Source organism: Procambarus clarkii, chromosome 25 (genome assembly GCF_040958095.1).
Source record: "Procambarus clarkii isolate CNS0578487 chromosome 25, FALCON_Pclarkii_2.0, whole genome shotgun sequence".
Taxonomy (NCBI): Eukaryota; Metazoa; Arthropoda; class Malacostraca; order Decapoda; family Cambaridae; genus Procambarus; species Procambarus clarkii.
In genome coordinates this window covers 5,638,582-5,710,670 of record NC_091174.1, presented here as the reverse complement: position 1 = coordinate 5,710,670, position 72,089 = coordinate 5,638,582, and the positions used below count along the sequence as shown (strand labels likewise).

Genomic DNA, 72,089 nt, shown 5'->3' with positions numbered 1-72,089 from the left:
TTGCATTAAGGGAAGGTACGGTGTCACGCCATTCCTGCTAGTCAGGACAACAAGCCACAAGGTATCAGCAATAGGTTGTGATACCCAAGATGGTTCAGAAGACAAATGACTCCACTTACAGTTGTGGGTTGCCCACGTGCTGGTAAAGGAGTGAGTGGGGGATGGGGGAGGCAGGTGGGGTTGAGGTAGACCAGTGAGCCAGTGTGAGGGGGGATGGGGGAGGTAGGCCGGTGAGCCAGGGGGGATAGGGAAGATAGGCTGGTGAGCCATCACTGTCACCCATTGTTTTCTGCCAAATATTTAAATTGTAAATCTTGAGGAAGAACCTTTAAACAGCAGCGCATTCTTTAACCCACTCCTTCTTCCATTTATAATCTCCTTTCCCAGCCGTTCCTTTCCAAATACGTTCATTTTCTTCCCTTGTCTTGCTTTGAGTTAATATTCTTCTCTTGTGGATTCCTTCCCATATTGATCTCCGAATGCATGATAAAACTGATGCGTTAGCCAAAGCTTTTGCTAATAAAGAGGGAATTGATTACCATCTTGGACTGCCTTTGAGTCCAAGGGCAGCCCGAGGGCAGTATTATTCCGGTACCATCAACAAAATCTCGCAAACATGACGCAAAGTGAAATTCACACCAGTTACTCTATCATCATTATGTTATGCAGGAAGAACCGCATTGTATGGGTCATCCAATAAGGTTGGCAGGCTTCTAGATGTTACCACTGCTAGGCTTAGGCTCGGCTACAAGTACCTCTGGGAGTTTGTAACATCTGCTAATGTAGATTTGACTAAATGTAAACTCTGTCAGTAGGACTATTCGCATAATTTGTGTCATTATATAATGGAATGTGAAAAATAGTGGAATTCAGAGATAACACCAATAATGAAGTCCAAGAAATGTGTAAGTACTTCATTCATAATGAGATACTGCCAGGAAGCCAAAATTTGCTTACAGTAGGTAATGGATGCAGATGACTGTAAAGCTGCCGTCCAGTTGGGTGGGTGTGGAGCAAGACTAGTAACTGTGTGACTCACCATAGATGTAAAGTGCCTTGTATAGTGACTGTTGTGAGCCTCTTGTTGAATCACTTGTGATATAAAAAGATTATCGATATGTATATGTATTAGTTTAAATGATTGTGTATATATATATATATATATATATATATATATATATATATATATATATATATATATATATATATATATATATATATATATATATATATATACATACCTGTATATATAGCATTAACAATTGTGTAACTAGTTTCAAAAGATTGTCTCTTGCTTAGTTAAATGAACTATGGGGGGTCAGTTCCTGAACCCATTATATGCCTCTATAACCCTTTACACCACCGCCGACGGGATAAGTATGGGGATGCACAATAAAGAAATTTAATAGTTTTAGGTTCATTTACCTGTTAGGTGTTCGTTTTGCCCGCCTTCTTCTTCCCGGAGGCTAGGGGACTGTGAGTGGTGGGTTATGTGACTCGAGGGTCAGTGTGCTTCAGGTGATGTTATCAACACACATTTGTCCCTAGGTGTCAGTCAGGTGTCAGTCAGATGTCAGTCAGGTGTCTAGAAGCCCTCCCACCCTCACCCCTCGTGCTCTGACCACAGAGCCAACCCCTGCCATCACTAACCCTACAGCTGCCTCATCTACCACCCAACGTCTCTATTATCGTCACCCTTAACAACTGCCATTCCAATCACCATTTTCTTTCATGAAAAGATAGACAGGCAAAGACAGACAGACATCGATACACAAATAGGTGAGTACTAAGATCAATGGAATTTTCAACCACAAAAAATTATGGAGAGAAAACTGATAAAAATATAATGTGAAATGAAACTGACACGAGCATGTGTAAACACATGGTAGTCTTCTTGTTTGATAAGCTGTTTACTTTAGACAGTTAAGCAATTTCCAGCTGTGTCTGGGTACAAGTGACAGGATGAACAACCCAGCGGATTTTCTTCCTATTAAGGGGGGGGGGGTGTTGTACATGCTGCTATGGCGGTTATCTTGAGGTTATCTTGAGATAATTTCGGGGCTTATCGTCCTCGCGGCCCGGTCCTCGACCAGACCTTCTTTTGTTACCCCCCCCCCCCTCCCCTTCCATCCCCAAAGGAAGCAGCCCGTAGCAGCTGTCTAACTCCCAGGTACTTATTTACTGCTAGTTAACAGGGGCATCAGGGTGAAAGAAACATTTTGCCCATTTGTCTCCGCCTCTACCGGGGATCGAACCTGGAACCTCAGGACTACGAATCCGAAGCGCTGTCCACCCAGCTGTCAGACGCCGTCTGTGTCCACTCACAGAATGAGTGTCGCTGCCCAATAAACTCGCCCCTCGGGGCATAATTAATCAAAATATAATAATTAAATTATAACATACCATACATTCAAATTTGGAAAATAATGGTATCTTTTTTTCTGTGAAATTTCTCTTTTACGAATATTGTAGATGAATAGAATAAAATTTTGAGAACGTAGTTCACTTCAAACTCATCTGAACCGGAATGTTGAGAGGACTCGTATGAATAAGTAGGACCTTGATGAATAAGTAGGGCCTACCTTGAGGCTACCTTGAGGTGCTTCCGGGGCTTAGTGTCCCCGCGGCCCGGTCGTCGACCAGGCCTCCTGGTTGCTGGACTGATCAACCAGGCTGTTAGACGCGGCTGCTCGCAGCCTGACGTATGAGTCACAGCCTGGTTGAATCAGGTATCCTTTGGAGGTGCTTATCCAGTTCTCTCCAGGGCCTTGATAATACCCTCCAAAGGGGTATCTGATTAACCAGGCTGTGGTGCCTACGTCGGAGTTCAAGATGCGGGCACCAACATCTTGACGTCGTCAGGGATCAGAGCTGTCAGGAGAGAGGAACAATAACCCCAGGAACCTCCTCCCAAGGTAGCTATACATGGTAGCTGGATCCATCCTAAGTATTAACGCTTCTCAACCATTCCAAATCTTAAGGCTAATCTACCATTCCAAATCATAATGCTTCTCTGACGTTTTAAATCTTATGACTTGCCTAACATTACAAGTCTTAAAGATTATCTAGCATTCTAAGTCTTAAGACTTATCTAACATTTGTTTTAGTTGACCAATTTATGACTGATAAGAGTCCAGTATACGACTGTGTGTAAGAACATTACAAACACAGAGGCCAACACTGAATTATAAATTACAGATTTCCTAAATCCATTTCGTCGAAGGAGGGAGCCAGGACTTGTGGCAAAAGGCGAGGAATACAGATGAAGATAAACAAGAAGGAACATAATGGGTGGGAAAGAAGAGAGATAGAGGTGATAACCACGGTGTACGGTCGCAACAGAGATGAAGGAGTGATAGCGAGAGGGAAACATGTGGAGGGAGGGAGAGGAGGAAGATGGAGGGGTAGCTATAGGTGGAGGAGAAAAAAGGAGGAAGGAAAATAATAATAGCGAAGGAAAAGGAAGATAGAGATGAGGAAGAGAAATAGAAATGTGGAAAGAAGACGAGAGATAAAGGCAGATAAGAAAGATAAGCCAACAAAATGGACAAAGAATAGGGAAATGTGAAATGAGAAGAAGAGACAAGATAAACAGGAGAGCGGGAAAAGCAGAGGAAGATCATTTTTGCACATGAAATTGTATCACCCTTTGAGACAGAGGCATCGACCAACTGCAGTTCTTTCCCACAACAACTTTACAAATCTTAGAATATATGTTTTTACTCGACAATTTCGAAGAAACATTAAAATTCTTGAGATTGAAATTGAAATAAGTTTATTGAGGTAAAATACACACAAAGGGATGAGGTAGCTCAAGCTATTCTCACCCCATTCAGTACAACGTGTTAATATATACATAGACACACATCACAAATAAACACATTACCAAACATTCTGAGAGGTAAAAATATACATTTCCTCCCTCACAAGTAGTATGTTATCAGACGTACACACAAATATTCTTGAGATAGCATGGCTTTTTTCCAACTAATGGAAAGTTCTTCAAGTCTGTGGGCAAGTCTATAGGTCCAAGGAGGTCAATAGGTTCCAAGGACGACTATGGGTTCCACGGATAACTATGGGTTCCACGGATAACTATGGGTTCCAGGGAGGTCTACAGGTTTCAGCAACAAGCATCACTATATATTATAATATAACGATAAAGAAACCAATTTTATATATCGTCATTCGTCTCTATATATCTGAAATACTCTGAAAGCTATTCCAGAAACCGGTTCCAGACCTTGAACCAGAAAGAAACTAAGTCCCGAACCTAGATTTGACGAATCGATGGATAAGTCAACGAGAGATTGAATAGCTGAGTCGTAAGGAGGATGAGTCGGTGAGTAAGCAAGTCGGTGGGTATGTGGGTCGATTAGTTGGTGGGTCGGTGGGTATGGCAGCTGCTACTCTATCGACCAGATTTCCCCAGTTAAGCACCTTTGTTGACAGCATCCACGTGTGCCCCATCTCCCCCTATGGTGATGGAGAAATAGCAAGGATAGAGTAGCAAGGTAAAAGGGGAATTAATAGAATTATGATGATGCTAGTATAGAACATGAAAAGAGAGGAATGGAGAGAGAGAGAGAGAGAGAGAGAGAGAGAGAGAGAGAGAGAGAGAGAGAGAGAGAGAGAGAGAGAGAGAGAGAGAGAGAGAGAAGAGAAAGAGAGAGAGAGAGAGAGAGAGATGTGACCTCCAGTGAAAGGGAGAAGAGGGTGAAGGGGAGAAAAAAAAAAGATGTTAGACAGAGAAAGAAGAGAGGGGGTGGGAAGAAGATGCGGGAGGGACCACCAACCAGGTTAAGAGCGTCAAAGAGGTGATAGGAATCTGTAAATTTTTATCCCCTTTAAGGCACAACTGAACAAACAGTTTGGTGAAGGCTACGCAGTAGACACGGGGCTCCTGTGAGAGGAGGACGAGTAAGGTAAAGAACAGGTCTTCAGGTAGGAGGTGGTGGTGAGATCGAGGCTCTTCTGTAGTGGGCTTTATGGTAGTGGTGAAGTCCGCCTACCTAAGGTTTCCCAACGCAAAGAAACTGCTGTACTAAAGTGTCCTTATCCTAACTTACCAGAGAACCCAAAACAGGAAACGGAACAGTATGTCAATTCCGTTGAGTGCCATTTTCTAGTACAACGATTTTTGGGGAGAGTATACGTCAAGATGCGACGTTCTATTAGAAGGTTGGGTTGGGTGGTGTGGGGTCGCGGCTGGTCTGTAGTGGGTTTTATGATGATGGTTGTGGTCGTGGTTGTCCTGTAGTGAGTTTTATGGTAGTGGGGGTCGTCGTAGGAGTTGTGGTAGAGGTCGTGGAGGGAAGGGGGGTAAGGGCAGTAATGGTGGTCGTGACAGTACTCTAGTGGGTTTCATGGTAGTTTCAAAAGTCGTGGGGGGGGGGTGATCTTGTGCTTTGTAGTGGTGATCGTGTGGTAGATGGTGATGTTGTGGAAGTTCATAGTGATGATCCGTTAGCTGACCGAGGTAGTAGTGATCTTACGGGTGTTCTGACGGAAGTGGCCATCATATGGTATTTCATTCCAGCATAGTGCCTCAGCTCAACTGAAGCCTGCTCCTAAAAACTCATTTATTTCATGATAATGTGCTTTCAAACTAGCACATAGGGAACTATCATAAAGGAGCTACTATATAAGGAACCTGGTGAAACTGCAAGCAAGAGCTGTAATCCTAATTCAGCTAAGTTGAAAACTGAAAACTAAGTTGAAACTAAGTTTAACTCTCTCTCTCTCTCTCTCTCTCTCTCTCTCTCTCTCTCTCTCTCTCTCTCTCTCTCTCTCTCTCTCTCTCTCTCTCTCTCTCTCTCTCTCTCTCTCTTCCTCGTCACCTTTTCTCTATCTCTCCCATATTTCCCTTTTCTTCTGTTTCCCAATCAACCCATCCCTCCTTATCTCCATTCTCCTCCTCTTCCCCCCCCCCTCACTTTTCCTGCTCTCATTTTCTCTCCCTCTCTATCCCCTCCCCCCCTCCCCTCGTCTCTTCTCCCTTAACTTCCTTCTCCCCCTCCCATCTCCGTCCCCCGGAGACGAAGCCATCACCCCCCCCCCCCCACCACACACACACACACAGGTCGGAAAAGAACTTGGGTGACAGCTGCAGCATCTGGAGGTGTCTGTACATCCCAGTGTCTTGTTTTGTTCCCTTATCCCTCCTTATCGCATCTTGCCTGCGCCGCCGCATTCATTAGTCCCTTTTCTTATGCACCGTGTTTCCTGTTCTTCGTATCTTCGGCCCTCATAATCCTATTCTTATTCCGCCGTTCGTTTCTTTCCTTTTCCTCCCTCCCGACGACCCCGCCTCTCTCGTCTGTCCCCAGGTGTGTCGGTCTCATTAGCGGCGTGTGTTACCTGCACACACCTGTGACTGATGGAGGCTGGTTATTTGTCCCATCTCACTGCCGTATTTGGGGTGAGGTCCCACGGGGTCTGGCCTCCTCTCTCTCTCTCGCTCTCATATTATCAAAGGGTTGAAACACACTGCAAGGCCACGGAAATGTGATCCGGCATAGTGGCTTCACCATTCCCAGAAGACTCGACTCCTCTGAAAGGTTTTTGCATACATCTTGAACGTAATTAAAACGCTGTCGAGGAATTGAGGAATATCGGTCAGCATTCCCTTGGGAGGCGCAGGTCATGCGGGAGACATGATCGAGGCCTTCCAGTGGATGAGAGGTCTTATTAGAGTAGATCTTTGCAAGATCTTGAGACTATCAGACTCCGGTAATGAGAGCGATAAGCTGAAGTTCAGGTTCAGGAAAGATATAGGAAAATGCTGGATTGGAAAGAATGTTTACTTATTACGATATTTTTCTTATATCCTCTTGTCATCATTTCTCACTCACTCCTCATTCTCGTATTCTTCATCCCCGCCTGCTCCTCCTCCATCATCTGAATCTTCATCTGTATCTTTTTATTTGCTTTCTTTGAATGTTCTCTACTAGGCCATAGCCTAATCCCTCCTCCTTCCTCCCCCCTACCTTCCTCCCCCTACCTTCCTCTCTATGTCCATACATCTTTCCATTTCCCTCCCCTCCCTTGCTGATCCTATGGTAGGCTGTGGTCCCACCTTCAGTGTCTCACCCCCATCCCATCTTCACTGTTCCTTTCCCCACCCCCCCTTCCACTTGCGCCCACCCCCCCTTCCACTTGCGCCCACCCCCACCCCACCTTCACCTTGCGCCCACCCCCATTGTACATTCACCTTGTCTCCCCCATACTCCATTTTCACCTAGTCTCCCCTCCCTCACCTTGCGTGGCCCACGCACCCCCCATCACCTTGTCTCCCCCACCCCACCTTGAGCCAGGGCAGCGCCCCGGGAGGCAGACTCCGAGCTGAGCCTCAGTATAAACACACTAGTCCCCCCATTATTGACACTGGTCACTATTTTCCATTTCTGCTCCTGCGGCCTGACCTCCTGAAAGGTTTTTAAAATGAGAAGAGTAAACAGTGAGGGTCAGTGGTATTACCAGGGTAACCTGAGGTGGTAGTGGTAGTAGTGGTGGTTGGGGATGTTTGGGTAGTGGTAGTCGTCTTCAAGATTAACAGGACGCGTTTTTTTTCACGTTAATATACGTTAAAAATACGACGTGTTAACTACTGGCTCACGAAGAATTTACGTTTTGTATGCGTTGGGCTCGATAAGCTAGTTAGATTGCGTGCATTCCTGCGTTTTCTGTTTAGGTTGAAAGGTTGGAATCTTCCGGGGGTAGCAAGCCGAATCATCGGGATGGATAGGGATGGTGCTGATGATAATGCTGGTGGGGATAATAGGGATGTTGATAATGATGATGATGATGGTGCTGATGGTGATGTTGATGTTAGGGGGAGGGGGTGGACTTTTTCAGGGATATTCTTGTGCGGGCCCTAAGCCTCTGGCTGGCTCACTAGGCAGTGGGCCAGCCTCGTTTCTGCCTCGTAAGACTCATTTCTGTGATTCTGAGGTGGTGTAGGTAGAGGATGGTGATGGTGGTGCTTGGGAAGGTGTTGTGAATAGTGGTGGATATGGTGATAGTGATGGAGATAGGTGATGAAATATATTTACTAATAATATTGGATGAAATCTTTGGGAAAGATTGGTTTAGAAAATAAATATGTTTACGTGTAAAAAATATAAATTATTTCTTGAAAAGTCAATTATCATTATAACTTAGATTAAATATGTTAATTTATGCAGCCTCCACTGACCTACATCATTCAGTTTCCTCTCACAAAACTAAGATCGAGCCTGAAAAATCGGCCTAAATATTTCATTATTTTCCCTGTAAATATAAAATAATACAAATAATTATGATAATTATATGCAAAATTATACACCAGCTTGTCAATCAAAACATACAGGTGGATAAGTGTTCAAGGAATAGGGTGGATTAGGGTTTTAAGAACCGAATGGATGGATTCTTGGATATTGCAGTGAGAGTGACTGGACAGCAATACAGTTAGAATGAATGGTTAAGGTGGAACTTGTACCGGTTGGAGGATCTGGGAATATACAGAGAAAATATTGCTTGGTTAACAGAGACGTAATGAGTAATTGAACAATTATAGAATTTAAAAACATAGCAAATATAGATTGATCAAGTTAGCAGAGATAAAAGGACAGAAACAGGAGGGACATATCTAGCACTAAGTGATGAATGTTATCAGAAACGAAGGATTGAATTGTGAGAGACGTCATGTGAGAAGGGAAACAGACTGTGGGAAGCTGCTAAGGACAAGAAAGCACAGGATGTGTTAGTAAATAGCAAGTCAGACACAAACGTACGTGTGTGTGTGTGTGTGTGTGTGTGTGTGTGTGTGTGTGTGTGTGTGTGTGTGTGTGTGTGTGTGTGTGCGCGCTTACCTACCGTTGACAACAAGGGAGTGAGCTCTAGCTCTTTAAGCCCCGCTTCAAACCTATTCAATACTTGACACGCTAATTACCTCTCTCATCATTAATATTTATTTTCGAAGTTGTGGATGGAATTGTCTTCAACACCCTCTTCCTTCAGAACATTCCCCTTGCCGACCACCTGTACAAGGAACGAGAACTTCATCATATCTTTTCCACTCAACTGTCCGTCGAGCTCCCATCGAGGTCACCATGTCCTACCTCTTAATAATTTAACTTGGCTTCCTTTATCCACTTTATTCCCTCAAGATCTTCTACGTAGAATAAATTACTAACAATAATTGCGTGGGAAATAACATTTAGCAGTCGAAGTCACAGTGACGTGGCTGATGATATGATGTCCAGCCCACTCATCAGAAAATGTGTGGGTTAAAATGCACACAATTTGGTTTAAAAGGTGGGTTGGTAAAAATGTTACTTTATCATAGAACTACTGTAGGTTTGTTAGGCTACTGTAGGTTTGTTAGTGTCCCGCGGGGACACTAAGCCCCGGAAGCACCTCAAGGTAACCTCAAGGTAGGTATAATTTCCCTTCCCTAAAGCCATATTGGTGTTTGTTTACCTAATTGTCTCAATGTGTATAACTAGTCTTACCTTGACTAGTCCTTCAAGTACTTTGCACGGATGCTTTTGTCAGTGATATTGGTCTGTAGTTCAGTGCCTCTTTTCTATTTCCTTTCCTGAAAATTTATTCCACATTTGCTTTTTCCATCATCTGGGCAACTCTCCGTCAAGGACTCATTGATGATATTTGCTAGAAGTTCTCTGAGGGCCTGTGCTGCCTCATATACGTTGTCTGATCCAACAGCTTCAGTTAGATACTCTCTTATCTAACGTTATCTCCTAACATTGGGAGCAGCGTTGAGTACCTCGCAAATTTCCTTATCACTTCCTGTACATTCCACTCCCGATTCTCGTAGTCTTATCACTTATCGTTCACTGCCATTGTTTAATATAATTATGTAGTAGTTTTAGATTGTTTCTTTGCTATGATAGCAATATCCTGTGTGTGTGTGTGTACTCACCTAGTTGTGTTTGCGGGGGTTGAGCTCTGGCTCTTTGGTCCCGCCTCTCAACCGTCAATCAACAGATGTACAGATTCCTGAGCCTATCGGGCTCTGTCATATCTACACTTGAAACTGTGTATGGAGTGAGCCTCCACCACATCACCCCCTAATGCATTCCATTTGTCAACCACTCTGACACTAAAAAAGTTCTTTCTAATATCTCTGTGGCTCATTTGGGCACTCAGTTTCCACCTGTGTCCCCTTGTGCGTGTTCCCCTTGTGTTAAATAGACTGTCTTTATCTACCCTATCAATCCCCTTCAGAATCTTGAATGTGGTGATCATGTCCCCCCTAACTCTTCTGTCTCTAACTAACTCCTAACTCTTCTGTGTGTGTGTGTGTGTGTGTGTGTGTGTGTGTGTGTGTGTGTGTGTGTGTGTGTGTGTGTGTGTGTGCTTGGGTGTGTATAGGTGAGTGTGTTTGTTTGGGTACTCACCTAGTTGTACTCATCTAGTTGTGCTTGCGGGGGTTGAGCTTCGGCCCTTCAGTCCCACCTCTCAGCCGTCAATCAACTGGTGAGCAGATTCCTGAGCCTGTGTGTCTGTCTGTGTGTGTGTGTAGGTATTTGTGGGGGGAGGGAGGGGTGTGGAGGGGGCCCAAAATGAGGGAAAGTTGGTGATTGGAAAAAGGGGGGTTAAAGGGCCGGAAAACACCCCCCAAACATGCCTATATTTACCCTCTGTAGCATCGGCCACACTTCAAACTCACTCCCGAGTCAACAGGAAGACAGTGCTTTACACAAACCAGTAAACAAACCCCATTTTCCCATGCCTCACCCACTGTCCTTTCGCCTCTAAGGGCCTGTGGTCTTTAGGGCAGAGTAATGTTGGTTCACACTGATTTGAGAATCTTGACAAATTACTCAGGTTTTGACCGCCGTATCTGATGTGTTTCTTAACTTGGATGTCAACATGGGTGGCGCGGGCGTCGAGAATGGGCGTGGTGCTGACCGCTGGCCGAGGTCGGGGGTCACCTCAGGTCAGCTACAAACTGACCTTCAAGCTAATATTCTTTTAAGTGCACGCCCACACACACTGAGCCAAGTAGGCCCAGGAACCTGTACATCAGTTGATTGACAGTTAAGAGGCAGGACCAAAGAGCCGAAGCTCAACCGCCGCAAGTACAACTAGGTGAGTGCAAGTGGGCACAATCATTGCATTATAGCTGAAGTGCTCGGAAAGCGGTCCCAGGAACTTATTTTCGACCCTTCAAATACAAACAGATGATTATAGAAACACGTACGTGAACGAGAAGCCAAAGTGATGAACGAGAAGCCAAATGGATGAACGTCAAGCCAAGTGGATTCAACTATGTTCCTGACACGAACAAGTCAGGACATAACTGTAACAATAGAATCAAACTAAACAATTTGATCCGGCAATCGTCGTAGGCGATTGAAACAAACTACAAAGGAACGCCTTTGAAGTAAATCCCTTGGTAAGCTTTGATAACATTACAGATACATGAATGAAAACCGATACAGAAGGTGAATGGGAACGGCCTCCCATGGGCCAGTAGGCCTACATCAGTGTTCCTACCCCACACTAGGCCTACGGGTGTGTGTTCCTTTATTACTATGTTCTTATGAAAGAGTGAGAGTGAGATTCACATCTCGAACGAGTTTTCACAAATTGGACTTTGGAAGGAATCAATCCAACTTCCAAAGTGAATGCTCCTGACCACAGATGGCTCCAGCTTCACCCTGTGGCCAACAGATGGCTCCAGATTCCCCTGTGGCCAACAGATGGCTCCAGCTTCGCCCTGTGGCCAACAGATGGCTCCAGATTCCCCTGTGGCCAACAGATGGCTCCAGCTTCGCCCTGTGGCCAACAGATGGCTCCAGATTCCCCTGTGGCCAACAGATGGCTCCAGCTTCGCCCTGTGGCCAACAGATGGCTCCAGATTCCCCTGTGGCCAACAGATGGCTCCAGCTTCGCCCTGTGGCCAACAGATGGCTCCAGATTCACCCTGTGGCCAACAGATGGCTCCAGATTCACCCTGCGGCCAACAGATGGCTCCAGCTTCACCCTGTGGCCAACAGATGGCTCCAGCTTCCCCCTGTGGCCCACAGATGGCTCCAGCTTCACCCTGTGGCCCACAGATGGCTCCAGCTTCACCCTGTGGCCAACAGATGGCTCCAGATTCACCCTGTGGCTCACAGATAACTCCAGCTTCACCCTGTGACTCACAGATAGCTCCAGCGTCACCCTGTGGCCAACAGTAGCTCCAATTTCACTCTATAGTCCACAGGTGGCCATAGGGTGGCCATCTGTTGGGTGTGAAAAGAGCCGATAATTTTAGAAAATAAACAAACTACTTTATTCTAACTAGTTTTCAAACAAGCAATCTAACCTTTTTTCTGCACCCGAGGACGCCACCGTGGCTGCGAGTCACGTCCCAGTCAGTGGAGCACCGCGTGGACATAGATGGGGTAGAGAGGGGGGGGGGAGGACAAGGTGGATATTAGTGGCTACGGAAGTACCCGCAGCGGACGCTGAGGGCGCAGTGAGGCTGCAGTGGTACACCGGACTCCTGGGGTGAAACCTGCAGGAGCCAAACCGTCTGCCACCACAGCCATCTGAGGGAGCTATCTCCGAGGCTACCTGAGTAGTCGCGGAGGCTATGGGAGAAGGTAGGGGATAGGGGCACACACGCACACGCAGAGTGACCGCTGCCACTCCCACCAGACACATTCTAACTCCCTACAGTGTCCACCTTCACACCACTTCACCCTGGGTGGCCTGTCCCGACTACCTAACGAGGACCTTAAGCATGAATAAGCGATACCCTTCATAATCAATCATACAAGTGTAAATTCCACTTAACGAAAGCCCATAACCTCCAGACCAATTCCCTTAATCAAATGACTATCTTAAGAGAATATGTGATATACAAGCAACAGCAGAGAGGTGAGAACGAGGGGGGGGGATGGGGGGAGGATCGAGGGGCCCCTTCATCAGGAAGGGGGGGGGGGTGAGGGGGATTGTGGGGCCCCAAGATCAGGGGGGGGTCCAGGCGCCGCACACCACAACACAGCAGGAGCAAGACAGGTAATCAGCAACAAGGTAATTGGATTCCCAGTCGGACATTACTCTCACCTGCCTCCTCACTGACGATTATTTGACGGCTCTCTTTATCTCTCATCATCTCCTCTTTGTCCTACATTCAGAGTGTGTCTGAGTGCACGGGTGTTATTGTGAGTGCATGGGTTATTGTGAGTGTGAGTGCATGGGTTATTGTAAGTGTGAGTGCATGGGTTATTGTGAGTGTGAGTGCATGGGTTATTGTAAGCGTGAGTGCATGGGGTTATTATAAGTGTGAGTGGATGGGTTATTATAAGTGTGAGTGCATGGGTTACTGAGAGTGTGAGTGCATGGGGTTATTGTGCGTGTGCGCACACGCGTTAGGTCGATTGATGATTGCCTGGTCATGAAGCCTTACCCTAGCCATGAGCCGACCATCCCTCCAGTGATCTGAGCGTCTAATATCTGCCGTCATGCAGTACACTGTGAAGCAATTAGAGGTGAGATTCGAACTCAGGAAGAAAGTGAAGCACTGTTCGAAAAACGCTCGAGCGTAATCAACTGTGTGTGTTAAAGTGTTTCTCATTCATAAGCCTGGGTGGTTGGCGGCCGGATTAACGAGCATTGGTCAGTGTTTATGAGGACAGGCTGATGGTCTACACCTGTGTTCGATCCTATTACAGATACTCGAAAGGACAAACACAATTTCCCATGTTCAATAGTGTGAGTCGGTGTATTAGTTGTGTGGATAATGTTCCAGCAGCTGCAGACAGCTATTAGTTTTGAGGCTGATTTTTTTTTTGGGGGGGGGGGGGGGTTCTGTGTTTTTGTGTGTGTGTGTGTGTGTTTGGTTTTCAATCACGTAACTTGTCTGGTTTTTGTGAGACCTTGTGATCCGTAGCCCGAATGGTGTTTACTTTGTAATATGTAATTAGGCTGATGTTCTATACTCGTTCTATACGTCTTGGTCATTGCCCTGTCTGGTACACGTAGCGTGTGTGCTTGTCTGTGTGGGTGAGCACAGTTAGGTGAGTACGAGATCGTGTTTAACAGCCATATTCTACCTGCCAATCACCGAGTGTCGTAGGGGATGTACAGGGCTGACTAAGGTGATAAGCCATGGGTGCAATTAAGACTGGTAGAGGTGACGCCTAGCCATACCCCCTCCCCTATTACCTCCTCTCCCCCTCCCCTTCCCTTCCCTTCCCCTCTCCACGACCTCACTTGCAGGCCAGGTACGACGATCATCTCGATAATCACGGCCCAGGTGCGACAGTTTCCCTTCTTTCTAAATCACCCCTCCAATTGTGTCCAAACATAGACGCCTCATTTCTCGTACCACTTCTTTTCTACTTCTAATATACACAAATTCGCTCAGCAAGGGTTCACAGATGCACACACATATACGCGCGCGCGTGTACATACACACACATAGATAAACACGAAATAATTACAAGTAATCGTAAACGTACGAATATAGAATTATTATATATAACCTCTCTTATCTTTGCTATACATTGTTGATAATTCAAGAAGCTTGGATGGCTGCAAAGGCGGGTCACATATTCAACAAGCGAGACGGATATGAGCCCCTTAAACATCCAACATGTGTCACTGACTTGTATATCCTCACATAACTAAAGCAACAATCACGAAGAAGATATTGAATTATCAACAGAAACAAACTTTTTGTTGGCAAACACAGCATGGATTAAGACTGGATAATGCATGCCTTATGAAATGAATGAGTTTTGCGACACGGCTATCAAAGATTTGTTGGAAGATTGAAGCATCTTCCTAGATTGCTAAAATGCCTTTGGCAACGACTCCACACAAAACATTAACCAACAAGATGGAAAAGCAAGCAAGGATTACTATGCGTATTACAGCTGGATTAGAGAGTATCTGCCAAATAGGAAACAAGATTATTGGGAGAGAGCAAAAGCTAGAAGGAAGCGTGTTCCCACATGATTCTTAGACTACTAATGTTACCGAGTCGTGTAAAGATCTTGGCAATGGAGGTTAGATCGCACGTGTCAATATTCAGAGGGGATGATTCAGAAGGAGATATATATATAGGCTGCCAGGCATGGAGGGGAAGGAGGAGAGGTTGAAGTATAAATGTGCTTAATTTTTGTCTCCACTGTATAAGAGTATGTTTATACGAGCATGTTTGCGTTGTAGATAGTTCAGAGATGAATCAAGTAGGAAATTTTAACGCAATGCTCAAAGTAATCACATTTGGGGGATTTTATAGTCAAATAGAGAGAGAGGATAATTCACGATGAGCTGGTGGAAAACAGTTCTTACTTTACATGACTCCTATACGAATAAGGATCACCCAACACGACCCTAGGTCTAGTTTGTAGCCCAGTAAAAAAAATAAAGCAGCAGGAAAAACAAAAACAGTAGTTTTTTTTTTTTTTTATTATTATTATTTTCTACCACAGACATGGCCACACATTTACAATGCTAACCAGCATATATACATTATTGCAAGAATTCGTTCAAACCGTCTACAAATGCTCATCCGTCCTTCTGTCCATGTCTTCGTTAGTCTATTCATCCGCCATTCATCCACTCGTCCGTGCCTCTATCCATCTGTGCTCCTATCCGTGCGTGTGTGCCCTGTGCCCGTCAAAGAAGCCTGTCTCGCGGAAGAGAGCCTTCAGGCCAGCTCCCAAAAGCTTATCACACAAGAAAGAGCCCCAGGGCGGCAGACGGGGCAGAAAATGGGGCGTCCTCCGCACGCTCTTCGCTAATGGCACATTTCTGAAAGAGATTTTTACTGTCGTTCACACTGGGGTAGTCGCTCGGCATGTCCACACAACCACCACCTTACCACCTCAGTAAATTTGTATGGAAATTGTACGGTACATATAAAGTGTCCTTTTCTTCCACCTCTGTGGAATTTGGGATGCATTTTTGTTCCCAAATATGTGTTTGTGCTTCTAATTACATGTTTTTTGCTTCTAAATACATGATTATGTTTCTGAATGCATGTTTTTGCTTCTAAATATTTTTTTTTTTTGCATCTAACACAAGTTTTTGTTGTTAAATATATGTTTTTGCTTCTAAATTCATGTTTTGGCTTCAAAATACATTTTTTTTGGGGAATTACAAAACAAAAATCAGTTTTTTAAACAGAAAGAATTATGTTGTGAAATCGTGCTTCCATCAGAAGCACGACACATATAAGCAAAAATCATTATTGAAGGAATCAAAGTCAGACAACTGTGAATACTTGTACCATATTGGTGTTCGAATGCATTATTGAAGTTATTAGTTAGAGAATGCACTACCTGAAAGGTTGTGCAAACACTGTCTGTAATATTATGTAAACACTACAAGTAAGATAAATTACATAGAAGAATTTCACACCATTCTACTCTTCAGACTTGCGGACAGTCAAACACACACACACACACACACACACACACACACACACACACACACACACACACACACACACACACACACACACACACACATTCACAGGTTCACAGGTTCTCTCAGGATCCTGTACACCTGTTGATTGACGGTTGAGAGGAGGGGCCAAAGAGCCAGAGCTTAACCCCCGCAAGCACAATTAGGTGAGTACGTTGTGGGGAAAGAACGAAAGTAGCAGGTTGTAGATCTACCTTGTGGTTACTTTGCGTTGATTTCGGGGCTCAAAGTCCCCGCGGCCCGGTCCCTTACCAGGCCTCCTGATCTAAGCAAACCATATTCAAAATTGTTAAAGTAGATATGATAGAGGAAATAGGTCAGGAGTCATTACATTAGACAACCGGCGGCTAGAAAACATGGATCCAAGAGTTAATACTCGATCCTTCAGAAACAAATAGGTGAGTACATATAAACACACACACACATACACACTCGCGAGCGCGCGCACTCTCTCACTTGGGAAACATAGCGTCTCTGATTATTTTCCCATTAAGAGTGAACAATACTGTTCTTAACCCGGCCATATGGCTACCCCAGCCACCGTTGAAGTACCCATAAACCCGGGCAGTGGGGGACCTTCCCAGAGACCTGTTGGTAGGGCAAGAAAACCTTGAGGTAATACCCGGGAAACACAAACGGAAACTGTCTCTATTTTCCGCTTGTTACAACTTGAAATAAAGTTGTTACATCTTGGCTTAGCGTGTTTATGACGTATTAAGACGTTGTTACAACTTGCTAGATTGGTTGTTATAACTGGTTAGGAGGTGGTAAAACTTGTTCGAACGTTGTACCAACGTTATAGTTTCGGTGTGTGTTCGGTGGGTACAGACTTGCTCGACGGATGTCTCAGATTTGCTGAAGGAATTTTAATTTATTTCTTACGTAAAAAAGAAAAAACCTGACTTCCTGGTGATATTTCAGACCTGATGATCTAAGAAATAGAGCGACAGAGACACAGACAGACAAATACACACTGGCCTCGCGGCTCTGTCTACTCGACAGATCTCGGAGGTCGTGGTCCTATGGGCCCCGGTTCGATCCCCGGCCGAGGCAGAGACAAATGGGAAGAGTTTCTTTCACCCTGATGCGTCTGTTCAACTAGCAGTAAATAGGTACCTGGGAATTAGACACCTGCTACGGGCTGCTTCCTGGGGATGTGTGTACTCACCTAATTGTATTCACCTAATTGTGCTTGCGGGGGTTGAGCTTTGGCTCTTTGGTCCCGCCTCTCAACTGTCAATCAACAGGTGTACAGATTCCTGAGCCTACTGGACTCTATCATATCTACATTTGAAACTGTGTATGGAGTCAGTCTCCACCACATCGTAGTGTGTGTGTGTGTGTGTGTGTGTGTGTGTGTGTGTGTGTGTGTGTGTGTGTGTGTGTGTGTGTGTGTGTGTGTGTGTGTGTGTGTGTGTGTGTGTGCGCGCGCGTGTGTGTGTGTTGAAAATCAATGTAGTAGATATAAAGAGGAAAAATAGATTGGTTAGAAAAGCGGGGTCCAAGAGCTAATAGCTCGATTCTGCAGACACAAATAGTAAATACAGACAAGCAAGCAAGAAACTAACGAAAATATATCTCCTTAAGACCACCATTACAAAAACCTCCCTACGGTCTACCAGACTAATTAAAGACCAATGTCTTTCTCAGACCAATCAAAGATCAAGCAGAGCCTAATTCTCCAGGACAAGAAACAGACCACTGTAGACCACTACCACTGTAGACCACTACCACTGTAGACCAATACCACTGTAGACCACTACCACTGTAGACCACTACCACTGTAGACCACTACCACTGTAGACCACTACCACTGTAGACCACTACCACTGTAGACCACTATCACTGTAGACCACTACCACTGTAGACCACTACCACTGTAGACCACTACCAATATAGACCACTACCACTTAGCTGCCCTCAAAAAAAAAAAATCCCTTGGCATGCGAGGGACCTGTCGGAGGACCCCTACTGTTAAAAAGACCTCGAATAGAACCTGTCAGACCCGTAGTTCTCCAGGGATCACAGATTTTCCCGCTCTCGACCACCTGGAGCCTCGACAGTATATAAAGTTTTGGGGGGAAATTCTAGGTAGCGAGCGCCAGACAGCGGCGATGAAAAATGAATCAGAATTCTTTGGCGGCGTCTGGAGCCGGTGACATGTGGAAAGGTAGGTGGACCGACTGATGGCTTCGTCAGAAGACGTCGACCGAAAAGTGGAGAACAAAGAAGAGAATTATGAGGACGATGACGGTTTTGAAGAGAAAAATAATAATAATATGAGAAGGCGAAGGAACGGGAAGAGGAGGAGGTGGATTAAAAAAAATGGAAGCGGAGGAAGGAGGGGAAAAAGATAATTGGTATGAATTGAAAGAGAGGGGGATAGGGTAGGTAGGAGACGAAGAAGAAATGACAGAATAACAAGGACTAGAACCACTTCCCTCAGTTGACCATTAGTGTTTACAAGGGTGAAAATCTAGGTTATGTGGAGTGCATCGTCGACCGACCGTCCCCGCAGAGTGCTTTGTTGCTTGTCACTGTGTTGACCCTCGTCTACCAGTAACAGCACTTCACTGGAGTATTGAAGTGGTAAAGCACTCGCCAGGCGCTTTGGCCTGGGTTCGTATCCTGGCCGGGGAGGATTGACTGGGCGCCAATCCTTAACTGTAGCCTCTGTTCACCCAGCAGTGAATGGATACTTTGTTCTTAAATGATTTGGCGGGTCGTATTCCGGGGAAAATTAGGATTAAGGACTTGCCTGAAACGCCATGCGAGCTAGTTAGTAGCTTCACAAGAATTTAATAACTATTTTATATATAAAAACAAAAAACAAAATATTGTACGTGTATGTCTCCTTCACTGTGATTTCCTGTCTGTAGCGCGGGAAGAGAGCGCAAGCTCTTGGGTCCCACCTCATAACTTATTAAACCTAATCATTTACACCTACAGACGACCTGGTACTATTTTATATTTGCTCATGAAGGTATGGATGGAGGTGGCTTCCAAGACCTCTGCTTCTAATATGTTCCACGAGTTTGTCTTCCACAATGAGCACCAGAATTTCCTAGCATTCCTCTGTCTCATTTGTATTACAGTTACCACCTGTGCTCCCTCCTTCTGCGTTCCCTCGACTGGGAAAACTTTTTATGTCAACTCCATCCATGTTGACCAGACCACACACTAGAAGGTGAAGGGACGACGACGTTTCGGTTTGTCCTGGACCATTCTCATTCGGTCCGTCCTGGACCACACGCGCGCGTGTGTGTGTGTGTTATTACCCTTCTGTTTACCTATTTTATTTGGTAGAGTTGCGTAATATTAAACACATAAACCATGTAAACAAAACTCATTATCATAGAAAAGAAATATTAAGGACGAAATTAAAGATAAGAGAGATAAGGATGACAAGGCAGATAAGTAAGTTACTTACGTCATGGAAGATTAGAAAGATACGGCAGACGTGGATAAGAAAGACATGGAAGACATGGATAAGAAAAATATGTGAGATAAGGAAGATAATGTTGATAGGAGATTAGAAAGTCAATAAAGATTGTAAATATTAGGGTGATAAGAAGATAAAGAGGGTAAAAAAGATAACGAAGATATCAAGATAAAGAAGACTATAAGGAAGCCAAGAAGAGTAATAAAGACAAGACAAACACTGATGAGACACAATACCGAATGGGAAGAAGCAATGAAGGAAAGGTAGGTTATCTTGAGGTTATCTTGAGATGATTACAGGGCTTAGTGTCCCCGCGGCCCGGTCCTCGACCAGGCCTCCACCCCCAGGAAGCAGCCCGTGACAGCTGACTAACTCCCATGTACCTATTTACTGCTAGGTAACAGGAGTATCAGGGTGAAAGAAACTTTGTCCATTGTTTATCGCCGGCGTCGGGGATCGAACCCGGGACCACAGGATCACGCGTCCAGCGTTCTGTCCGCTCAGCCACCGGCTCCCTGGGGTGTATACAGAGGGAGACAGAGAACGTAGAGAGATGGAGAAGGAACAGGTAAAAGATGTGAGAGATGAAGAGGAAAAGATGAAGGGAAGGCTAGAAGGCAATGGGTATGGAGAGTGGGTAGATGAGTGCGGAAAGCTGGACATAGGGTAAGGAAAAGGGTAGGATGGAGGAAGGGAAAGAGTGCGGGGAGGGAAAGTCTTAGTGTAAGAGAGAGAAAGACTAAGCGGAGGAGACGCTGCGAAAGTGATAAAGAGAGTGGACACAAAAACACTGAGGAAATTATGTTCAAGGAAGTGATTGAAAAGATTTAAAGCGAAATGAGGAAGTAGAGGAAAAGTCATGAGAGAAGGTGAGAGGCGGAATTTGAGGGGATAGAGAGAGGGGAAGTGAAATGTGTCTAGGGGAGAGGTGAAGGGTGGAGGAGAAAGTACAGAGGGGTGATGAAGATGAGTGAAGATGGTGTGAGGGAAGACAGTGAGGGGGAAGGGAGGGGAGAGGCTAAGTCGTCCAGTTGTTTCAGGTGTGTTGTATTCGAAGGTCAAGAGAAAGAGAAATACAAATATGAGAGAGGAGAGGGAGTGGGAAAGAGACAAAGACAATGAGAAGGGAGGAATAGAAGGAGAGATGAAGTGCTATAGTTCATGTTGCTTTCTTAAGCAACCCTTAAGCAAAAACCAACACACATACACATACACACACACACACACACACACACACACACACACACACACACACACACATACTCCCACCACATATCCACACACATATACACATACATTCGTTCCCTCCAGCCCACTCACCCGGACACACAGACACACACACACATCCCCTTACACAGCAACCCCCCCCCCCCCACCCTTCTCCACTCCCCCATAATAATCCATTTTAAGACTGCCAAGAGAATGCAAGTGAGTGACACTGGTCTGTAGTTTAGGGGTTCATCCCTGTTCCCTTTCATAATTTTTTATACAATTTTTGTTGTCCTCAAATACTTTGGCATTTTTCCTTCGTCTACTGTGGTGAAGTAGATTATTACCTGCGGCCTTCTGAGCTCCTTGGCACCTTTCTTTAGGATACAAGAGTTAAATCTGATCATATCTAAATGTTTTGTCTCGTCCAGTTACTCTAATTTCTCACTTCCTTATCTGTCCCAACTCTGTTTCCAATAGGATGAGAAACATATAGATGTGGCATCAGAGCAACTGGGTGAGATAAAAGCACCAGGATCTGATATACTTTACAAATGTGGATAGGTGATAGGGAGAATCATTAGGAGGAGATTAGTGAGGTATCTAGATTCTGTATATTTTGTCCACAAACATAATTATGACTTCAGAGAAGACAAGTCCTGCTTAACAAACTTGAGTTTTATGACGCGACAAAACGATAAAGTAGGACATAGAAGGAAGGGCAGATTGTTTTTCTTGGAGAGTCAAAAATCACATTTAGGTGATTTATGCACCTAAATGTGATAAGGATGCACTTAAGTGAGCATCCTCCCACATACTCAATACATTATAACCCACATAATCACCACCATTCTCAACCACATTCACTCTCACCAATCCAAACACTCCCACCACAAGCACACTCAGTCATCTTCACACACAGACAGGTAATAAAATCACATAATAAAGTTAAATTTAAACTCAGACGATAATCATAATAATTATTAACTTGGCCTCAATGAAAGTAATTAATGATGTAAAAATATTTAATCTCTCATGCAGGTGAGACAATTATGACTTTCCCACGGTTTGCTTCTCCCTGTCATTTCTCTCTCTCTCTCTCTCTCTCTCTCTCTCTCTCTCTCTCTCTCTCTCTCTCTCTCTCTCTCTCGCTCCTTCCCTTCTCTCCTCCCTCAGTTTCCCCTCACCCCCCCTCATCCCCCCCTCCCCTTTCATAACTGATGATTCACTTCCACTTTATTATTCTCTCTCTCTCTCTTTCTCTCTCTCTCTCTCTCTCTCTCTCTCTCTCTCTCTCTCTCTCTCTCTCTCTCTCTCTCTCTCTCTCTCTCTCTCTCTCTCTCTCTCTACGGGCTCACCATAGCCCGTGCTACATTGATATTTCGTTCTGAGTAGCTAAATCTAAAACAACAACAACAACAACTCTCTCTCTCTCTCTCTCTCTCTCTCTCTCTCTCTCTCTCTCTCTCTCTCTCTCTCTCTCTCTCTCTCTCTCTCTCTCTCCACACTCTCCCTGCCTCTCCAACGGATATACCTCCCCTTCCCCCCCCCCCCCGCACCCACTAACCGATACCTTCCAGCTGCGGAATTCGTAACAATTTTCTCATATAAATTTTGTATGTGAATGTGTAAAGGGTCCGTGGTGCTGAACTGACCGGAATTTCAATTGGAAATTTATATTTCGCCTTCCGAACGGATACGTTTGTTGGAATGATCGGGGCTGTTGGCTGTTGTTGCTGTTATTGTTGTTCTTGTTAGTTTTATTGTTGTCATTGTTGCTGATGTCGTATAGTCAGGGTCTTAACTACTTTGGCAAACCCTCACTCCCTCCCCAGATCTACGGGGTTTCCCCAGAACCTGATTTTTTTTTTTGGGGGGGGGGGTATGAGAGCCCTGCGGAGGCCCCGTAAGGCCCACTCATTCTACCCATTCCGGTCAATAGTATTCTAATTGATATTGATCAGAATCAGAACGGCTTTCGGAATTATATATATGGCATTCATTACTTGTCCAGTGGTCAGAAGGATCTGGACAAGCAAGCAGTGTTTTCAGAGGTAGTTGGATAGATAAGCACCGAGGTATGAGGCAGACTAGTTTAGCAGACTAGTAGGACCTAGACAAATTAACAAAGTGGTTTTGCATTTTAAGCGAGCCTTTTTATATTTGTAAAGTAATTCACAATTAACATGCCCTCCCCGCTTCTTTCCCGACAATTCTTTCAGTTGACAGGAAAGGTATGGTAAAAGGGAAGGAAATGGGCTGAAGTGACTGCTGTGGTGGCGCTAATACAAAAACATTTTTTAGTGGTCATGGAAGTCGTTGAAATAGTAATGGTATAACCCATCATGGTACAGTCTAAATGGTAGTAGTATGGTTATCTACTGTAGCATCTGTAGCAGCGCCAGTGACAGCAGTTTGTGTTCTCAACAGATAATCTTGAGTCTTATTTACTTTCTCAGCACATGTTCCTTTTCAGGCCTCCAGCGTCTGGGACGGAAGTTTGGTATCGTGGAGTAAGGCTAGGTGTATAAGATGTACACCGGATGTCGTGGAAGGAAGGGCAAGGTGTTGTGGAGGGGATGCCGGATATCGCGGAAGGGAAACCGGATGTCGTGGAGAGGAGCCAGGTGTCTTAGAGGGATGCTGGATGTATATGACGGACGCCGGATGTCGTCCACGTGTCTTGAGGAGGCACTAGTTATTCGTTAATTGATGGCATTTTTCGTGGAGGAACACTTCGTGGCTTGGATTAGCACTGGTCGTCCTGAAGGGGCATTGATCGTCCTAAAGGGGCACTGGTCGTCCTGAAGAGGCCACTGGCCGTCGTGAAGGTAACGACACGCAGGTGATCGGGGCTTCAAGTCATAACAGTGTAGCGGAAACGTTCAAGAACCTCAGAAGAAAAGAGGAAACAGCTGGAGGGGGGTAGTAAGGAAGCGGGCGGAAGAAAGAGTCACAGATAAAGGACGGAAGGAAGTAAGGAATGGTTAGTGAGGGTGGGGAAGGGGGACAAGGGACGAACCAAAGGATGCCTCCTCCTTAAGCCCTGCACGTGCCCTGGCTGCACGCGCGTCCGTCTTGCCATCACGTGGGTTGGTGAGTGCCCTTTCCTTTCCCCCCCTGAATTAAGTCTCAGATTCCGACATTTAATTTGTTTCTGATATTGATGGTTTAACAAAACGCAAAAGGCGTCCCATGAGGATTTGCTGCCGGATGTGGGAACTGAGAGCTGGGCGTGAGATGAATCTCTGGGATTGGTGTTATCGAGCATCCTCCAGGAGCAGGAAGGAGCGAGGCACGTGCGTCTCAGATGTCTACGGATGCTGCATCTCCCCTTCTCACACCATCGCTTCTGCCACGCCCCCCATCCGTGACGCCACCGCCGCTGCCCCCGCTCCCAGTGCCTCACCCTCCCCCCCCCCCATTATGTGTCGACTCCCCCCTCCAGCCACTCATAACATTCCACAATACACGTCACTCACCATTACCACCACTACCACCACTACCAATATTCAGCCGTCACCACCACCGTCCAACCACTACCACTAAATCACCAGCATCATCTCACCACCTGTACCTTGTGCTGGTTGCTGGGATCAACGTCCCAGAGGCTCGGTCTCTGACCTGGCCGTAGCCTACCACAACAGCTCCCCCCCCCCTTCCCCCACTACCAATACACTTATTCAGTTCCGCATCTGTCACACCACATTCTACCACACCACCACACTACTACACCTCCACACTACCACACCACCACACTACTACACCTCCACACTACCACACCACCACACTACTACACCCCATAACCACCTCCCCCTTGCTCCCCAGAGCCCCTTGGGGCAGCACCAGAGGCAGCCAGGACCCCGGGAAGAGCAGTGGCCCCCGAAGGAGCTACCTTACAGACCCTGAAATAACTCATGAGCGACTTAACAAAATAAGTGAAAGCTCTTTTTATTTTGCTGTCTGTCTGTCTGTCTGTCTGTCTGTCTGTCTGTCTGTCTGTCTCTCTCTCTCTCTCTCTCTCTCTCTCTCTCTCTCTCTCTCTCTCTCTCTCTCTCTTTCATCACACCCCTATTATCCTCCCTGCCTTATCCTTGTTACCTTCCCATCTTTCCTAAAAGGCTTTCCCTGACTATAGTTTTTACATCTCCTTCCCATCTCTCTATCATCACTCATTTTTTGTTACACTTTGTCATACTGTCTCCTCATTTCTCCCTCATTATCACCTCCATCAACCACCTCATCGTCTCCCCCGTCGTCTACCCCCATCAACACCATCTCTCATCATCTGCCCCTCTCTAGTGCCCGTCTCAATACAGCTTCCTGCGTCCCCTCTCTGTTTACCCAGCTCCTCACCTGACCCCCTCACTCATCCCTGTCTTCCCCTCACCTGCCCTCCGTGTCACTTCTGTCTCCCGGTTTCTGTCCCTCCGTTTCTGCCTCTCTGTCTCTGTCTCTATTTCTATAACTAAAGCTAGGACCGTATACCGAATATTTACACAGCTGTAGCAATTATTATTATAAATGCAAATTAGTGAAACGGCGATTGGTCACATTTTGCCCAAATTGACCTGCAGTTATCAAAATACGATGCCAATAGGATATATAACTCTTGAGCGTTATTTTTACCAACTATGTAGTTGGTAAATGCCAGTAGGCTGGTGTTTCTCTTCCTTAAATGACAGAGAAAAGGATAAAAGAACATCAGTGGAAGATGGCAACGCATCTAAAAACAAGAAACATGAGGCGATACGTACGCGCTGATCACCAGGGGCCAGATTACGCAAGCACTTACGAATGTGTACATCTTTCCTCAATCTTCGACGGCTTTGGTTACATTTATTAAACAGTTTACAAGCATGAAAACTTGCCAATCAACTGTTGTTGTTGTTATAAACAGCCTCCTGGTGCTTCGGAGCTCATTAACAGTTTAATAATTGTAAACAAAGCCGCCAAAAATTGAGAAAAGATATACAGGTTCGTAAGTGCTTGCGTAAGTGCTTTCATGAATCCCAGGAGGACAGTAGTGTAAGCATACGCCGTGGGAGCCACCTCCATCCACAGCATCAAGAGCAAATACGTCGCAGAGATCAAACGTTAAAAGAATTAATGGGAGGGGATGGTACATTAATGGATTTAATGGTACAATGAGGCGTGGGAACCCAAGAACCTAGATCTCACTCCCCTCAGATACTAATAGGTGAGTACTGCAAGGTATGCCCATGCACTACATTCATAAACCCCTCCAAATCATCTCAATTTTCCCTCTCATACATTACTCACACGTTCCCCTCTCCTTCCCTCCCATCCCCCCTCTCTTCTATCTCTCACATCACACCCTCCCCTCCCCCTTTTCCCTCCCACTCCCCCTCTCCCTTCCTCCTGGCTACCCCAATACTGACAACACAGGACAGCTCAGTTAATCCACAGAACCGGTAGAGTGCCATTAAATGCCGCTATGTGTTGCCTCTTCCCCTTTAAACCTGTGTCGTGAGCCAGGGTGACGAAGGGTGGTGGAAGAGGAGGGTGCAGAGGGATGCTCGCAAAGACGGAGAACTAGGGGGCAGTAGGGTGAGGTGTGAGACTGGTGGGGGCAGTAGGGGTGAAGTGTGAGACTGGTGGGGGGTAGTAGGGTGAAGTGTGAGACTGGTGGGGGGTAGTAGGGTGAAGTGTGAGACTGGTGGGTGTAGTAGGGTGAAGTGTGAGACTGGTGGGTGTAGTAGGGTGAAGTGTGAGACTGGTGGGGGCAGTAGGATGAAGCGTGTGTTGATGACTGTATTTTTGTATTAGGAAAACTAAAGATGTTTTGGAAACTCCCAAACTTCAGATCCTTTATTATATGCTAATGTGTCAGAAAAGTGTCATAGAATGATTATATCTGAAAAGGTGAAGGGTGTGAAGTCACTTGAAAATGTGTAATTTTTGTTGTTGATGACTGTTAGTAGTTACATGTACACATGAATGTTAGTGGTTGGACACGTACATGAATAGGAAGAGGTTTGTATTAAATCATAGCTGCCTCGCATAGGCCTATAGGCCTTCTGTAAAAATCTGATGTGTTGTGTGCTTATGGTCACCAAGCTCAATGCAGCTAGTTTCTTTTCCAGCATCATTCAATTTAGCCCGCTTTTGATCACTTTACCAAGCCCCCCTCCCTTAGTTTCCATACCATACCCTCTTACCTTGCACATAGCAACCTGCTATCAACTCTCCTTGCCCATGATTTGCATTCCTTTATCTATCTCATTTACAAATTACATAGTCGCCATCTATCTTGTATTCTTTTATTATACCTAACACCCGTTTATCTAGTCCACTTCCATCTATGGGCCGTTATCTACGGCCCACACTATCCAATCATATTTTTTTTTAGTTGAGAACTAAATGTACCTTGCATCTAGAGAGGAAACAGGTGAGAGAAGGAAGGAGGAAGCGAAAGAGTGAGAGCAGGAATGAATGGAGAGGGAATGTGAAGTAGGAAGGAAAGGAGAGCCGGAAGAAAGAAGGAAGGAAGATGGAAGAGGTGATTAGAAGGAGTACAACAGGGTAAGACATACCAATAGAGGAGCGAAATAAATTCCGTTGTAGGGGGACAGGAAGCCTGAGCTTAGACAATCATCGAGGTCCTCCATCTATCGAACTACTGACTTACCCCAAAATGCTACCCACAACAGCTACTTAACTCCCGGGGTACCTGTTTACTGCTACGTGAGCAAAAGCGTCTCGTGAAAAAAAACAAAACTTACCCAACCATTTTTGTCCCGACTCTGACTCAAACCCAAAATCCCCGATTGCAAGTCGACTACAGGAGATAATGAGATGAGGTCATTAAACATGACGATAATGCAGCAGATGGGAAGATGGGAGAATTATAGTTAGTAGAGGGGACTCGGTAGAGAGGGCAGTGGCTCACTTTCCCTTTACACCATCAACAAACACTAACACGGCCACACTTCCCCCCTCCACACAGTTGCTCCGTCTTCATAATCTACTCCACCTGTTGTTTACTTCACTGTATGTTTTGAGAGCTCCTGTACACTCACTCTCTCTCTCTCTCTCTCTCTCTCTCTCTCTCTCTCTCTCTCTCTCTCTCTCTCTCTCTCTCTCTCTCTCTCTCTCTCTCTCTCTCTCTCTCTCTCTCTCTCTCTCTCTCTCACTTGCACCTTTAGTTGGAGCATGATGAGGCACTAGTTGACACATGGAGGACTAGAAGGGAGAAACATATCATGACCGTAGTTGCAGAATGTATATTGAATACTCGTCACCAACCCGTCCTCGCAACTAAGAAGTCGAGCTTTCTACGTTATCTGGCGAGTCTAAATAGTTGGATTTTGTACGGAGTGGTAAATCAAGAGAACGGGTTGGCAGACGAGGACCTGACTGGAGCCCAGACAGGAACGAGATAGAGCATGTGAATGGACGAATCAGAACCTGTTGAAGGACAAATACTAACCACAATCTGCAACAATGCGACATGGCAAAAACTCGTTGCTTGCAGCTGCCTCTCACTCTCGATGATCATTCCCAGTGAACTGCACGCAAGAGCAAGCCGTTCTCTGACTATGCTCGTCCAACTACGGCCTAGCTGTCTTACATTTTCAAAGTAGGATAGTATATACATATATGTGTGTGTGTGTGTGTGTGTGTGTGTGTGTGTGTGTGTGTGTGTGTGTGTGTGTGTGTGTGTGTGTGTGTGTGTGTGTGTGTGTGTGTGTGTGTGTGTGTGTGTGTGTGTGTGTGTGTGTGTGTGTGTGTGTGTGTGTGTGTGTGTGTGTGTGTGTGTGTGTGTGTGTGTGTGTGTGTGTGTATGTGTTTGTGTGTATACAGCATATGTGAAAGCTGGTCAGAATTGCCTTTCACCGTTGTAAACGCACTTTAATGACATTATGTAAAAGACGCATTGAACACTGCTTATGTAGGACAGACGTAAATCTGTGTATTTATGTATAGAGTAGCCTTTTAAAAGCACTATAATCACCTTCTGTGGTTGATTTTCAACAAATCACTGAACTGTATGTTTAACAAATCTCTAACCCTGTCCACGGAGGACAGAATAAAATGTATATATGATGGTTAGCAATGTAAATGTGTGGCCACGACTGTGGTAGAAAAAAAACTACGGCCTGCCCCAATGACGTATTCGGTAATATTAACTGTGCAATCAACATTTGTTTTCTCAACTCTTAATTGTTATTACTAAATATTAGAATGTTTGCGCTATGTTAAGCCTAGATTAGGTTAGGTGTTAAGATTTTGTTAGCAATTATTTAGATTTTCCAGTGTATAGGTGAAGCATTTAGAGTGGTGCAATTCGAGCAAAGGAAGTCAGTAAAACTTCATATGTAAAGAGTATTTCATTCATAAATAGAAGAGTGGCTGTTGTATTACCGAGCATTTGATCATTGTACATGTGGATGAGCTGGTAAGTGTGAGCAACACAGCAAAGCCTGAAACATCCACAATGATTTATATGAGTCTGATAGGCTTTTTGGATTGAAAATGAAATTATAATGTACTTCTATTGTGTTGGGTACAGAAAGCGTTTCAAAATGTATTAACTGATTGTGGTGTCCTGAATCTAATGAATGAATAGAATGAGAAAGGTAGTGTTAGTTTACCTGGTAGACTCTCAGAAGTGTACCTACCTCGCCTTTAGTCTTTAAGAGGACTCTGTAAGCTCTATAGCGTGAACCTAATACCTCGAATTAGAGCCTCTTAAGTAATCTGTACAAGCAAGTGCATCGCTGGAATGAAAAATGCTCAAAGTTCATCTGTATCAGCTTTTGAGTTGTTTGTTTTTCTTATTAAACCCGGCATCACCGCTGCCCTTCCTTTGGATGGAGAGGGGAGGGAAGCATTGTACTGGCGTAACTGCTTTGGACAGAGCCGAGGAAATGGGATGGGAGGGTTAGAGAGGATATGGAACGGTAGTGTGCTAGAATGATCTATTATACAACCTTCACAATCACAGAAGTTCATGATAATACAAGGATGATTAAGCTGTACTCAGACATAAGACAATTGATCAACAGTTATTAATCTCTCGCGATGTGTGTTTGTACGTGTGTCTGTGTGCGTACATATCTATGTATGTATATGTTTGTGTACGTAGTGTGTACGTGTGTTATTGCCACTAAATGAAATCCGTCTTATTCCGCTGCAGATTTCATGAACCGGCTATCTTGAAGTTATATCTTGAGATGATTTCGGGGCTTAGCGTCCCTGCAGCCCTGTCCTCGACCAGGCCTTATTTTTGTTACACATCCCCAGGAAGTAGCCTGTAGCAGCTGTCTAACTCCTAGGTACATATTTACTGCTAGATAACAGGGACATCAGGGATCGAACCCGGAACTACAGGACTACGAATCCGAAGTGCTGTCAACTCAGCTGTCAGGCCCCTCTACAGGCTACAGAACATTTGTTTCATAACACGCTTATTATCAATAAGAAAAGTATCAAAATACAAACATGTCTTAAGCATCTTTATTTATAAAAGTATAAAATATATATATACTTTGGATTTACATAGGACAGTATAAGAATATTTTTTTTTATAATCAAACAAAAAATTGTCATATACAGTAGGAGGACAGAGCAATTGGAAGACAAGGCACCGAATTTGGTCATTGGCACATTTGTTGTATGATCTGATCCTAACTCTCTTACTAGACTCTTACAGGAATCCTTCGGTTATCTTGCGAGTATCCCACAGGACTCTCTGGATTTATCCAGGAATCCTACAGGACTCTCACAAGGCTCCTTCGGGAATCCTGTGAAGATTCCTCTATGTATACATGAGACATTCCACTCGTGTATAGAGTCAGGGAGCCAGTACAGGTCACATAGATATTCATTTAAATATATACATACATAAATATATATTAAGGCATCATAAGGACAGAACCAGGAAGTATTGTCAACAAAGGCACAAGTCATAAGTCACAGCATATGTCGAAGTGTCTCAACATGTCTTAAAATAAAGCTTATATTGTCTTGTATTAAAAAAATGGATCTCCATGTCTCAGGAAAATAACTCAGGATTTGTCTCAATGAGTTATTGATTTGCATGAAGATCTAAAGAGGCCCACTGTGGGTGGGAGAGGCCGAGATACACGCAGGTACTTCCTCTCTTGTGTCATATGATTGTGGGTTATTGTCTTTTATCTCAGATGGTCTTACAAAATCATCTCCATCTCTCTCTCTCTCTCTCTCTCTCTCTCTCTCTCTCTCTCTCTCTCTCTCTCTCTCTCTCTCTCTCTCTCTCTATCACTTTAAATAATTTTTATTCCTCTCTCACGTTCAACCATTTCCAGTCCGTTCTCTAACACTATCAATTATTTACAATCCTTCCTTATTACCTTTCAAATATGTTCAACACTTTCTCTCTCACTTTTTGGCAATTTAAAATCCACCCTCCCACCTTTTTACCCACGTTTAACCCTTTCACACTTTCGATCATTTGCATTCCTACCTCTCTTACTTGGAGCTATTTTCAAACCATCGCTCACACATTCTGTCCCATGGTTCACACAACTTCGGCTCTCACGCTAGTGGGTCCGCCCTTTCTTCCCAGGCAGCCAGCCTCTCTCTCTCTCTCTCTCTCTCCCCACAGCGGGACTACAATAGTTGGGACTTGGTGGAATGCAGGTACGTTGAGGAGACCCCTGGGCTACCGTAGGGTGTGGGTAAAGCTGTGGAAACTCGCCTGAAGAGGAGCACACCTGGCCTCCTCACATTGGGGGTGTGTATTTGGGGTGAATTTAGGGAAGGAGAGTGGTTGGGGAATGGGGGGGGGGTGGGGAAGAGCCTTGGAGACGTTCACATACTTGTATCTCGACCGGTATTGTCATCTCAGGGTTCGAACTTGACTCTCTTATATTATGCTGAGAATGCGCTCACGGGTTATCGTGGATTTATTAAGGTGTTGGAACTCGTTTTAATGTGCAAATTCGACTATGAGATTAACTGTGCATATCTCAAAGGTTTTCCGCATTTTCAAGCTGTTTCATGCATGTTAAGGCTATAAACTCCTCTCAGGCGAGCGACAAACACTGGGTGTTGCTTGACTAGACACAGACACCATTACTGGCACCGAGTGACACTTTGGCACTTGACGTTTTGACGCGAGCAGATCTGACTGCGCGCTTCCACCAGGTCGGGGGATGGTGGCAAGATTTACACGATAGATTATAATTCACACTTTGTTTAATTCAGTTTCACAACTCTGGTAATACTGCTGGGAAAGTCTTCACGGTTGGCACACTTTATGATTGCATTAACTTGTAAGGTGTGACTTAGGGTGTGGTCAGAGAGACACTGGGGATGCCTGGGACAGGACCAGGGGCCGTGAAGGACGCATTCCTGGACACCCATGATCCTCGTGCTTCACTAATAAGGACATCCTGGAGAACGTTTTCGGACAGGTCCTGCAGGCGTACTTCTTGACATCCGTGTGGGTCTGAAGGTGGGCCCGCAGGTTGCTGCGGTCAGCGAAGCACCGGTCACACTGCGGGCACTGGAAGGGTTTCTCCCCGGTGTGGGTCCTGATGTGGCCCTGCAGCAGCCACGGCCGCGAGAAGGCCTTGCCACACAGCTGACACTTGCACGGCAGCGTGTGCGTGCGGATATGCATCTTGAGTGCGCCCAGACTCGTGTACACTTTATCGCAGTGCTTGCACGCAAACGACCGACCGGCGTCCTTCAAGCAGTGAAACTGACGATGTTTGGCTAGACCGGCCATAGTGGCGTAGCGCCGCCCACAGTCCGGACACGCCAGGCGTGGTGCACGGCTCTCGTGCTGGCCCTCAGGGCTGCCCTCACTGCTGCTTGATCCTGTCTCACCCGGGGGGGAAACAGACCCCCCTCTAGGGCGGCCTGCCGGGCTGCTCATATCCCTACTGGCGGAGGTGGGCGCGTGGGCGGCATGAAGAGGCGAGGGAAGGCCATATACCCCCAGGGGAAGGTACGGATTGAAGTGCCAAGAGTGTACGCCTGCGCCACGCTCCCTCAGCACATTACGCAAGGGGTCCCTTGGTGTAGGGGGAGCGTAGGGGCGGGTGTGGGTGTTCTGCGTCCCTCCAGGCGCCCGTAGGACTGTGGGACGCCCACACGCCGCGGCCACCTCGCTGATGAGACGCAAGCCAGCACTACTCATGAAGCTGCTGGTGTTGCTGCTGTAGTTGCTACTGTAGGTGCTGTTGTTGCTGCTACTGACCCCACTGTTGATGTAGTTGCCCCTGCTCATGTTGTTGGTGGTGATGTTGTTGGTGGTGATGTTGTTGGTGGTGATGTTGGTGTTGGTGATGTTGGCCGAGATGCTGATGCTGCCCCCGACCAGTCCCAGAAGAGCTGTGACATCAGTGGGGCGACGGGGCGTAAACGTGGGCGTGGGCGTGGCTGGCGACCTAGCGGGCACGGGCGGGATGGGCCCGGGCGACTTAGCGGGCGAGGGCGACCAGTTGGGCGCTGGCGATCTGGTAGGCACAGGCGACCAGGTGGGCGCTGGCGATCTGGTAGGCGCGGGTGGCCAGGTGGGCGCGGGCGTGGCGGGGGCCGGTGCCGCAAGCACGGGCGGTGGAGTGGGCACACGACGGCTCTTCATACTAAGGTCCTGAGGCTGCATGTTGTCATCGGAGTCAACCCCTGCAACACGCAAGACAAAGAGTCAGAAACAGCACAAAAGGAGAGAGAGAGAGAGAGAGAGAGACAGGAGCAGGAGGAGAGCGAGGGAGAAATAGGGAGACGAAGAGAGAACTAGAGAAACAGAAAGGGTAAATCAAACAACAAAGTATGTCATGAAGTTCAATCACCACTGCCCTGAGAGGTTCACTAATTATCACAACACTGTTTATGCCTCAAAATACAGCACTAATTTGACTGCCATTACAGGAGGGAGAGAGAGACAGGTCCCCGTCGTGACGATGGGCGTGTCTTACCTGCACCAGATGTCTCCAGGGTGTAGTTGAAGAGTGCCAGTGGCCTCTTCTTCGGGGGGCGCGCTATGTACTCCTTGCGGGTGGAGATCATCTTGGAGGTGACGTTCGAAATAATTCGCGGTGTACGTAAGTCTTTACGGCGTTCGGAGGTCTTCGCGGAAGTATACGGAAGTCTTCGCGCCGCCGCACCGATGTCAAGGGCGCCGAGCCGAGATTGATGCACTATTACGCACGTGCCAGCACCTCTGGGCCTTATATAGCCTCGGATGCACATGGCACGCGCCAGCCCTGCACGCGCAACCAATAGCGAGGCCGGAACGCAGTTACGTCATACCCGCCAGCCAATGCCCGCGCTAGGGAGGGCAATGACGTCAGGTGGTCAGGCCAATGGTCGCTCGTGCTCGACTCAGGCGCCACATTTGAACGTTTGGGCAGGTGGCGACCCGTGGCAGCTGCGCGTGCTGGAGCCACCGTTCGATCCCCCCTCCCCTTAAACCCCTCAACCCCCCCCCCCACCCCTTCCCCATCACTGTACACTGATTTAAACCCTTAGGCAAGACAATCACCCCCTCCCTCCACCCCCCTCCTCTGCCAGTAACGGTAATAATACCCACTGCGTTATTCTTTAGCTTGTTTTCATTCTTATTTGACAATACAATTCCTTGAGGCATTTTGAAGCAAGATGAATTTGCCCATATTCACTCGGCAGGTAAATACGGGCATCATGGGTAGCGCGTGCCCTCAACCAGCTGGAGAAAATGTGTCTTTAGCCAGCTGGGCCGGCCTGCACGTGCCCACTGTTACATATGGGGAGGGAGGCGAAGTGCACGTGCCCATTGCCATCTGGGGCTGACTGGGTAGCACGTGGCTAGGGGCGGGCATGGAATGACCTGCCTTTGTTAATGAACTGCCAGAGTGACGATACAGCTGCTTCTCCCCCCTCCCCCCCTCTCTACCCCCAACATATCAACCACTCCCCCTACCCATCTACCCCTCCCTCACCCCTTGGGCCCCTCCCACATCCCCCCCCTCTCACAACCCCCTCCCACTCTGGCACCCCTTCCCCCTACCATTCACCGTCCCCCCTTTCCTTATCCAACATCACCCCCTTCCCCCCTCCCCCTCCCTCTCTTTCACCCAACCCATCGCTACTAATCTACCTATTCCTCTCAACTCATCTGTCCCCACCTATTCCTCTCACATGCCCCCTCCCAGCTGCCCACCATCATCCAAACACACACGCACACTAACACAAACACACACACACACACATAGAGCCCAGTAGGCTCAGGAATCTGTACACCAGTTGACTGACAGTTGAGAGGCGAGACCAAAGAGACAGCGCTCAACCCCCTCAAGCACAGCTAGGTGAGTACAACTAGGTGAGTACACACACACCTCTCCTCTTTTCTAGCAACGTCAGATCTACTTCTTTCAGTCTTTCTTCAAACCCTTTCCCTTGTAATTCTGGAATGAACCTTTGTTGCAAACCTATTAAAACGCTCAGAAATCTGCAATAAAGGTCACCCTGGAATTACGAGGGATGGGGTACAAGAACTAGACATGACGTCGCTAGAAAAAAAGGAGAGAGAGGAGACATAATAGAGACATAAAATACTTAAGGGGATTGACAGAGTAGAAATATAGGACACAGACACTCACACACGCACACACACAAAACACTCGCACACCCACTGTGCTATCACTGATTTAGAGCCGGTTCCCAGGAGCTGCATTCCGACCCACGTAACACTCGGTGCGTGCACAAATATATTATTACCACAAAAAAGTAGTCAAGCTTAAAATACAAACCGTTCAAACAGTTATAAATAAATAGAATTTAAAGGGCTTAAAATTGACGGGCTGTCCGTCACTGTCACTCAACTCCTTCCATTCATTCTCCACTACCCGTCCATCATGTCTCTGTCTCACGCTGCCTATTACTATTTGAGTCTTCGTCTCACGGAGCCTCTGTCACTGTTCGAATCTACGTCTCACATTGTCACTGTTCGAATCTACGTCTCACATTGTCACTGTTCGAATCTACGTCTCACATTGTCACTGTTCGAATCTACGTCTCACATTGTCACTGTTCGAATCTACGTCTTACATTGTCACTGTTCGAATCTATGTTTCACATTGTCACTCAGTTCGAATCTACGTCTCATGCTACCTCTGTCACTCAGTTCAAATCTATGTCGCATGCGACGTCTCTGTTTGTATCTAAATTTTACACTTCTAATCTTTTCCAATCTACGTCTCACTCTGCTTCAGTCACTGTGTTCAAATCTGTGTCACGCTATCTCTGTTAGTCTGTTCGAATCTTCATTTCAAAATACAGAATACTGTGCTAGATGTATAGTTTGTAACAAGCACTTGTTAACAAAGACAAAAAATGTACTGTAGCTCAGTACTGATATTGTTGTTACACTCAGACTATGGGAATCAGAGCGTTACTGCTGTACTCAGATCGCGTGTATTGAAGTACTGACGTCAACGTTACATTCAGAATATGTGTATCAGAGTATTGACGTCACTGTCGCAGGCTGAGTTCGCATGCATATCACCTGAGTGGAAGTCAGGCCGTAAATTATGAACGAGCGAGCTCCGGAAGTTTAACTATCACCTGGGCACAGTTCTTGGTGAACGTAATGACCAATCAGCGGAGAGCACGATGTATCCCCCCCCCCCGGGGTTCTGTTCTAGTACCGTTGACGTTCGCCTGGCTAAGTCTCCCCCCGGTGTATCGTAAATGGTAGGCCAGTGCAGGCCTTCCCAAGCCGGATGGGCGTCATAAGTCACACCTGTCACTGGAGAAGCATCGTCGGACGAACGTTGCTTCATGTTCTCGGCTGTTTTGTGGTGCGAGTCGCGGACTTTAGTGCACGCGTGTTCTTGGGCCCCAGTTATGAACACACTCTCGGGGCCACAGCTAAGAACACACTCTCGGGGCCACAGCTAAGAACACACTCTCGGTGGTACTATACCAACCAGAGATACAACGAGTAACAATGCTTCACCCATTTATACAACCACCACCACAACCACCATCCCGACCACCTCAACCAAACGTCCTACACTACCACAACCAGCTTAACCACCCCACCCAATCTCCACAAGTCTCCACCAATATACTCTACCACACCATCCCCCCATTCTTTCACTGCCCCCATCCCTTCGTTCCGGCCCCCCAGGGCTCCACCTCCCCCTCCCAGTACCTCCCTCCACCCAAAGACTCACCCAGAACCGTCAATAACGATCTCTGTGTTTGTGGGGTTGTCACTATACAAGATTCAACAGTTACATCCTTGCTCTCTCTCCCCCCAAGTCCCCTTCCTCCTGACTCTTCCCACCCCCCTAGTGGCGATACCCCTCTCACCACCACTAGAAGAGAGAGAGAGAGAGAGAGAGAGAGAGAGAGAGAGAGAGAGAGAGAGAGAGAGAGAGAGAGAGAGAGAGAGAGAGAGAGAGAGAGAGAGAGAGAGAGAATTAACAAGCATTACTACGTGCCATTCAGTCTCCCCCTTCCATTGTCCATCGTCAACTCTGGTGGATCATGACTGTCATTCAGAGACAACCGCTGACACTTCAGGGATAACTGCCCAACATGAGCGCTAACGAGGCACCTTGTTTTTACCTTCAGTGACGAGTGGAAAAGAACGAGAGGGTATGATGAGGTGGCTGAGGGGGAGAGTGTTTTGGGGAGAGGGAGAGGGGGAGAGTATTATGTAGGGGAGAGTGTGTTGGGAGAAAGGAGAGTACATAGGGAGAGTGCTGTATATGAGTCACGTATGAGCTTTCCAGTAATCAATCCATCCACCAAGAAACTCCACAATCCAGCTATCCATTCACTTATTCAACCAAAGTACCTAATTAGCGCGGCAACCCAGCTGTCCAATCCCCAAGCCAATCAGCCAATAACCGCTCTAGTCAACCAGTCGCCCGATCCCCCTAACACCCAATCATTCAGACATTCACCCCACCCAGTCATAAAGCCCGATAACCAACCAGTAAACCAACCAGCCAACTTCTCATTCAGCTATGCAGTTACCTAACCGTCTTGTCGCTCAATCATTCAGACAACAACTAAGCCTCCCCAGCAAACCAGCCCAATCACCTCACCAACGACACTGCCATCTGTTGACATTCAGAGAACTCTCTTCGTTGGAAAAAGGGGTGTGGCTGGTTGTGGGATGGGGGTGAGGTGTGGGAGGGGGAGGCTTGGAAGGTGGGATGGAAGGGTTGAAAGGTGAAGGAGAGAGCCAGGAAGGTGAGAGGGATGGAGTGATTGGAAAGCTAATAAAGCTGAGAATAGAATAACGAGTTGGATGATTAACTAAAGGAACAGGGAGGAAAGGGCTGACTGGGAAGAAAGAGGAAGTAACTAAGATTAAAAGGAATAGTGCAAGTGGTAGAAGATGGACACGGGCCTAGACATGAGGAAAAGGAGTTTGAGGTTGACTAAACAAAAAAGAAACGAAGGGAGATGAATGAAGGGCTGGAATGTAGTTGAGCAGAAGCGAATGGTGATCTACACTGACAGAAGAACTGCCCTTCAAAGTCTTAGAAATAGATACTAAGATACTAGAGATTAGTGTCGCGGATACTAGAGAAGCAGATTATTAAATCAAATTACTGTGAAAATCCTATCCAGCAAACAAGGCACGATCATAGTTCTTTATTATGAGGGAATATGTGAGAAATGAAAACTTGACCTGATGGCATTTGATGGTGCTAAACGCCACACAACATTCCACCAAGACTCTTTAGCATATCATTGGTATTGTCAGGAAGTAAACTTACAACAAGAATGACTAAGACTAAGAATGGGAGCCGGTCGGCCGAGCGGACAGCACGCTGAACTGTGGTCCCGGGTTCGATCCCGGGCGCCGGCGAGAAACAATGGGCAGAGTTTCTTTCACCTATGCCCCTGTTACCTAGCAGTAAAATAGGTGCCTGGGTGTTAGTCAGCTGTCACGGGCTGCTTCCTGGGGGTGGAGGTCCTGGTCGAGGACCGGGCCGCGGGGACACTAAAGCCCCGAAATCATCTCAAGATAACCTCAAGAAAAGGGCAGAGCAGAAGAGTGAATCTTGCCGCTAGTTCAACGCTGTCCCACCTGATATCTTTAGTTGCCGTAATGAGGTGCGCAGGGCAGAGAAACTACGATATCAAGGATTATAGAGAGAACATGACGCAGGAGCAACAGGAAGAATCTGGCGCCAATATCGTCGAGGATAATACTGTTGGATTCAGTAATAAATTAATGAAGGGGATGGTACTGTGGGGAGGAGATGAGGAAGAGAGAGGAGTGTTGAAGAAGATGCTGGGGTGAGGAGATGAGGGAGGAGTGCTGGGGTAGGGAAATGGGGGGAAGGGGAGAGGGGCAGGTGATGAGGCTGGTGAGGGAGGCTGGTGTGGGATGCCACTTGACTAAGGGGCAGGAGGCTGGTGATGATAATCGATTTGGCGAGGATCACAGGGCACAGATTTCCTGCTTTCCGATGTCCGGTGGGCGACTGTCCTAACGGTGGAACTACTGATGGTGGTAGAGCTTCTGATGGAAGAGTGGTGTTGGTGGTGGAGATCCTGAGGCAGACGCACCCGTTAAGTCGAGGCGCTAAGGTGGAGATTATCAAGGCATTATTAAGATCCTTTCCTTAATATCATTCCTAGGCTGGCGGTTGACTACTACCCCTCCCCCTCTCTCTCTCCTCTCTGCGACACACACACACACACAGGGGCCTCGTAGCCTGGTGGATAGCGCGCAGGACTCGTAATTCTGTGGCGCGGGTTCGATTCCCGCACGAGGCAGAAACAAATGGGCAAAGTTTCTTTCACCCTAAGTGCCCCTGTTACCTAGCAGTAAATAGGTACCTGGGAGTTAGTCAGCTGTCACGGGCTGCTTCCTGGGGTGTGTGTGTGTGGTGTGGAAAAAAAAAAAAAAAAAAAAAAAAGTAGTTAGTAAACAGTTGATTGACAGTTGAGAGGCGGGCCGAAAGAGCAAAGCTCAACCCCCGCAAAACACAACTAGTAAACACAACTAGTAAACACACACACACACACACACACACACACACACACACACACACACACACACACACACACACACACACACACACACACATACACACACACACACACACACACACACACACACAACAAATGCGGCGCCAACAATGAAACCAACGATTTTGGAAGGTGGTATGGGTGTTAGGGAGTAGGGAAGGAGGAAGCGGGTCCCGCGAGGGGTGTAGTGGGGCCTCATGCAGGGGGTGTTGTACCGTTAACTGAGAAATCTGGGATTAACGCCCGGTGCATCGTGAGTAATATCCCAGCAACAGGCATAGTGTCGGGACACAGCCTAGGGGGTGGGATGTGTTATCACTTATTTGCTTTTACTTGTGGTAGGGGGTGTGGGGGGGGGGTATGGAGTGGGAGTGTAGAGGGAAGTGGTGGGGGGGTATGGTGTGGAGGTGGCGGGGGTATGAAGTAGGATGTGGAGTGGGAGGTATAGAATGGGGGTATGGAGTGGGGGTGTAATGGGGGCTTCAACAGCCGGTGTGGGCACGCGCGTCTATTGTCACATACGGGCACGTGTCCTATTGAGCTCCCTGTAACCGTCAGACGTCCACCTGCCCCCCCCCCCTCTTACAACCCCCCAAAGGACTCTACCTCCCCACCTCTCCCTTCGTCCACCAGCCCCTAGGAGTCTACCTATCCAAGGATTCTACCTTTCCTAGAATTTCATCCCCCTAGGACCTACCCCCCTCTCTGAACTTCACGTATTTGGACTCCTAGGAGGACTAAGAGTCCTAGGAATCGATCAATTCTAGTACTCTACCGTCTAGGACTCCATCCATGCGAGGCCAACCGACCCTGGGTATTCTCCCCGTCTGACAGTGCCATCAACAACAAAAGTGGCAACGAACACTTCAGATGCATAAGTGGCACAGCAATTTTGAGGCAGAGAATTAGTGGATAAAATTTATGTACATCTCACAGCACAAAGAGCGCCAAAAAATTAATGCTTAAAGCTACTTAATGCATTATTTGAAGTCTATTTTGTTAATGCTGTGGGATTTTTACAAGTATTTTTGGCACAGAGCTCTGCATTTAGTTAGATTTTTGGAATACATTAGGATTTTTAACATAAATTTTAAATATAGTAAGATTTGAATTTTTATTTTTGGAATTCAGCAGGATATTAGCCCTATCTTATAAATCCAATAATATTTTAGCATCATTTTTTTAAATACAGCAGGATATCTGGTTTTGGATATGTGGATAGCAGGATGTATTTGGAATACATCAAGATTTTTAGCTCTCTTTTGGAATACAGTAGAATTTTAAGCATTATTTTTTATATAGTAAAATATTAAGCTTTATTTTCGTAGACAATCGGAGACAAGTTACAACTGATGGCTATAGATCGTAGCTGATGGCTAGACATCGTAGTTGAAAGCTAGACATCGTAGTTGATGGCTAGACACCGTAGTTGATGGCTAGACATCGTAGTTGAAAGAGTATTAACATAATGACAGTGTTAGTTTTATCTGATTGCTCTCTTCACAGTAAATAGGTTAGTCAGCTGTTGCAGGCTAGTTCATGGAGAAATGTGTGTGTGTGTGTGTGTGTGTGTGTGTGTGTGTGTGTGTGTGTGTGTGTGTGTGTGTGTGTGTGTGTGTGTGTGTGTATGTGTATGTGATAAATATATGTAGTAGATAATATAGAATAAATAGTTCTGGACAACATTAGACAACCGAAGGTTAGAAAGGCGGGATCCATGAGAATCGAACTCCCCGGGTTCGATTTCCGGACCAGGCAAAAACAAATGGGCAAAGTTTCTTTCACCCTGATGCCCCTGTTACCTTGCAGTTAATAGGTACCTGAGAGTTAGGCAGCTGTCACGGAGCTGCTTCCTCTGTGTGTGTGTGTGTGTGTGTGTGTGTGTGTGTGTGTGTGTGTGTGTGTGTGTGTGTGTGTGTGTGTGTGTGTGTGTGTGTGTGTGTGAAAAATAGTAGTTAGTTACAGTTGATTGATTGACAGTTGAGAGGCGGGCCGAAAGAGCAGAGCTCAACCCCCGCAAGAACAACTAGGTGAATAAAATGGGGCCTCACGGCTAAGTGGACAGCGCTCGGGGGTCGTAGTCCGAATGACCCGGGTTCCATTCTCGGCGGAGGTGGAAACAAATGAGCAGTTTCTCTCACCCTGATACTGCTGTTCACCTAGCAGTAAATAGGTACCTGGAAGTTAGACAGCTACTACGGGCTGATCCTGTGGATATGTGTGTGTGCGTGTGTTAGAGAGAAATATATGTAGTAGACATAATAGAGGAAAAATAGATTGGTTAGAAAGGCGGGATCCAAGAGCTAAATAGCTCGATTCTGCAGACACAAATAGTAAATAGTAAATATAAATAGTAAACACACACACACACACACACACACACACACACCAGTTGATTGAGGGTTGAGAGGCGGGACCAAAGAGCCAGAGCTCAACCCCCGCAAGCACAATTAGGTGAGTACACACACTCGGACAGAGAGAAAGATTTAGTTGATATCACATCAAACTGTCTCCTGAAGCCCACATAAAAAGAATTACGTCTGCGGCATATGCGAGGCTGGCTAACATCAGAACAGCCTTCAGGAACCTGTATAAGGAATCATTCAGAATTTTGTATACCACATACGTAACACCAATCCTGGAGTATGCAACCCCAGCCTGGAGCCCGTACCTAGTCAAGCACAAGACGAAGCTGGAAAACGTTCAGAGGTATGCCACTAGACTAGTCCCAGAACTAAGAGGCAAGAGTTACGAGAAAAGGCTGCGGGAAACGCACCTTACGACACTGGAAGACAATTTGGTGAGTACACACACACACACACACACACACACACACACACACACACACACACACACACACACACACACACACACACACACAGCAGATTGTAGAAGCAAACTACATTCATAATTTTAAAGAATATATGATAAGGAAATAAGCCTGGAATCATTGCTTTACTTCAGAAAATGACAAAGACTTGGGAGTAGATGCAAGCTCCAATCCAAGGCCGGGAGCACACAGCATAAGTCATACGTAAATCATACAAGCAAACGTTAGTCATACTAGCAAACGTTCTTGTAGCCTTAAGAAGCTTGGACGAAGGATCCTATACACAACCGATGTTAAACCTATACCTGAATATGCAGCCCCGGCATGGGATCTTCAAGTAAACACACGAAAAAGCTTAGAAAAAGTACAAATATATTCAACAAGGCTCGTTCCTAAGCAGAAGGGTTTGAGCTACAATATAAAATTGAGGGGCCTGAATCTCACCACTCTGAAGGAAATTAGAAACTGGGGCGAAACACGATAATAACACGTAAGATTTTGATTGAACTGAAAAATTAGATAAAGCAGCATTGTTCAAAGCTAGGATCAGCAGTACGAAGGAGCATAGCTGGACACTAGAAACAAATAGGTCACCGAGATGTCAGAAAAAAAACAGTCATAGAGTGAATAGATTAGACGAAACGTCGTTAATGCTCACTAATTACACAAGTTTAAATGTAAATATGATGAGACAAATGTGGGAACTATGTTATTGCATTCGTGGGGCTAGGAGCCGAGCTCATCCTGCAAGCAAATCTTAGTGAGTATATCTATGTACTCACTCACACACTCACACACACACACACACACACACACACACACACACACACACACACACACACACACACACACACACACACACACACACACACACACACACACACACACACACACACACACACACACACACCAGCAAGTTCCCACGGTGTTAGTGCCGACACCCAAATCAGTTCCCATACCGCTCGTCGTATCGATTACATTTCTTCGTGATATCCCCTGTCAGAATTCCCCCCCCTCCCTCCCCCTCTTCCCCTGCTCCCCACTCTCCCTGCATGCCTACCCAGACCCCTTACACCTCTCACAACCCTACCCCTCCCTCACCCCTCTCCCCACCATTGTCGTCGCGGTTGAGGGAGAGAGGGAGATGAACGGCGTGTGACCCAACACTCATCCCCTACGATGCATATTAATGAGAAAATCAAGTCCACTTAAATGCGAGAAAAGTTGCTTATCGTCATTGGAATTATCTTTGTCGCCATTTTAAAGTTACCTTCATCCGCTTGGTGTACAGGGATGCTCTACGTGGGGATTTGCACACTCCTCCGGATCTCATATATATGCAAATTGATCTCCCTGGTGCGGGATGCTGTTGTCTGATTTAGCATTCATTGGTTCTGGCATTCATAATGTGAACATGAGATTAGCAGCTTTAATAATAATAATAATTATAATATTATTATTAATTTTAATTACAATTTTACTAAATATTAGTAACTTGTCTTTTTTTTTGCCAGTTTGTCTGTCTGACTATCTGTTTGTCTTTATGTTTTTCGTTTTAGGCAGAGGTGCAATGTTATGTGTTTATAGCACTGGATAGCCTGACCCCCCCCCCCCTTCATCCATATCCCTGTCCTCTTCCTCCCCCTCCCTCCCCTCGCCTGCCTACTCTCTCTCTCTCTCTCCCCTCACTTGTTGTCTCTGTGGGAAATGACTGGTCCCAGCCTCTCACACTCCCACACCGACGTCCACCCGGTATCCTCCCCCTCCTTTCTCTATTCTTCCTGTTTTCAGTCCATTCTCCTTCCACTCTCAGGCACATATTCACCTCCCCCACACACCGCCTACTCAGTCACTCCTCACCCATAGCCACACCCTACCCACACGGCCACACCCCGCCCACAAGGCCACACCCCGCCCACATAGCCACACCCCCGCCCACTAAATCCAACGGTTGACACCCAAAATCTGATCACGCCTAAAGTAAACAGAGCAACGAGAATAAAAACAATCTGGTCACGTGACTGTAGAAGGGGGAGTATATTACCATCAGCTGGTGTCTGTCAGCGCCATGTGAGGGGGGACTGAGTGAGGGCGAGTCCTGAGAGACTCACACACAGAGACAGACAGACAGACAGACAGACACAGAGGAGACCCCTCACAGGAAAACTCCCGCTTCCGATTACCAGTAAATAGGCCGGATATTGACCTCAACTCCAAAGGCCTTTGGAGTTGAGGTCTTTTCTGCGTTTAAATGGGCCGACCATCTTACCCATTTACACGCAGAAAGTCACCGATTTTCCGCCAAAGTTACTCTTTACGCCCATAAAGGTGGGAAAGAAAGATGGCGTCAGGAGAAACAGGCTTTGGCAGGGTGCAACAGGGTTTGATATGGAGCAACAGGATGTGGAAATGTGTGACAATGTGAATTTCAGCTCTATGTGCACCGCTTGGTTCCCTGTGCATCACCTGGTTCCTGACTGAGCACCATCTGACTTATTGTGTTACATGTCACCAGGCACTGCCTGGTGACATGTGCAGTGACTAACTCCCCCCTGTATCAGACAGAGGGAAGATCACACCACCTTTTCCCCCCTCACTTCCCCTTCCTCTCTCTCTCTCTCTCTCTCTCTCTCTCTCTCTCTCTCTCTCTCTCTCTCTCTCTCTCTGCCTCTTCTTTTCTTAACAGTATTACCTTCTCTACTCCAGGTAAGGTTTTGTGCAACTCTGACCATTGTATTCCCGAGGTCTACTTTTATTGTGTCTGTCCACTCCCTCTGCCCCCTTTCCACCTCCTCCTTCTCCTCTCCATATAATCATCGTCTGTCCTTTTCCCCTCCATTATCAGCCCTTTCTCCTTCTGCTTCTTCAACTGCCATTATCTGTGCTTCCTGCTTTCCTATTCTTCATCTTCAGAGCGACAGCTCCAGCAAAATGAAATCGTGTTTGGGGGTCCTTGCCTGGGCTTTATTTATCTCGTGCATCCCATCTCCTATCACATATGCTGTTCTATCTATCTATCCCAGCCCTTTCCTCATTCCGATTATGCGTACTCGTAATGTTGCATCACCCTCCCTTTATCCTTACTGTAACTGTTGCTTCGGTACCGTTCCTTCGCATTCCTTTATTCCATCTTTTTTCCCTTCCATTATCCAGTTATCAGACAGACAGACACAGAGGAGTCTGTGTTTCTGCCCGAAACGCTGCGCGTGCTAGTGGCTTTACAAGACTGTAATTACCATAATTGTATCCTCACATTCCTTATGTACATTCTTGTATATGCATAAATAAATAAATAAATAAGTTGCTACCTTGCCCTTCTTTCTTTGTCGGACGTCACTAGGTCTTGTACCTGGCCACCTCCTTCCCCCCCCCCATGATGTGTCCGGTAATCTGGGTAGTCTATCCCTTGACTACCCACCTGTCCGTCTCTCTATCTATTCTCTTGTCCGTTCGTTTCACCCTCCAAACATGTATTCATTCGTTTGTCCTTCAAACTGTTCGTTTGTGTGTCTATTTATCTATTATTATGTGTTCAGTGTTGATCTATCCAACATGGCCTGTGTTTGCTGCCTGGGCCACTAGCCTTTATCCGTGTGTATATTAGGGGTATTTTATCCAGATGAGGTATTTCACCCACCACTGGTCCATCACCCACCATCGGTCCATCACCAACCACTGGTCCATCACCCACTACCGGTCCATGACCCACCACCGGCCCATCATCCACCACTGGTCCACCACCCACCAAGAAGAACACATCAAGAACAACAAGCAACCAGTCTATACAAAAAATAACAATCAAAATTGTATGAACTAAACTACAAAATTCTCCTACAAAATTCCTTTGAATATTCTAACTATAAAAAGGAACACAGACTAAATATTGAACTCCCCAGACACCAGCAAGCTGTGCTGCCAGTGGAGGAAGTCTGACCGTGGCAGCATACCAGGAGACGGAAGACGGGCGAAGGAACGCCAGGCGGAGCAACAAGGTGTGACCGCTGCTATTGTACGCCAGACCCCTCCACCCACTGCTCACAACGCGCTTAATAAACAAGGATTCGAGGGTAATGAAGCAGAAGTAAAAGGTAGGACACCGAAATGGGTCCTTCTCTACCTCCCCCACCTCCCACTTTCTCCTTCTTCTTCCCCTTCGTCTTCCTCCTCCTTCTCCTGTTCCTCCTCCTCTGTCAACTCTCCTTCTTGAACTCTTCCTAATTTGCTACCTCTTTTGCTGATGCTGCTTGAAGATGGTAGTGGTGGATGGGGTAGTAGTGGTGATGAAGATGGTAGTGGTAGTACCACTACCATCTTCTATCTACCACTACTATCTTCATCACCACTACCACCACCAGCTGCAACTATCCCAATCTACCACCATCATTGCCACCATCCCCATCTATCCACCACCCCTCATCTACCACTATTCCCATCTACCACTATTCCCATATACCACCATCGCCATTTATCATCATTACTAAAATAACCATCAACGACACCATCAAGAGAAATGCTCAATAATGGTTGCTTCTGGTAGACACATACCAGTTTCTGGTTGTATTGGTTGGTCACTAGTAGTCTGTAGCAGATTTAGTAGTGTTTTCTGTAGTAGTTTTAGTGGTAGCATAAATGGTAAGGGTTTCTATTACTTCCTTAATGGTTCTGTTTTCTAGTATCTAATAAGTGGTTTCTACTTTTTAATGCCTTCTTGGTAGTGTATGGTTGCTATAACCGCCTTGATGGTTTCTAATTTATTGTGTGATTTCAGTTGGTTGTGGTGTGTGTGTGTGTGTGTGTGTGTGTGTGTGTGTGTGTGTGTGTGTGTGTGTGTGTGTGTGTGTGTGTGTGTGTGTGTGTGTGTGTTCGGTAGTTTCTGAAACTTGTATTTTTATCCTGTGTTGTCACGCACAACTTAAACATGGATCGATTCACCTCAGGGGTACCTACATTATATTTTTTAGGAGGCGAGGCATGGATGGGGTTGGGGTTTGTGGGAGTTGTTAACTGGTGGATTAACTGGTTGGCTAGTTGGTTGGGAAGGCTTACTGGCGGATTAATTGGTAACCTGACTAGCGGATTGATTAGTTGGTTGGTTGATTGGTAGGTTGATCGGTTGGTTGATCGGTTGTCTGACCGGTTGGCTGGTCCGTGGAAGGTGGAAGGAACATGGCTGGGAGGAAGCAGACGGTGGTCGGGTGCCAGGTGTTCCCCCAAAGCCTCCCGCCGCGACTTCTGCTGCCGCTTTCATGCACCTTTGTGCCCTCCTTTCTTTCATCCCTCCTCCGTCTCCCCTTCCTTTATACGCGGCTACGTCAGGTTTCCTTTAGGGCGAGTCGGGGCAGGCTCCAAGAATCCAGGCGTCGCATTGTGGCGTTCCAGAATGAATCGACCAGGAGGCGACGCGCGCGCGAGACCTCGGGGCGATGCCGCGAGCGAAGGCCTCTGACTAGCTGACAAGGAGTGCGCAAGAATGCGTAATAAATGGCGTAAGATGTGGAGCTGGCGGAGTGAATAGATTCTCGTAAAGTGCGCCACTGGCCGAGGACACGTGCTTACTGGGCTTCTGCGCATGCGCCGTGTCCAAGCTTCTATCTACTTTTTTCTTCTTCAAACTCTTGCTACATGTCCACTGACTTTGCTTTCTCTTCTCATCTTCATTCTCTCTCTTCTCGTGCTTCTCTCAATGGAACTTTCTTCACTTTAATCCACTAAAGATCCGACTCTGCCTGTCCACCGCGGTTGTCGGCATCACCGGAGGTAGAGAGGTAGAGAGAGAGAGAGGTAGAGAGAGAGAGAGAGAGAGAGAGAGAGAGAGAGAGAGAGAGAGAGAGAGAGAGAGAGAGAGAGAGAGAGAGAGAGAGAGAGAGAGAGAGAGAGAGAGAGAGAGAGAGAGAGAGAGGTAGAGAGAGAGAGAGAGAGAGAGAGAGAGAGAGAGAGAGAGAGAGAGAGAGAGAGAGAGAGAGAGAGAGAGAGAGAGAGAGAGAGAGAGAGAGAGAGAGAGAGAATGAAAGGAACCGGCGCGCGACCTGAGGGAAGTGTGCCCAACTCTTAACAACCCCCCCAACCCCTCTTCCTCGCCCCTCCTATACTCCCAGTAATGCCCCCACAGACCCGTCGCGGAGGGGGAGAGTATACACCGGTATACAACCTGCTTCGACAAGTTCACAAGAGTGTATACTCCGTGTTTCAACATGAGGACAAGGAGTATACACCGTTCTCCAAGCTGCTTCTAGAGAATAAGTCTGCAAAGTATACACGTCTATACAACATTAAAAATTTTAAATTAATATTCACCCTTCTAGCGTTCTTCTATATATTTGCGTTAGTATTCAACCTGTCCTCCTTCAAAGAACGTCGCTTTTCGCTCGTATGCGTTACATAAGGCTAAAATTATTGTACTAGAAAATGGAAGCGGCTCTCGAAAGTGACCGTTTTCTCTTTTTCTGTTTTGGGTTCTCTGACGTTTTGGGTCCTCTGATAGGTTAGGAGAGGACACTTTAAATGGACCGTTTTCTTGACGTTGAGAAACCTTAGGAGTACGGACTGGAATATTACAGCTATACTACGAAATCAAAGAAGCTTAATTATGTACAGATATACAAACCAAATCATTCAAATTTTCTTGTGTATACACAGCTATACAACCTGCGTCAACAACTGGGGCATGCGAACAATACAAAGGAAAATCTTATCAGTTCATATCTTTGCAATCGTCGTCGAATGTTGCTATTTTCTACTTAACCGGCTTTAGGTATGTCAAGAAAACCAAACCTGTCCAATAGCACACGAACAAGCTCTCGCTGGCAGTCTCCATCCGTTATAAAAAGTGAGAGAGTAGGTTATCTTGAGGTTATCTTGAGATGATTTCGGGGCCTTTAGTGTCCCCGCGGCCCGGTCCTCGACCAGGCCTCCAACCCCAGGAAGCAGCCCGTGACAGCTGACTACCACCCAGGTACCAATTTTACTGCTATGTAACAGGGGCATAGGGTGAAAGAAATTCTGCCCATTGTTTCTCGCCGGCGCCTGGGATTGAACCCCGGACCACAGGATCACAAGCCCAGCGTGCTGTCCGCTCGGCCGACCGGCTCCCTATCACACATTATTTTCGAGTATCACACATTATTTTCGCATTTAGTGGCCAGTGAAAGAAAGAGGTTTCAACACTGGGGCGATGTCAGGTTTCTTATTGTTATGCGAAAGTCCAATGTCCTCAATGTTTCCCATCTGGTGGGTAACTAGACGATGCCAATTGCAACACAAGGCACTCAGCCAACTGCAGCTAGCCTTGGGTTATGCCATTCTCAAGAACATTATTCCTTTCAGCGACTGTTTGTTGGCTGACAAAAATTATACTTTTGCATACAGTTTCCTCCAGTTTCACCCTGTACCCAGTATAATTGAAAGCAAATAATAAATACGTTATTTTCCTGCAACAACGGTAATAATAATAATAATAATAAGAAGAAGAAGAAGAAGAAGAAGAAGACATTAAATGTACGAGTTTCTAGAGCCAAGCTTCAATATAAGAAGTCTGATGTAGGATAATATGTCTTAACTTAACGTACGTACTTAGAAATATCAAGGCTAATCCTCTCCTGTTGATCCCAAGTCTTACCTATTAGGACTGAGTCGGAGAAAGAACAAAGGATAAGAAGATAAAACAAACAATATAATCAAAGGAAACAATATATTCTGATTATAAAAGAATAAATTCCATCTTCCCCTCTCTAACTCTCTTACTTTCTCACTCTCTCACTCCCTCATTCCCTACCTTTCTACCTCCCTCCATCCCATTCTCCCTCTACCTGGCTGGCCGGCAAACGTCGAGGACCCAGAACAGGCAGACAAGGAAACGGCTTTGTGTCTGAACCAACAGGCACTTCTGTGGCTTTTGATTTCCATCCACAGGGCTCAGTGTTCTATTGTTTACACCAATACAAATGCAAGTGCACTTGTCCCCATCGAGGAGCGTATATCTTTAACGTTCGGCTTTGGAGTGTATAATGTAAAAATAACGTAGGGGGAATCATTTGATCTCCTTATAACCGGTTTGAATATATATCGTTCATGTATTGGTTTTGATCCAGCTATCTGAAGATTGCGGAGAGGGGTTTGTTAGGGTTCTCGACTGGCAAGCGGATTGGTTTCATTGAGGTCTGAAACGAAATATAATTAAAAAATCTAAACCTCCAGAGGGTCAGGATTTGATTAAAAAAAGCTTTAGATTACTGCTGATATATGTGAGACGGAGCTTATCGCAGAAAATAACAGCAACAAATTTTCTCTCTCTTTCACACACACACACACACACACACACACACACACACACACACACACACACACACACACACACACACACACACACACACACACGATGAGCTCAATTTGCAGCTTCAAACGAAAATATTTTGATAAACATGAGGAAGAGGAATCGTTGAATTTGACTACTAGATAGAGTCGGGGCTTAAGAGCAAGATACTACCTTGCTTCAATATTTTGATGAGTATATCCATGTAAGTACACACACACACACACACACATGACCCAGTATACCAGTCAACTGAAAGTTGTAAGGCATGGCTTTAGCAGAGGAAGGTTGGCACATCTGGGTGAACACACACACACAATCACATTCCAGTTGAAGACATCATTCCCAGATCAAATATACCACCTGTACACCGCACATGCTATCAAAGGTATCTTAACGAGCGGTACCCGGTACAGGAAGAAGGGCAGGGTACCGCTAGCCTATCGCGCCATCTCTATAGTCGTTCACTTTCGAATTGTCCAAGAGGCGCTCCCGCTTGGACAAAAGAATGAAGTCGGTAGGGAACCGCACTAGCTGCTGGAGGTCCCGGAAAGGTCTGGGAGAATTCCACGCTACGAACTCTCCTAGAGACAGTGAAGGGCCTCCTGATGTGGGACCTGAAGAGAGGGTGGGAGTTGACGATCCCTTCAGAAGAAGCACCAAGGACGCTACCAGAACATCCTGCAATAGGAAGTCTACTCTGTAAGGAATTCGACGAAAGTGACGGAGACTTGGCCGTGACTGCTGGATACCAAAATACCCTACAGCACAGAGGGGTCCTCTTGGGACAACGAGGACCTCCTTGCGTGGTACCTGACGGGGGTATCCATGGGAGGCCCCGGGGGACAACTGAGTACCAGTTCACCCTACAGTAAAACGTTCTCTTGTATAGACAATGAGGGCCTCCTTACACACTACCTGACGGCATAGCTTTGGGAGACTAACTCAACACACTCTGGCGAGAGAGAGACCCCCTCTGGAGATGATGACAGGCCCTTTACGCGGTGCCCTACGAGGCCGCTGCAGGAGGTACCTGGAGGCAACCTGGTATTAGGGTGTCAACGTTGAGAGGCGCTTTAAGTACCACGATTGTTGTCCATTGGCATGGGATCTTCAACATGCTCCGGATGCTTCATAAACTACCCTATGGTTTGTAAGTCTCGAGTTTCATGGGGGCGTCTCCCTACTGCCTCGGGTTGGAACCAGTTTTGTCGCGTGTGTCTGAGAGCTTGAGAGACATGTGTGGCACATGAGCACAGGGCTTTTTTAGAGCATTTACAAGTGCGTTTAGTTAGCGTGTGTGTGTGTGTGTTTAGATTTATTTTGTAGTTTTCACGTATACACATGTATACACTCGATAGTTCAGACCATTATAGGATCAGCAGTTATAATTGTAATTACTATTTCAACCCTCTGCATGCAACTTCTTTTTTTATACAGATTTAATTTAAGCTGGGAATAATCCATCTGCAAATATATATTGCTATATTCCTTTAAATAAGGTGAATAAATCACAACATAAACACAATATACGTATTTTTTTACAAACCCAAATCTTCGGATTCCACATACAAAATTCGCACCGCTGTGTAGAAACTTTCTCTAAAAACGGAAGGCTTGCGGGAGCCCACAATAGCCGTGGGACTTGGACAGGACTCGGCAATTGTAAAACTTGTTGAAATGGGAAGGGCACTTTTCTCACGGCTCCAACCGCAGGGGGATGGGACAGGGTGGGAGGGGGATCAGTATTTCTCCCACGATCTGAAGCCTCTCTTGCCTAACCTTCGCCCCAGGAGACGATAATCTTAACGCAAGGAACGTAACGGTGACGTCCACGAGCTATCATCACCCGTACTTATCTCAGCTTGGCCTCCACGTCCCCCCCGTTCCCATTCTTCCATGGAGACAGTTTCCGTTTTCTGTCTTAAACACCGCAGGGGGGAGAGGGGGGACATTACCGATGTTTGTCAAACTTTTGGTATTTGCAACTCTACATACCACTCTTTTTCACCATTTTCACACACAAAATATACATACACCGAAAGGTGTATTTCGCTTGTCGCTGAATATACGCTTAAAGTTTGCAGTCCATTTTTACACTCCTTGTATGTATCCAAAAATGACACTTGGAATGTGAACGACTAAATTGCAACTTCAGATATCAACGAAATATATCACTTGTACGGGGTAGACCTACAAACATGTCAACTACCTGCCCTACCCTACCATAAGTTTAACTTTGAAAACAGTACATTTCATAGTTTGTACATGAATATTCAATGATGAAGACGTCTTACTAGTGGATATCATGGGTTATATTAGGGGTTTCATTTTGTTTTAAAAACCTTAAGCGAAACGTTTTCGGCGTGAAGACACACTTAAGTGGACTACCTGTTTCACCCCTTCCAACCCAATAGTCTTAGAGAAAATCGTATTTTCAATATATTTGTGTGTTATTACTATTCACTACACAATTGTCAATCAAAATGACCTTGTTGTGTAGATGGATTCATTACCTTGGTGAAACCTTACACATAGAAAGGTGTAGTGATGTACGCATGGCATACAGTGATGTGCCACTCCATTAGACCTATAAGCCACTCTGCTGCACCTGTAAGCCACGCCGCTGCACCTGTAAGCCACGCCGCTGCACCTGTAAGCCACGCCGCTGCACCTATAAACTCACAGAGCTACTCACAGCCACCACGCCCGCGACCCAGTCTCCTCTAAGACACCTGTTGGCTCCAGCACAGAGGTTCTGGGTGCACTTGTCAGACGTCCACAGGAGCTACACCGACAAGCTGTCCCCTTCAGGTCTCCTGCAGAAGCGGGTGGGCAAGAATGTTCCCCCTTCATGCTTTCTTCAAAATCAAGAAACGTGGCAAGAACAAGCCACGTTGAGCCCATTTTCAGCAGCAAAAGGGCAAGAGCACTTACTACTGGTATCTCCTTCAGCTGCAAGAGCCTTAGAGCGAGATGCATTGCTGTCCTCTGCAACGAAAGGGCAAGAACACGACTCGTTGATGTTTCCTTCAGCAGCAAAAGAGCGCGAGCTCCACACGTTGATGTCCTCTTCAGCAGTGAAGGGGCAAAGACACTCCTTGTTGATGCCCTACTCTATGGCAGGCGAGGGCCCTACTCTAAGGTGTGAAGGTCACTCTCGAGAGCTGGACACATGCTCCCCCCTCATCACAGGACAGAAGGAGAGCTCCGTTTGAGAAACAAAACGAAAAAGGGATTTATAACCCACAGAAATTGTGTCGATTCAGTGATACTTTAGAAAATGTCTATTAAAATTTGCGTTACAGTGTAGCACTTTTGTGAAGAGTTTACTGAATATTTTAGTTGCAGTAAAGCATTTTTAGACACATTTGCTGCAGTGAGAACGAATTTACCTTCTTTCAGATATATAAAGAAGGCCTATATTTTGTTTTACTGAAAATGTATTGTCCAAAAAGGACGAACGAATTCTATTACTCGCTTCCAGGACACAGCAAGGTGGTAAAATACTCTCATAGCCACATTGAGCTACAATACGACTCCTGCTCTTCACCACGCAGTCATCGTGTTGGGGAATAAGAGGAGATTTTTAAACACAAAGAAAGTTTTTAATAAGTTATTTATAAAATTGATTTATACTGCTAATATTATTAGTAAGCTCAGGTGTTAATATTAAAGTATCTTAGACTTGGACGACATCCCATCACCCTAGACTAGGACGTCATCCTATAAAGTGAGCCCATAGAGCAACCAGGGTGACCATACACCTCACTAGACAGACTAGAGTGTCTAAGACTTATAACCAAATCAAGAACAAGGAAAGAGTGAGTGAAAGAGTAGTGAAACAAGGAAAGAGTGTCGAATAGTATAGTCTTTCATGTAGTGTGACAAGTAAACCTTCCAATACTTACCCCCATTCTGTAGTTGAGTACTCTATAACCAACTATACTATATATTTAAGAGAACATATCTCGATCGCTAACTATGTAGGACCAACGTAAATGTATATATGTTGGTAGCACTGTTAAAACACTACAATCACCTTCTGAGGTTGAGTGCTCAATAATTCGTTACACTCTATGATGTCTAACAGATCTCTAACCCTATCCATAGAGGATAGAAGAAATTGTATATATATGTTAAGTACCATTATAAATGTGTAATAGAAAATAAACTACAAAAAATGTACTCACCATCTGTAGTATACGTGACTCGATACCGCTCTAGTTAGCCAGGATTCCAAGCCCCAAGTCACTGGGTCTCTTCCCAAATATAACTTTGTTGGTCAGTGGGCATCTGCGAGTAACAACACTTTCCAGCGGGGCCTTAACACTGACAACGTCACTACCTATCTGGCCTAAGTTACGCCTCTCTCTAAGTCTTCAACTCTGGGCAAGGGACCGGTCATTTATGACTTACCTTCGACAGCCATTCGACAACGCCTAAACCTAACTATCTGAAGGCATCATTTCCTTAACTAGCTAACCAAAACTTGACTTAGGGCCCTCTCTCCGAACTGAAAACGGGCCTCGCCACATGTAATCTTTGGTGACATGCCTGGGGATCCGGGACCTCTTTCGCGGATCACTAGGTTGTGTTCGAACCTAAACTGAGCGGCACGGTGCCTGCAACTGGCTAATTTCAGCCCGTTTTCATAAACAAAGGGCAAAATCCCTTCCTATGCACCCGCCAAACTCTCTGTTTATGAATGAAAAACGGTTTACACACAACTCACAACTGTTGACGTCCGAGCACTAAAGGAACAAGTGCTTCGCTCACGTCCTCTGTTCGAACCACAATTCCATAAATGTTTCACCCACGTACTTCAAATTCAAATAATCAGCAACAGAACCTAAACACTTAGCCTAACCGAACCTAAACACTACGCCTACTATACATAGAATTTTTATGTGTAATAATATTAATTTATATACGAGAACAAACCAATTTTTAATACACAGTATGTTAAAATTTATGAATGCGTCTGGGGAGGACGGCCGCTGCTTTAAACAGCCAAATGTGAGGACGGGTTTCACCCACGTACTACAAATACAAATAATCGACAACAGAACCTAAACACCTAACCTAATTAATGCCTAAATATGCACAGTATGGTAATATATAACAAAACTAATTTATATTTGAGAAAATTCCTATTTTGATTGAAGAGCATGTTAAATTGTTGAATGCGACTTTGGGCAACTGTTGAGGAGTTTTTAATCTTGGAAAGGTCAGTAGTTTATTTTTTTATTTTATACTTTTTCAAAAGCACTCAAACATAACATGTCAATTTAAGTACATATTAAAACAACTATCACTGCAATACTTTAATAATGCTGGCTCTCCTTGTATTCAATACAGCAACCCCCATGAGTCTCTCTTCAAAATAACAACGCCCCATGTGCCTGTATTTAATACAGTAATGCACCGTGAGACTGTATAAATCTGTATTATCAATAAACAACACTCTCGATGAAATCTTCGAGGAATTGAACCCTTGCCCGCTGTTGGGTGATGAGTCAGACTCAATTTATCCACGAGAACACGTGTATTTTCCTCAACAGTAATCTTGCTAAAGCCGTATATTTGTCACAGCAAATTTGCCACAGCAGGTAGAAGAGCTACAGAGGGGACCTGAGGCTAGCCATGGCGGTGTACTTTGGGGTGGTGTTGAAGGTGGGGTTGTCGATGCGGGCGGGTTCCTCCTCCACAACAGTGAAGGAGAAGCGGTGCAAGAGGCAGGAGAAGAAGATGAAGAGCTCCATCCGGGCCAGAGGTTCTCCTGTGCACAGTCGCTTTCCTGCGGAGGAACGTGACGATGTGCTCAAGGGTACACGAAGTACAACAGAACGGAATCTTAAATGGTATATAGGACGGTAAGGAAGGGAAATTCTTCTTCAATTCACTTTTTACAGAAAGCATGTTATTTCCGTATCGTAAATTCATCCATTATAGAGGCATGGTTGCAATAGCCTCTGAACTCATCTGCACAACAAAGCGGTTCCAACAAAATTAAACTTACCTATGCCAAAGGGAATGAAGGCCTCGTTCTTGACGAACTTGCCACTGTCGTCGAGGAAGTTCCCAGGGTCAAACGCATTTGGGTTTTTCCACAGCTGAGGATCCGACATGGCATCGTCAGCGTTAGCCAAGAGCACCGTCCCTGCAGGAGTAAGTAATAGTTCTCTAATGGGATTGTTATTTACAGTGACAAGCAACAGACCAATGAAGAACTAGCGAAATAACTTTTTAAGTGAAACGCTCAGTAATCAAGATACCAGTAAGTACCGTACCTGAGAGTATCCATCATCATGGCTATCAATAACTCCAACACCGTCTTAGGCTACACCAACAGACTACTCTTCTCCACCCAGTACGTCTCTGATAAAGCAGTAATAGCCAAAAGCGCCCCGACAATGCTCTACCGACTGAGACAAGCTTTAGCCCATGTCAAACTTCACCTGCACAAAATGATTATTAGACCAGTACAATACCCATGAACCCCCCACCCCCCCCCCTTGGACCTGACCTCAAGTAACAACAAGGGAAGAGAACTATCAGGAGAAAGTGTCACGCCATTACGACTATATAGCACTGGGAACAAACTCCAACAAACTGAAGATCTGAAAGTCCAAAACAAGGCTCTCCACGTTTTTGCAAACATCTTCCTAAATGACAGTAAGAACAGACCATTTTCACAGGTCTTAGAGGATGATGCCTATGAACATGAGTTACCTCCCGAGAGAAATATTCTAGAGTTTGAAACACCTTAATATCCCAGGTCGGGAAGACTCCCCCTCCCCATCCATGGTAATCACCAACACAACAAATGAATGTGAAATTCAGAAACCTCCTCCACACAGAATCAGCAGGACCAGCCTCCAGCTTAAAATCATAAGACATATTCATAGCCCCGACTTCCCAAGATCCCAGAGGAGTGGGCCTTCCCAGACCCAATCAACACTTGATGGAAAAAAATACAATTTGTTTATTAATATAAAAATAAAATACAAAATACAAACCAAACGAAACAATACAAATAATAATAAAAACAATTGTTAGAAAGCAGTGCAGGAAGCTTGATGTTGCGAAGAACTACATCATAAGGCCACATCCACAGGTCCAAACCCAGTACATCAACAACGGCACACAATTGGCACCATTCCCAAACCAGCCAGGCCCATGTACTAATTAAGTACACAAAAACACTAACCAATTACTTTTTAAACCAGTTTGTTTTAATCAATTTAACTTTGTTCTAACTAATTACACCACACACCACTACCAAGACACTACAAATTCAAATTCAGGCCAATAAACATTTATCCACCTTTTGCTCTATCCTCATCCTATATTTACTGTATTTCGTGTCCCCATCCATCACCCCTCCCCATTGAAACCCCTTCCATGAAACGAAACGACCAAGTTACCTTTGGGAATGTGGTAGCCAGCAAGCGTGCAGTCCTCCAGAGCAGCGTGAGGCAGAGAGAAGATCACCAGGTTGAAGGTCCTCTGTATCTCATGAATGGTGGCCTGGGTGTAGGGCAGCCTGCAACAAGGAGTTGGAAATATCAGGAATCGGAGGGACAAAAGGTGATTAAGTTGTGGAAAGAGAAGATGAACAAGCAAACCAGATTTATTTGTATTTCAGAGTCAAAGTAAGGGTTGACAGCTTGAAAGCAATTATCATATGAAAGCTTTAAGCATGAATGAATTTAGAACTTTGTGAAAATTTCTACTGACAATTCCGATAACACAAAACCAACTGAAAATGATTGTTTGACAGCCCAGAGTTTATTATTAAGTACATCTTACCTATTTTTCTATCACTCACTAATATATATGAGACTGAGTGGAGCAGTATTGTGTGAAAGAAAAAGATTTCGCGAGCAAGGGGCACGTCTAAATGACAAATTTTGCTATCTACCAGATATTTAGCGTGAGTACCAAGATAACTGAGTACCTGCGAGCCTCCCCGTGACTGCTTTTACTAAAAATAAGATACAGCTAACATTGGATTACTGCAGCAAAAGGATTGATGATGGGGTTATAAGATTTGAAGACCAGTAAGGCGCTTGTGGAGTTTACAACAATGACGAACGATGTTTGCTGTATTAATAACCCAAACTAGCGGTCTATTACTTACTTGTCCATATCGGAGAAGCTTGGTAGTCTATCGTTACCCACAACCGAGTCCAGCTCCTGCTGAACTCGCTGCTGGATGGCCGGGTGCTTGGCTACCAGGTAGATTCCCATCGTCAGGGTGCTGGAGGTGGTCTCCATCCCAGCCACGAACATCTCCGTCACCACCGCCGCCATCTGGTCCACTGTTACCAACATTAAGGTAATGTCAGCAAAAGTCTGATCATATTTCTCATAAATGTTAAACAATTTTATAGAATGTAATGTTTACACTGAAACATTTCATTAGCAAAATAAGACTATAGTTTACATAGAATTGTACTGGTGTTCCGAGAAACTGTTCTAGTTTAATGAGTAAACTGTTTACATATGAATATGACTTAATCATTTTTATCCAAACCCTCAATTGAACCTGTACGTCAGGGTGAGAAGTTGGTACTCTATTAGTGAATACTGTAGGACGACTGTATTGTTGTGTAAAAAATCTCATATCTCTATATATTAATGCATATAGCATTATCTTGATAACTCTTGATGCAATTCTTGGTCACCCAAATTTGTTTACAGCCTAATGGTCCCGGGTTTGACCCCCGGGCGGGTTGGAGATGATTGGAACCGATTCCTTACACCTAATGCCATTATTCACCTATTAATATATATGTATCATGAAGTTGGGCAACTCTTGTGGGTTCCAGCCAGGAAAATATTAGTCATTGGGTCTGATGAGACCATAATGTCTTACAGCCTTCTTGTCCCCATTAATGAGAAACTTCACAAAATCTGACTGTTGTCATCAGGAAGCTCCTTGCTTGCTCCTCTTCTGTCAGTCATCACCTGTGATATAAAATAGTCTCTATATCACACTATTTTGTATTTTATGAGTGATATATATATTTGTTCCCCGTGTCAGTGTTCAGAGAGATGTCCTTACTGTTGAAGTGTGACTGTTCGTCGCCACGATTCTTGATTTCTTGGAGATAAACAGACGTCAATGAATTGCCGGAGATTAAGTCTTTATCAGCCATAAAATCTCGCAATTCGTCCTGAAAAGATGAAAGTTAATTACATTATAACCGTTACAGATAATAATAATAATCTATTTAAATAAAAATGTAAATGTTCGTTTGTTCAAAATCACTAATCTCCGAAAGTTCTTCGCCGATTGCTTTGAAATTTTGACACAACGTTCCCTTCACATACGAGCGTGTTTTTGCATACTTACTATAATAGATGTCACGTCTGTGACAGGTAAAGACATGTTTTTTTAAACTGTGTTTTCATGTGTTTTTTTATCCGAAGGAAATCTCCGAAACTTCTTTACCGATTGCTTTGAAAGTTTACACAACGTTTCATTCGAATGTGCGCGTGATTTTATATATCTACTATATACATACCACACCTGTGACAGGTAAAAATATGCTTTATTGAAAAACAGCGCTAACTTTTGGACGTAAGAGCAACACACGCTGTAATCTCTGAAAGTTCCTCGCCGATTACTTTGAAATTTTGACACAACGTTCCATTCGAATACGCGCGTGTTTTTATATGCCTACTATATAGATGCCACACCTGTGACAGGTAAAAACATGTTTTTTTTTTAAACAGCGCCATCTGTTGCACGTAATAGCAACACACGCTCTACTAAATATCTTATGATTCCATTTCAATATTTCTGATTGCATTGATAAATTGAATTTTCATAGATTTCAATTTATTTTCATTTTGATTTAATTATTTTGTGTGACATTGTGTTGTAATTGAGCTGTGTTGTTTACCATACCATTCATTTCGTGAGTATAGTTTATTCTTTTTATTTTTTCATTTTTTTTCATTTCATTTTTTTAACTGTTATTATTTTTCAGTGATGGGAACATCAGATCATTTGATGTTCCCATTTTTCAGTGATGGGAACATCAGATCATTTGATGTTCCCATTTTTCAGTGATGGGAACATCAGATCATTTGATGTTCCCATTTTTCTGATGGGAACACCAGATCATTTGGGAACGCATCGGACGAGTGAGTGGGGAATGGTGGGGAGGACGAGGGGATAGGGGTGGGGGGATGGGGGAGGGGGAAATGGAGGGGAGGACGAGAGGACGGGGAAGTGGGGGTTGGTGGGGAGGACGAGTGGAAGGGGTAGCGGAGAATGGTGGGGAGGACAAGGATACAGGGGAGTGGGGAATAATGGGGAGGACGAGGGGATGGGGAATGGGGGAATAATGGGGAGGCGAGGGGATGGTGGGGAGGAGGAGGGGGGGGATTTGGTAAGGAGAACGAGGGACGGGGAAATGGTTGGGAGGACGAGTGGAAGGGGGAAGTTTGGAATGGTGGGGAGGACAGGGGGGGACAGGAGAGGATTACTGTGGCTCAGCAACGCGTGGCCGGATACAGCTAGTAGTATTTAATAATAATGTTAGCTTTATTACTAACAACATTACGTGGCTAAAGTCATACTTTAGCCACGTTATTGTGACTCATCGCCTGCATAATAATAATAATAATAATTACTCACACTGAAATTCTACGGCCAAGATCACCAGATATAACTTAAAGAGATAACCACCAGGAGAAAGTGATAGCCTTCCAATCACCACATGACAACTCCTATCATAAAATTATCAACTGGCTAACTGTTCAAAATCAAGATGTAATCGCAAACTACTTTACATAAGCAGAAAGCAGAGCCTGTCACACTATCAGTCTCTTCAACATTGTAGATACCGAGGATACTAAGGTCACACTGAAATAGCATGCCACTTCAGAAAGGAGAGATAAGCTAAACTCAGCAGAAATTTCAGAAGCTAGCAATGTCCTGTTTCTCCAGATTTCTAGTCCTCATAAGGATATTTGTATTACGTTCAGAACACATGGTACGTTCCTCTACAATGCAGGACGTTCCAAACGTGTAATGTAAATCGTACAGTGGGCGAGCACACACTTATACCAGTCTCTACATAGGATAAGTCAATATGACGAGACTACATTTGGAGACAATTTGTCAAGCAAAACATACAATCACTTCAATAATTTGACCCCTTTCGTGAATTATTGACCAACAACAAAAATGTATTCAATAAATTTCAGGAAGCTTGCAATAACCAAAGAACATAACTAAAGCGTGACATGGAGATTCACATCTTACCCTCATAAACTTAATGATATCCTTGATTGAGGTAAGATTCTCCCTCAGAATAGGAATATACATGATAGCCCATGTCATCCCAGGGATAAAGATGAGGGGATCAAGCAAGTTGAAGTCGACTGGCTGGAAGAAGGTCTTGAGGAGCTTTTCTAACTTGGCGTCGTCGTAGGAGAACCTCTTCCCCATCATCATCCCCCACAACACGTTCACCACAGACCGGTTGAAGAATTTCTGCAACAAGGCGGTGGGTTAGTGAAGTGTGTGCAGGCTTTGTTGTGGGTTGTGAGATACTTGGTGGTTTCCTGTCTCTAATATAGCATGATATACTGTTCTCGGGGACAGGAAGCCCGTTTAGCTTATCGAGGATACTCTTGAGTCAAAGGTGACGGTGCCCTTGCGTTCATCCGTCCAGTGCAAGCCTTAACGTGCTTACTTTAACGTTACTGAGCATGTAAAGTGAGCATCATTCCCTGCACGAGGCGAATGATCATCTTTTTTTTTCAAACACTTAATCCCTTTCGCGATCATCATCACCAACACCTTCACTTTCTTACGTTCATGTGGAGGGGTTTTCCTTTCTGCTGCTGGATGTGATTCATCAGCTCCGACACCTCGTCCACCATCATGGGCTCGTAGCTAGTTTTGCCAAAGCCGAGGTCCCTCAGGTGCCGCAGGACGAACCGTCGCTGTTCCTGCCATCGCTCGCCACTCGACCCTATGATCCCTGAAACAGTAGCAGCATTTATTTAGTGTGGATCATTATGTACCCCATACCCATTCCGTGGGCGGGAGTGGAAAGGGTTACAGAGGCACACGATAGGTTCTGAAACTGAGCCACACAGTTCATTTAGCTACTGCAAGTAACACAATTGTGAAGTGGTTTAAAAAGTAGCGAGCCTATGGTCCCTGAAATAGCAGCAACATGTAAGAGAATTTTAAGTATTGTAAGTGGAATGCTGAAAGGTATTAAAGAGATTGTATGGAATACTACACATTGACGACTGAGACCCAGAGCCCAAGGTACGTTAGACCAAAAACCGCAGAATGTGTGAGACCATAGACCGCAAGGTGTATGGTCTCTCGCGCTATTCTCGGTCCTCTTAGCCCAAGAAGGCGCTTTGTTGCATATTTATGGATCAGTTCATATTTTGTTTTGTGCTTCTTCAGGCAAGGGTTCCTGCCTGGACAGTATATTCAATAATGGTGTTCACAGAGGATTTATACAGTGCTCGTTAGGAATCTTTGTCCAAGTTCCTAGCGGATAACGGGACGTTTACACCTCTCTTTCACCCATTTAAGTACGCTTCCAGATATACAAGCCTGTTTTTCTAGTCTGCTCAGGAGTCGCTTAACAGGAACAGTGTCAAAAGCTTCTAGTAATACAGGAAAATGCAGTCTATCCAGCCCTCTCTCTCTCTCCAGTTTGATTGATGTCATCTTGTCAAAGAACTCAAATAAGTTGGTCAAGCAGGATATTAATTTGCTGAATCTATGTTCATGCTTGGAAATACAATTTATATGCATGTGAGTGTGCTAGTGTGTGTGTGTGTGTGTATGTGTGTGTGTGTGTGTGTGTGTGTGTGTGTGTGTGTGTGTGTGTGTGTGTGTGTGTGTGTGTGTGTGTGTGTGTGTGTGTGTGTGTGTGTGTGTGTGTGTGTGTGTGTGTGTGTGTGTGTGTGTGTGCATATATTACTGACCTACATAGAGGTCACGTCCTTCGGTTAAGAGGTAGTTCCTGGTGGTAGTGATGACCATGTCTGGTCGTCCGGTGGAGTGCTTGTGGGAGAAGACTTCCTTCAATGTTGACATCCCGCTCACCAGCACAAACCTGATGGAGGAAACTGATTAATATATCTCTCTCTCTCTCTCTCTCTCTCTCTCTCTCTCTCTCTCTCTCTCTCTCTCTCTCTCTCTCTCTCTCTCTCTCTCTCTCTCTCTCTCTCTCTCTCTCTCTCTCTCTCTCTCTCTCTCTCTCTCTCCCCTCTCTCTCTCTCTCTCTCTCTCTCTCTCTCTCTCTCTCTCTCTCTCTCTCTCTCTCTCTCTCTCTCTCTCTCTCTCTCTCTCTCTCTCTCTTCTCCTTAAAATTTCACTCACTCCCTATCTACCATTTTATCTATATCGGTTGTTTTGCCTTCCTTATCAAAGTAGGCGGGTGATAAAGACAGACTGGTATATAAAGAGATAAGCCGCACTTGGCTCGTGGAGCCTCATACCTGGTGCCAAAGACTGCCAAAGCTTGCCATGTTGCCATATTTCTTCTTCAGGTTCTGTAGTGTCTGCCTAGTTGGTCCTCCGCGCATGTGCAGGAGTGAACCCACCAATGGCCACATTGGCAACCCTGGTAAACGAGCAGATGCTTATGTATGACATAATTCTGTGTTTGAGTGCATTTGGGTACATATACAAAGCTGCTTGATTACAAGATTGAACGTATCTTATGGTTTCTGTGGTCCTGTATGCGCTTGTGCTTGTATGTGAGTTACTGTGTCTTTGAGTGTATGTGCACCTGTGTCTGTGAATCCATTTTATGTGTGCATATGCATCTATATATTTAAATATATGTGTCTGTTTCTGTGTACATGTGTGTTTGTATGTGGTTCTTTGTTATAAAACCACAAATATGTGGGTTCCAACCTGTTGGGGGACCGGTAGCTTATTTGGTTTATCGAGGACTCTCCTCCTTCCCCCAGAACCCATGATGATTCTGCCAGCATGGTCACCTAACCGGTTCTAAAAGGGTTTTATCCGTTTATTGATATATTAAATTATTTGTATTCTTTTACCTGTTAATATCCATATTTTCATCAGTGAATCATCAATAAATCTGTCTCTTGTTTCATCTTCCTTTATACCCATCGATGTATCCGGCTAAGAGACTGTCTGCTTAGCAAACTATGACTTATTTATCGTTTAATATATGTTTTCTCTAACCCTGTCCATGGAGGACAGGAGAAAATGTATATATGCTGGTTAGCATTGTAAATGTGTGGCCACGTCTGTGGTAGAAAATAATAAAAAAAATATATATGTTTGATTAGAGTGTATGGTTATTTACCTCTTTGCCTACCTATCTGTATTAACATTATATGGGCCTTTCTTTCTAACAATTTTAATCTTTCTAACAATTCTTCCATCTAGGTATTTCTTTTTCTGTTTACATTTTACCAACCTTACCTGGAGGGAAATTTTGGGGTCGCCTTCCCGAAGAGAAGAAAAGAAGGAGGAAGAGGACGACCAGGAGGATAGACCCTCCACACCCCAGCGTCTCCCCGACCCACTCCAGCACCATGTCTGGCGAGAGGAAAGTAAAACGGTAATTTGGTACAGTGAAACCAGTGCTAACGGCAAGTGTTGATCAATTTTTGAAGCGGATTCTTAAAAAGAAATTATTTACAAAATATTTTCATGTTTAAACACCACGATCGATGGAACATGCATTTCCTTTTAAAATGTCGAAAACTACCATGAATACGACTGTTGAGGCTGAATTGAACAAGTATAAGTCTTTATCCTTTGTTCTAATAACATGGTGCATGTTATTAGAACAAAGGATAAACAAAACCTAACAGTTTAGGTTTTGCCTAACAAAACTTCAGTTTAAAATCTACTTAGAAAAATCTTCAGGAACAATAGGGACCTTGAAACTGAAATTGAATTCAATTTCACTTTCAGTTCGATGGAAAACATCCTCAGGCATTATGTGGCCTTTGATAAAGTGACTTTTGTGACTTTGATAATAGTCACAGCAGAGACAGACAAGAGTCATCACACTCACCGGCTGGTGTTGTCTGCTCGGTAGGTAACTGCTGAAGACGGTAGGCAGCAGACGTGAGCTTTCAGCTACAGACGACAGCTTGGTACCTGCTTGAGGGAGTGTATTCGGTGCTGTAGGGAGGTGCAGAAAAACCTCTCTGTCAATCTGTCTGTTCGTTTGTTTCTCTAAATTGTCTAAGCTAGGTATGTGGGGAAGGGGGCTACTTATCTTGAGTTCTGGGTAATTACTGGAAGGAAGTTGAGAGAACTGCCGTACCGCCTTAGGTCTGCATGACAACTGAACGTGTTGGCAACAAATATTGAAGGTTATGAGGGTTAATGTTGATAATCATCCCCCCCCCCCCTTCCCTATCTTCCTCTCTCTCTCTCTCTCTCTCTCTCTCTCTCTCTCTCTCTCTCTCTCTCTCTCTCTCTCTCTCTCTCTCTCTCTCTCTCTCTCTCTCTCTCTCTCTCTCTCTCTCTCTCTCTCTCTCTCTCTCTCTCTCTCTCTCTCTCTCTCTCTCTCTCTCTCTCTCTCTCTCTCTCTCTCTCTATCTATCTCTCTCTCTTTATCTCTTTCTTTCTTTTCATAATGGGCTCAATGCCAATTTTCGTTTAACTATGATAATAAGATAATGTTTATTCAGATAAAAGTATATACATTCAAAATTAGTTACAAAAATAATGTTGGATTTCTAAATAGAGCTAGTACATGGTTGTTTTTTTTGAGATATATACAAGAGTTGTTACAATCTTGTACAGCCACTAGTACGCGTAGCGTTTCGGGCAGGTCCCTGGAATACGACCCCCTGCCGCGAAGAATCGTTGTTACAACCAAGTACACATTTTACTGTTGAGTTAAACAGAGGCTACAGTTAAGGATTTGCGCCCAGTAAATTCTCCTCGGCCAGGATACGAACCCATGACAAAGCGCTCGCGGAACGCCAAGTGAGCGTCTTACCACTACGCCACAGAGACTGAAAAATGTTATGCCTAAAGCCACTAATACGCACAGCGTTACGGGCAACTAGGCACGTTACAGCAGTAATGAGTTAGTTACAGTTACCGTATGCATGAAGAATGTTAGCGCTTGGAACTATTGCATGGTGGCCTGGGTACAGGCATTCTGTGGTTAATAGTGAGAGTGCGGCATGCTGCTTACTAAGTTTGGTTTAGTATAGGGTTAGCAGTGAGAGTTTATTTGTCGTTTTCTGTGTTGGCTCGAGTGCTCTATGCTGTAAATTAGGGATGGGGAACTGTAGAGGATGGATTATTAGTTGGTACTCACCTAGTTCTACTCACCTAGTTGTGCTTGTGAGGGTTGAGCTTTGGCTCTTTGGTCCCGCCTCTCAACGGCCAATCAACTGATGTACAAATTCCTGAGACTACTGGGCTCTATCAAATCAATATTTGAAACTGGTGTATGGAGTCAGCCTCCACCACATCCCTGCCTAATGCATTTAACTTTTTAACTACACTGACACTAAAAAAATTATTTCTAATGTTTTTTTTTGGTTCATTTGGGAACTAAGTCTCCACCTGAGTCCTCTTTTCGTGTTCCACCCGTGCTAATGAGTCTGTCTTTGTCTACCTTGTCAATTCCCCTGAGAATTTTGTAGGTTATCTTGAGGTTATCTTGAGATGATTTCGGGGCTTTTTAGTGTCCCCGCGGCCTGGTCCTAGACCAGGCCTCCACCCCCAGGAAGCAGCCCGTGACAGCTGACTTAACTCCCAGGTACCTATTTACTGCTAGGTAACAGGGGCACTTAGGGTGAAAGAAACTTTGCCCATTTGTTTCTGCCTCGTGCGGGAATCGAACCCGCGCCACAGAATTACGAGTCCTGTGCGCTATCCACCAGGCTACGAGGCCCAGTTAGGTGGTTATCATGTCTCCCCTTACTCTTCTGTTTTCCATGGACGTGATGTTCAGCTCCCTTAACCTTTTCTCTTAGCTCTTACCTGTCAGTTCCGGGACTAGTCTGGTGGCATACCACTGAATCTTCTCTAACTTTGTTTTGTGTTTAACTAAGTATGAACTCTAGGCTGGAGCTGCATATTTCAGAATTGGCCTGCCATTGGTGGTATACAAGGTCCTGAGCGATTCCTTACGCAAGTTTCTAAAGGCAGTTCTTATGTTGGCCAATCTAGCATATGTCGCTGATGATATACTTTTGATGTGGGCCTCTGAGGACAGGTTTGGTGTGATATCAACCCCATATCTTTTTTTCTATTTGACTCTTGCAGGATTTCACCTCCCAAATAGTTCCTTGTGTTCAACCTTCCACTCCCTTCGCCTAATTTCATTACTTTACATTACTCCTGAGTTGAACTTTGTAGCCATTTTTTAGACCATTCCTCAAGTTTGTCCAGGTCGTCCTGTAGTCTCTGTCTATCTTTGTCTGATTTGATTTTTCTCATAATTGTTGCATCATCAGCAATCATTGAGAGTAAAGAGTTTATACCCTCTGGAAGATCGTTTACATATATTAGAAACAGGATGGGTCCAAGTACAGAATCCTGTGCTACTCCTGCTGACACCTCGCCACTCTGATGCTTGGGTCTGATGAGTGTTTGAGTCACTCTCCTAGCTCACCTAATTGTGCTTTCGGAAGTTGAGGTTCGGCTTGTTTTGCCCAGCCTCTCAACTGTCAATGAATTGGTGTACAGATTCCTGAGCCTATAGGGCTGTCATATCTACATTTGAATCTGGTATGGAGTCTGCCTCCACCACATCATTACCTAATGCATTCCATTTATTAACTACTCTGACACTGAAAAAATTCTTTCTGATGTCTCTGTAACTCATTTGGGCTATAAACCAGTATTTACCCAGGAAAGGCCTGGGCAAATACTGGTTTGATAACAGGATTGTTGATTTGTGGAACCAATTACTGCTTAACGTGGTGGAGGTAGGGTCCTCGATTGTTTCAAGCGTGGGTTGGACATGCATATGATTGGGATTGGGTGGTTATAAATAGGAGCTGCCTAGAATGGGCCAATAGGCCTTTTGCAGTTACCTTTATTCTTATGTTCTTATATCCCGAGGTTCCCCCAGTGAAACGGCGTGTAATTTAAATCATGACAAAATATAGTAGAGGAAAAAAAGAATGCATCCACAAAGGGTGATCTGCCAGCTTCAAACCTGGGCCTCTCCTGGCCTGAAGTGGAGCTGATCATCTTATGTAGTCCGACTTGAACTGAGCAGCCCGTCTTCCTACAAATTACGGCGCTTTTCGCCCGTATGCATTACGGCCAAAAATCGCCGTATTGGAGTTTAAAACAAAATGGAAGTTAATTTACCAAATGAAATGGACCCAGAGCAGCAAGTTATGGACCCTCTGGCAGGTTAGGAGAGCAGTAAGTTGTCCTATGGTTACAAAACGTCCTGAAAACTGTTAATTTAAAGTGGTCTCTCCTAACCTAACAGACTAATACAGAGGACCCAAAACAGAAAACGGGACAGTACGTCACTTTCGCGAGCCGCTTTCATTTTCTAGTATGACGATTTTTAGCCTTTATTTTTAGCCACACATTTACAGTGCTAACCAACATATATATATATATATATATATATATATATATATATATATATATATATATATATATATATATATATATATATATATATACATATATATATATATATATATATATATATATATATATATATATATATATATATATATATATATATACATATATATATATATATATATATATATATATATATATATATATATATATATATATATATATATATATATATATATATATATATATATATATATATATATATATATATATATATATATATATATATATATATATATATATATATATTAGCAGTCTCCGTGGTGTAGTGGTAAGACACTCGCCTGGCGTTCCGCGAGCGCTATGTCATGGGTTCGTATCCTGGCCGGGGAGGATTTACTGGGCGCAATTCCTTACCTGTAGCCTCTGTTTAACGCAACAGTAAAATGTGTACTTGGATGAAAAAACGATTCTTCGCGGCAGGGGATCGTATTCCAGGGACCATAGGATTAAGGACTTGCCCGAAACGCTACGCGTACTAGTGGCTGTACAAGAATGTAACAACTCTTGTATATATCTCAAAAAAAAAAAAAAAAATTATATATATATATATTTTCTTCTGTCCCTGTCCTCCATGGACAGGGTTAGACATCTGTTAAACATATAGTTCAGTGACTTACTGAACAATCAACCATAGAAGGTGATTGTAGTACTAGAAGTTTTTGGATTTATGGAGAATGATGAAATAATGTTAAAGTTAAAGCTGAATAGAAAACGGGTGAACACAGCTAGCAGATGGGTGACCAACAGAAAAGTGATAGTTATGCATTTAACTAAAATAGGGTGTCTAGGGAGTATGGACTGAATTTTAACTTTATTTAAATATAAAAAGAGGCGTACAACAGTTGCGGCAAATCACCAATAAATTTGGTGATATAATTTTTGTCTAACTTGGAAGAATTTGTTGCATCTTTTGCACATTACTGTACTTTCCTAGAAAAGCATTAATGTGCTTACTGTATACTTCATAATTGCAGTAAAAAGAAACCAGACTAGTAAAAAAAAATCAGATTTTTACAGATGTGAAAATTGTTAAACATTGCCTAATTAGAATACTCCTCACTTGCTAATTCGTGATAATTCAGATATACTCAGAAAACATGACTTGCTATATTATAAGTGTAAAGCCCATTTTCATATCATTGTATATTTTAAGAATAATAATGCCATAGAACAGGTGACCTTGTTGACAAACTATAGGTAAGCTTTTCTCCATAGTATAGATGAACTTATTAACACAGTATAGGCTAACTTGTTCCTATTGTGCAAAGCAATAAAGACATAATATAACTTTAAGTTAACTTTATCAATAAACAACACCCAGATATTAATGAATTCATCGAGGACTTGAACCCTCGCCCGCTGCTGAGTGAAGATTCGGGTTCAATTCCTCCATGAGAACGCGTGTAATTTCCTCTATAGTAATCTTGCTGAAGCTTGTCACAGCAAACTTGCCACATCAAATTGAAGAGCTACAGAGGGAACCTGAGGCGAGCCATGGCGGTGTAGTTGGGGGTGGCTTTAAAGTTGGGGTTGTCGGTGCGGCCGGGTTCCTCCTCCACAACAGTGAAGAAGAAGCGCTGCAAGGAGGCAGGATAAGAAGAGGAAGAGCTCCATCCGGGCCAGAGGTTCACCTGCACACTGTCGCTTTCCTGCGGAGAAACGTGACGATGTGTTTAACAATACGCGAAGTCCAACAGAACGGAATCTTAAATGGTACATAGGAAGATAATGCTGCATAATCCATTTTTTTCAGAAAGCAGATGATTCCGTATCTGAAAATCGCATGCTAAATACAGCTACGAGCAACGCAACCAATATTTCACAATGACTACATGAAAATCGCTTGAGAGTTGCATTAAAGGCCGGTATTTCTTTAAGTGTGGGATTGGAGCCCACTCCGACTGAGCTATGACACTTCCCTATCCCACAGGGTTCATGTGAGAATGTTAGGCAAGGCAAGCTCCAAGCGTCTGACCTCCATCCTCGGACAGACTGACGGACAAATATACCAACTGGCAGACAAACAAACAGCCATTTGCCTTAAGAGATATAGATGGTTCCAAAGGTCTCTGAACTCAGCTCCTCAAAGCAGCATTCAGTTGCATCACACTTAAACTTACCTATGCCAAAGGGAATGAAGGCCTCGTTCTTGACAAACTCGCCACTGTTATCGAGGAAGTTCTCATGGTCAAACGCCTTTGGGTTCTTCCACAGCTCAAGGTTCGAG

The 72,089-nt window shown here is 44.9% G+C and overlaps 2 protein-coding genes and 1 pseudogene across 4 annotated transcripts; all 3 read right to left on the bottom strand.

Moving 5' to 3' along the window:
- Positions 1 to 30,559: 30,559 nt before the first annotated feature.
- Positions 30,560 to 56,309, bottom strand: LOC123756376 (zinc finger protein SNAI2-like). 2 transcript variants are annotated; one of them, XM_069331218.1, is made up of 2 exons: positions 55,422 to 56,309; positions 30,560 to 33,730 (listed from the first exon to the last, which is right to left on the bottom strand). In XM_069331218.1, the coding sequence occupies exon 2, from the start codon at positions 33,708 to 33,710 to the stop codon at positions 32,394 to 32,396; it is 1,317 nt and encodes a 438-aa protein (XP_069187319.1). In that variant the 5' UTR covers positions 33,711 to 33,730; positions 55,422 to 56,309; the 3' UTR covers positions 30,560 to 32,393. The 2 variants fall into 2 exon arrangements, with proteins under 2 accessions (XP_069187319.1, XP_069187318.1); XM_069331217.1 differs by lacking the exon at positions 55,422 to 56,309 and adding an exon at positions 34,024 to 34,501.
- A 233-nt stretch (positions 56,310 to 56,542) lies between these two features.
- LOC123756550 (cytochrome P450 2D15) lies at positions 56,543 to 66,581 on the bottom strand. Of its 2 annotated transcripts, XM_069331220.1 has the most exons (11): positions 66,291 to 66,581; positions 65,690 to 65,806; positions 64,743 to 64,853; positions 64,213 to 64,356; positions 63,070 to 63,239; positions 62,516 to 62,746; positions 60,302 to 60,413; positions 59,375 to 59,555; positions 58,659 to 58,777; positions 57,251 to 57,391; positions 56,543 to 57,028 (listed from the first exon to the last, which is right to left on the bottom strand). In XM_069331220.1, the coding sequence occupies exons 2-11, from the start codon at positions 65,802 to 65,804 to the stop codon at positions 56,850 to 56,852; spliced, it is 1,503 nt and encodes a 500-aa protein (XP_069187321.1). In that variant the 5' UTR covers positions 65,805 to 65,806; positions 66,291 to 66,581; the 3' UTR covers positions 56,543 to 56,849. The 2 variants fall into 2 exon arrangements, with proteins under 2 accessions (XP_069187321.1, XP_045595755.2); XM_045739799.2 differs by lacking the exon at positions 66,291 to 66,581 and having other exon boundaries at positions 64,213 to 64,343; positions 64,729 to 64,853.
- Positions 66,582 to 70,658: 4,077 nt separating this feature from the next.
- The window catches only part of LOC138368620 (cytochrome P450 2D14-like), a 10,479-nt pseudogene continuing 9,048 nt past the window's right edge, over positions 70,659 to 72,089 (bottom strand).

Coding starts and splice junctions, on each gene's coding strand:
- LOC123756376 (XM_069331217.1), bottom strand. CDS start 34,297: ATGTGCATCCGAGGCTATATAAGGCCCAGAGGTGCTGGCACGTGCGTA. Junction 33,731..34,023: donor CCTGGAGACATCTGGTGCAG/GTAAGACACGCC, acceptor TGCGTGTTGCAG/GGGTTGACTCCGATGACAAC.
- LOC123756550 (XM_069331220.1), bottom strand. CDS start 65,804: ATGGTGCTGGAGTGGGTCGGGGAGACGCTGGGGTGTGGAGGGTCTATC. Junction 64,854..65,689: donor ACCCCAAAATTTCCCTCCAG/GTAAGGTTGGTA, acceptor CTCGTTTACCAG/GGTTGCCAATGTGGCCATTG. Junction 57,029..57,250: donor CTTCATTCCCTTTGGCATAG/GTAAGTTTAATT, acceptor GTTCCTCCGCAG/GAAAGCGACTGTGCACAGGA.